Here is a 51,265-nt window from a genome sequence, read left to right on the forward strand (position 1 = left end):
GTCGAGATCAGTTGCACGTTTTAAACTTTTTAAATTTACCTAAAACCACCAAAATCGTAAAAAATTGTGTTCTCTAACATCCCGCTAAACTCGCTGCATACAATCCGCATAATATATGATTAATCAAAGACCAAAAAAACATCAGTGATCAAACAATATTGAACAATAGGAACGCTACAATTACATCCTGGATGTTCCCGACAAGATTCCAGGGAACATCATTAAACAGATTATTTTGATTGACATCGAGAATCTGTTTAGAATACTGTTTCTGGCATGCAGTTGCGCTGCTATCATGAAGCGTATTTTACATTTCATCAGTTTATTGAAAAGTCATAATAATTTTAATGATTAGTCCGCATATTATTTTTCACTCATTTTTTCAGTCTTCTTTCATCAACCCTTTGTTTTTAACATTTCTGATGTAATTAGAGCAAATCAGCATGCATTCAGGTCAGGGACCAGAGTTTCAAAGCACTGCACGGATTCATCGAAAAATTGGAAAAGGCTAGTGAAAATCCAGAACTGATCGCAGAACTTGAGGCACAAGTAAAAGCTGGTGGAAAAAGTGGTTTGCTGAGCAGTGACAAGGTCATTTCTTAGTAATGCTTACTGTTTTGATTATTTCTGATGAACGAAATGGTGGAAACGCTTTACTGTACCAAACAGTACAATTTATTCATTTTTTTGTCCCGAAGAATATCACTTCATTAGCTTCTTAATACATGTATCAATATATTTCAGGTACCGCAATGGGCAAGTTGGGCATTAAAATCGCTTTCAGGCAAATTCTATAAATACTCCCCCTCAGTACAAAATTTATCTGGACCAACATGTAAAAAAGAGACTTCTGTTTGCGAACCAACATCTATCACAAGTACATATGAATTAAAATCGTATGATAAATCAGCAACAAAGCTTGCAAACGATGGTTGGAGTGAACTGGAAGATAGTTTATCTGTAGAAAATGAAGAATGGGAAGATGCTAATGATGCACTGACAACAGGTACCACAAGCACGAACGAAGGATGGGATAACGAGCAGGAAGGAGTAAGTGTTGACTTGATTTAATTTGATAATTTGAAACCAAGTTCATGAGCAATGTATTTGGCAATCAGTTATTATCTACATCGCACTCATAAGCTTTGCATTTAGGAAATTTAGTGCTCAGTACTAAACTTAGTATATAATCGTAACTTCTAGTACTTATTTGGTACTTAGTATTATTTAGTACTTATTTAGTATTTTGGCTCTGGCAGGATCTGATTTAGGGAAAAGATGATTTTATACTATAAGGTACCATAAAGGTAGGTACCATAAGAGGGTCTCCCGACATCAGTTTGTTACGATGACTACTTTGGCACGTTGGAGAAACGATGCGTTTATATGATTATTTATATGAGTAAACTGACAAAAATATTAAGCTTTTACTACCAATCAGAACACCAATATGAAGCGGAAATATATGAATTTTGAAAACTTTGCTATCATAGATTGGCGCGTTGCTATTGAAATAAAGTAAATATATGAATTTTGCAATAATGAAAAATTTAACAAGTTTTATGTGAGGCTAAGGGTCAGTCAAGTACTCATTACGATAGGAAAAATGCGATGAAGAAATTATTACCGTTCTGTTTAATGGTTTCTCACCACCTTATATTGAAAGTAGAAAATATTGGGTTTTTTTTTAGCTCTTATTACAGTGGTTCAACTTGATAAAAAGTTTTTATTGAAATCATTTCTTCAGCTCTGTTATTTCACCTTCTTTATAGGTAGCAACTGCTAAAAGTAAAATATCAATTTCGGCATCATCGAATCCTCTCAGGAAATCATCGGGAATAGGCGGATTGAAATTGCAACGCGCTGTTATAAAGCCTACTGGTCTTTTTTTATTTAAAATGGTTCAAAAGAGTAGCAAGAAACAGATTTTAGAAAATAACATTAGTAATAGTAATTAGCACAGTGCAATATATATACACAGATAGATCATTCCAAGGTGCATATAAGTTAATCAAATTGAAATCGAGGGCTTATTCAGTCATGTCATTCAAGTTGTGTCCAAGTAATTTAAGATGAAGTGGAAATCGTTTTAGTTTTTTATATGGGTTAAAAATTAAAAATGTTAGAACGACTATGTTTTTGTAGTTGAAGATGATTTGGATTATTTGTTGGGTATTAAGCCCAAGTCGAACACAGTTGATCGATTAGGTGGTAGTGAAGTTGCGAATAGAAATACATTTACTGTAAAGAATAGCAGCAATACATTGACATATGGTTGGGATGACAATTCAACTACAGGCGACTGGGATAATTTCGATGTCAGTTCAGGTTCATTATTAATGTCTTGAATTGCTTTTCGAATAGTAACGAAACATTGAGTTTTTTTATGCTTTTGGGAAAAATGAGAATTTGGAGGATTGGAAAAGTTACTGTTTTTGTCAAACTTCTAAAGTTTGTTGAAATAACATTCTCTGCTCGCTTTCTTATGGTTTCAGATGGGACATGTGCTCAAGTAGTCGAAGATCGGAAATGGAATATTTCATGGAATACCGATGAACCTATCGAGAGTAAGTTTAAGTCTTCATATTTTCAAGTTTATTTGCTGAAATTTTCGTCTCACTGAACAATTTTCCGTTTCGTTTTTGAAACATCTTGAACCTCCTTCACTCATGTAGCAGATTATTCTACATGTTTTAAATTGCAGTAGTCGACATTTGTCGGGAAATGTTAATGGAGTTTGGAATTAAATGGTGGTACATTATCCTATTATTCAACATTTCTATAACGTACAGTATTCCAAATTGATCATGCCTGCAGATTGGACCTCGTAGAAATTAAATACTATTTCCCTATCGTCATTTGTATTTTAATAACAAGGATAGTAATATCACTACCGTAGAGAGTAACGCCATAACTAAGAAGTTTGGCAAACATTAATAGACGGGACAGACGACAGCTTCCCAAGTGGGAGTGATCTCTTAGCTACTGTTGTATATTTCAGTATCGTAATTATCAGTATGTTGTTTCACATGCAAATATATTGCTCATTCAGCTTCATCGGTAATGGAAAGTAAAGAAAATCGTCGAGCAAAGGTCACAGCACGGAACGAAGCTCGTCGTATGGAAATGGCTAGAAAAAGAACTACTCGAGGTACTGGAGTACTCGACTAATGTCCGATAGTGATGGAAGCGTGTATTGATTATCTCAAGTTCATTATGTTAACTGTCATGAGCACGTTGTAGTAGGAAACTCTTCATTTAAGGAAGCTAAATGAATTAGAATTGTGAAGTGTTCTTTTTTCACGAAAGCATCTCCCTCATACGTTTGCTATGCACATGTTTCGTAGAGTTAGGTCAGAAGTTGCAGCAATTTCTCAAGAGAAGCTGGATTTAAGCTGAAAGAAGCTGAAAAAAATTTAAGCCGAGAGAAGCTGAATTTTGGCTTAAGGTTCAAATAGTTTTGATTGGGAAATTTGAATTTTTTCCTACTTATCAAACAACTATTTTATTTCTGCAATTGTTTCATCCATTCCACTTTCTACTGAATACTTTTAAAAATGTGATAAAGGCATTTTAATCGACGTGTTTACGCTTTTATATTGTATTTATTATAAATAAAACTGTCATAAAGAAAAGTGGTACCATTACTTTTCTTCGAATTTGGTTTAAATTTCTGTAGAAAAAGCATATCGTTCGCTTCCAGGTTCCTCTTCAGTATTGTATTTAATTGTTTTTACACACTTTGGGATATGATTACAAAATTATAAGTTGGTTGATGTACTAAAATTGATAATTTGCGCTACTTGATCACTTGGACCTGGAAATGTTCGGACTGTCAAAATGAAAAAAAGGTGACATTTTCAGAAGTGATTAGCAAACGCAAGGTAGCAAACGCAATGTAGATTTCTTAAAAAATATATCCTGCGGCGAAAGCTAAGATTGATACTTATATAAGTTTGAATGCTAGGATTGTTAAAGTTTGTTGGCAAATAGTCAACCCATAAATATTCGATAAATAGCCAGGATTCTGAATAACCAGATAAAGTCGTGAAAAAAGTATTCATTGAATATAAAATGCGTTTTCTAATTATTGCGTTGAAAACGAGGCTGAAAGAGTAACTGATATGAAAAATAACTTCCCGAGTTGTCCACACGATTTCGTCGGATTTAAGAAAGTTAAATGAAAGCTAAGGTTAAGGCCATTTATGCTCCAGCTGAAGTATAAATAGTTTCTCAAGCTATTTTGTCTTTTGCCGAAGTCAACTTTGAAAGAGCTGGCCTAATTGTCCGGAAAGTTTGCGGTAGAAATTTGTCTTGTTATATTCTGATATATCAAAAAAAGTTTGTTACCTATCAGTTTACTTATCACTCCTTCGCTTCCTCTAGCAAGAAAACTGTTCGCAAGTCTAAATTTATCAATGTGCCCAGACCTGACCTTATGAATTAAGCTCACACACTATTTCAGAATAAGTATTAGCAAACAACAGGTTTAAATTTAAAAAATGTGCGTATAGAAGATTTAATGAATTTGAAACTTTAAACGTGTCCGGTCACGTAAGTCTTGTCCAAGCAATATGAAACTTATTGTTGTCGTGATATTCACAATGCTAAAACTTATGCATAAATTTTAATAAATAGATATAAATTCAGTTCCTCCAGTCAAAAGCTATTCTTACTAATTGGTTGCTAGCCGGATGGCGTGCCCGCGTGAGCTGTACTATTCTCTTACTCTTCTTTCTACGGTTTGTTTGCGGCATGAACGGAATGAATTCGTGTGTGGGGCATTAATTAGTTGCATAGGACTCAGGAGAGAGTCATTCCGGATTCTTAACTTATCCTGATATCCATCGATGACGTCATCTTCGTTCATTAGTTTTTGATTAGAAGAACTGATGTAGGATTATCAGACAGGACTACTGGTTATTAGTTTTCGTTAATATTATCGTTAACCTCTGCTTTCTTCTCCCACTAAATTACGAGGTACAGAAAACGATATTGATGCTCCTTAATTGACGACAGGTTGAGATTCACTGAACCTATTCTGACGGGCTTCGAGGTGCATCGTATAGAAATCCTCTGATCAGAATTTGAATAGATCAATCAAGGGTTCCTGCAACTTGATGCTGATCACTAATTATTGATGTGTCATAGTGGAAGTTGTAATTAAGCTTAGCTTAGTGGTAATCCTAACTCCAGGCCGTCATTACCCATTGTAATGTGAATCGGCAGAAGGTATTGGCCAGCCTTTCAGATCTAGCATTGTTAATATTTCGTTGTAATTGAAAGTTATTTGTTGATTATAGTTGTTGACTTTCGTAGCAGTAACGTTGATCATGTCCCGTTACGTATGGACAAGTAATACCAAACTGATCGTTGCATTTTCATTTACCTTTATTGCACTCATCTTTCAAATTCTCAATTTGATCTGTGAAACATTCAAATGTTTACGCACTCGAATCGCACCAATTTTCGTATGTTTACTGTGACCAAATCTTTTTATCTTTTGAACACGTTTTACGTATCCGGAAAAATCTTGAACAGTACTTGTATTTCATAAATTTTACTGTTATTTGACGCAATTAAAATTCTCACATTTGCTATTTAACGCAATTAAAATTTTCAGTGTAGTTCAAATTTCTGCTTGTTTCTACCGGATTAATTTAATTGAACTTTTCTCTCTCTTTCATTATCCATTCTTAACCTTTGTCAACCCATAACGTCTTTACAGCAAAGGAATTTTACGCTGCATGATATTTTAGACCATTCTATTTCACGGGATTACCATCGCTCTCCCACTAGTGACATTAATAATACTCCTTATTGTAATAACGAAACAGGAAAATCCGGAAACACTATGCGGTCCCTTCAAGTATTCCGAAGTACTTATTGCTGCTGCAGTTAGTTCTTCCGAGATTTTGATTGGAATCAAGAATTTTTTCATAACTATAAATTTGACTTAGTTGCCTTGAAACATGATGGTAACTGTTTTAACCTCCTAATAATGTGAAAGCACGGCGAGATTTATTACAATCTTAAAAAAATACTAAAACCCGAAAGACAATAACTCTATCAGTCATTTGATTAAACTTAATGACATTTGAGTCTCTTTGATAAGGGTTATAAAAGGCATAATGAGTTAAACAATAAAGTAGACCCAATAAATAGCTTGGTAAACTCAACAGTCCAACTGTATGCTTATTGGTTATAATCGAATTTGATACCAGAGAAATGATCACAGAGTGAAGCTATTAAAATTAAAATTTCAGTGCTACACACTTGGATCAATGTTGTCAGCCGGAACACTAATTTTGGTCATTTTGTTTTGTCCACCACCAATTGATTTCCTCTCATCTTTGGAAAGGGTATGGAATTGTATTCGTTAATTAACCTTCCAATACCGCCTCAATAGCCCAGTTTTCTTTTTGTGTCATGTTAAGCTTTCAATTTCTAAGTTTTTTTTCTGAAGTTATGAGATTCTGAAGTTTTTGATTGCTGCTCAGTTTGATGTCGGCTCACTTTTAAACTTACAGCTATATATATATATATACATTTAGAGCATAAAAGAACTGGACAACAACGCTCAGACCAGAAGAAGTGTTGATGTTGGATAATGACCAATCATAACAGTAATGATTTATCTCCTGAAAAGCAAAACTTTCAACTTTCCACTTGCTGAACTATAAATCCCTCCCCATTTCGGTATATGATGAATCGATATTGTTTAAAAATCTATTTTTAATATCTCTTCTAATCAAAATCTCAATTCCCATTACCGAAAAGAAATGTGGGCGAAATAACAAGTTTGGAAAATATGCAGTGTTTTTCTAATCATCCTTATTAAATGATTTTTGCTCGTTTTTAAAAAGAAATCAAATAATATTTCCTTTGATTCTATCAAATTGTTTTTCAGGAATGTTACTCAATGCTGTGGCCATATTGTTTGTGTTGACTGTTATCAAAATTTAATTGTTACAATAATTTATTGTTTTGTCACGTGCTTAATTACACATACATCTGAGTTTTATACCTTACTACCTATGGCTATCAAAAGTTTGTTTTATTCAGTTCAAGAAAAAAAAGAAAAAGTGGAGAGAATGGAAATAAATTAGAGTCAATTTTATAACAACGCCACTTTCACTTCCATAATGGCTTATTAGAATGAGGAAAAGAATTCACTAAAATAAAGGATCCTCCCATTCCTACTGGAAATTTTGCTAAAATTATCCAGCAATTACCTATTTCTAGACAGTTTGTTTATTTTTATTAAAATTCCGTTTGCATCATAAACATATTATCAATAAAATTGTTGCTTTTTTGAGTTAAAGTATTTTTTTCAAATCAATGTGATATCATTATAAAACAGCAGGAATAAACACAATTGAAAAATACTGGCCATAAAACCTGTTAGAGACTTAACAATATGAAGACGGAAAAGATAAATGTATTGAGGGCGAAAACAGATGATATTCGGTGATATACGCAAAGAAAAGAATGGAAATAATTCTTGAGAATTTTTATTCAATCTTATGATTCACAATATAGTAGTCTGTATTTGTCGGGACGACTCGATCGCTCCGACATTTTCAACTTCCTGCTCCTTCAATTTACATATTTGGAACGATATGATGACAAATAACAAGAAATAGGTATTGTAAGCTTTTGGAAGATCATTTGATTACTCAAAAAACTCCAATTTCCAGCTCCAGATATCTTGTATTAGTTTATTTATTAAGCCTAAAACCGGGAGTAGTAATATGTTGTCATTACAGACCATTATGATTATGGTCAGCTCTATGGCTAATTCTACTTACAGTGGCCAAAAGTACTTTTTTTTCTCTAAATCAAAGGAGTTGCTTTTCTTAAATTTTGCTCTTTAAATGGGCAAGTGAATGTTATTATCATATAGATATTATCATATATCATTATCATATGTTCATTTACATCAAGTAACATCATTTTACTTAGATACATCATGCTCAATTTAATTTTTGCTTTTTTAACTGAGACGATAATTGGTGCTTTTCTATTATCAACTTTCTTATTTTTCCTTTTATTTTGACGAAAAATTCATTTCATAGCATAAATTTGGGGAGAACTCTTAGTATCATTACGATTTTGATGTTAAACATTGAACAGTAAAGAGTGACGGTAGCAGATTGTATTCATGATAATGGGAATTCATGAAAATTCCATCCACCATTATTCTCAGACTATTTACTTGGAATCTCTTGACTTCAAATGGATATGTGATATGTGGACTGAACAATTCGGAGTATTTGTAATAATAATTCATTTCTGATTCCTGAATCACAGTAGTGATAATCAGCTAGGTCTGAATACGGCTGTAATTTTGTTGCTCACAATCCGTTTCATGAACTGACATATTTCCCGCATAGATATTCCATTCTGTAAGCTGTTAAAATAGTTTATCAGTAATAATATGGTATTCATACAGGTTGCCAATATGTTATTTCTGGAAATAGTCCCAGGCACTGGTTATTCATCAAATGTTGAAGCAGCATATAATGGGAGTAAGGCAAGTATCATTGTTTCCTTTTCCTTCAATAATTTTTTAATAACTAATAGCTGTTAATAAAAAGTGTCATTCAGGGTGTTGAATGGTTTATTGAATGCCATCAGAGATTTCTACAAAACAGCAATCGACTCTAATTTTTTGCAAAATTCTTTATGCATATTTTGTCAAAGTTACGGTAACTGTTATGCTCTATTACTGGTTTTGAAATTAATTAATAAGTCCTTAATTTCAACAACATTTAGCATCTGAAATCTGAATTTAGGAATGGTGGAATGAATTTGAAAGTATCCCCCATGTTCAAGTTTTCTTGGATTTTGCAAAAAAAATAACGAACGAAATTTAATATTTAAGATTTCCAATTCTGATCGAAGTGTTGTGAAGGAGAATTAATGTTCGAATATGGGAAACCACGCTAAAGCTGTTGATTTCACGCCACGTGTCCATGACATTTCTTTACGTACGTGGAATGGATATACGGAGATGTTGCCTATTTGAATTATGTCATATTTTGATTTCGAAAAGGAACTTCTCTACATACCAATCATTCACAGAAGTGCTTCTTCAGTATGCATGTGGTACGTACGGATATCCGGAAAGTTCACTGTATCAGTCTGATGTATCAGTCTGGAAGTATGCATTTTGGAGCGATTTCAGTAGTGCAGACTAAAACAACAAAGCTGATTTGATGTGATTTGGTGTCCAAACCGGCTTCTTCAAAGGGAAAATAGGAACATATTTATCGGTATTTCATTAAATTTCAATCTAATCGATAAAGCTGATTTTTCAAATAGTTTCTGAAATTCCGGAATTAGCTAGCATAGTTTTGGGCAATTCATTATTAGACTATGAAGCGATGAACAGTGTTTTGCCAATTGAATTGTATCACAACGGTTTGTTCGGCAAATAGTTCGTTCCGCTTTCATCGATAACTTTTTTTTCTTGATTCACCTTATCTGAGTAGAATTTATGCTAATTTCTCGGTTATGATTCTATGCATGGATATATTTCAATGAATGGGATTAGTTGATTTCATATGGTATAGATGAGAACAGAATTTATCAAGAATTCTGTCAGCTGATGAAGTATCTTATCGTCGATAGTTAGAGTACTGTTGTAGCAAAAACGGATTCAGATTGTGCACGGCTTATTGCCCAATACGTACATGAAGAACTGTTGTAATAAGGGTACTATGTTCAAACTATCATTTTGCTTATTTCATAATTTGTTTAATGGCTTGAAACTTTATGCGGGAATGACAAGCAGAAGAAGGTGACAATATATTTCCGCAGTGTTGCAAGTACAGTGATAACCTTATCGGCTAATGAAAGAAGTGTAGATCCTTTTCAGGAAAGACATGCACAGTCTTGGTATTTTTGGCATTCAGTGCCAGATATACTAGACCGAATAACCGACTGCCCTGTTGTTTGTCTGTGAAATGTCTCACAGATATTTTTTAAAATGATTTCCTTCCACTTAAATTTTATCAGAAACCGGTATTCAGCTACCCATTTCAGTAATTTCAGTATCAAGTCAGTTGGCTGTTCAGATATTCGATTTACCTGGTTTGACATACATCGTCAGTTTCAATCACTATTCGGATATTTGAGAGTTACCGAAGGAAATTGTCTCCATTATTGGTGAAAAGTTTTCTTCATGCTATAAGACTACTTAAAGCTGGCTTGCAGAAATTTCAATAACTTTTTAGGCTTTACTACTTTTTTCAAATTTCTTAATGGCAAATGAATTAGATTTGTGGAATCACATTCAACACTGACCTGCTCATAATTTGCTTCAACGGTAGCTCGGGGTGCAGTTCTTTGGGTGATTTATTAACTGAAAATGATCCATCTCATCTAAACCCCGATGGAGTTACTCCGTTTGAAAACGTATTCTTATGGAACAAGGTAACAGTTATGACATACTCTCTCTGATATTACAATATTAAGAGTGTAAATTAATGTATGTTTTGAATGTTTGGAATAGATTTCTATCATTGCTTATTGATTGAATTTTCTTGGAAAATACTTCGAAAATTTTAATGAAATGACTGAATTACTAGCTGATACATCGAGTCACCACGAAAAGTTGGGTTTTCATACCAGGATATTTTCCATGACTTTTTGAGACAACTGATGATGCTTGGGAAGCGATTCATGATTTCTTCACGGTGTTTCCCAATTTAAAAACAAATGACTTGTATATCTCCAGTGAATCATTCGCTGTCGTTTATGTCTCAACGCTCACGGCGTATATGGTAAAGAAAATTCTGGTGATATTTTAGCTATCAAAATATCAAATCAATTGACAATAACAATTTATTAGATTTCATCGATTAAAAGAGGTACGAATGGCTAACAACAAAGAAAACAAATGCTAAACATCGGTTGACATACCTTATCTACTTTTATCATTACTATTCATTACTTTATCAAAAATCTAAAAGAAGGCATGGAAGGGTGCATCCCACTTTAACAGAGGTTTGGTATTCAAGATTTAAGCAATGCCTGTTCTGTTCATGATCAGAGTTATGATTAGATATGCGATGAGAACAAATATAGATCATTAGAATACATTTCAACCGACCAGCTGGTCGTCTTGTATTCTCATCATTATGTGCAATTCTTTTTAAGGAACAAAGTGCAGAACTCAATCTTCATTGGTAATGGTTATTTGAGTGGTATTATTGATGTTAATTATTGATTTCGGCTATTTTTATCATTACCAATTATTATTATTAAAAACGTTGAGAGTTACTGTTTGTCTAGTTGGAAGTTACTGTTTAATAGGTTAGACTGGATGGATTGGCAAAGTGAAATAGGCACTTTTTAACAGCTCAAGTATTTGGACTGCGAGACTACTCAGTGTTATATTCTGGAGTGAAGGGATATGTAGTTTAAAGGAATTATAATGAGTAAGTGTGGGTAGAGAGAGGTATTGGTGGGATGAACAGCATAGTCGTGAGATTTGTGGGATGACGAAGATATCTCGTGATGCTTGCAGGAATGGATGCGAGAAGTGACGAATTAGTTGCTGAGCTACAAAAAGCTATATCCAGTAAGAAATCAGGTTATCATCTATCACATTTGATCCTACTTGAGCATTCCCATTATTTGGACTTTTTAAAAGACGGGAGGCGGTCCTTTAGCTTTTAGTTAATCAGTAGAATAAGTAGCCCTTTCTCGATACTTATTCTCACTCCCATTTTGCATATTACTGCTATTTATTGCAGAAGTCGCTCGCCTGAAAGAAAAATTCGACAGCTCCAACAAACACTTGGCCACGTTAACATCGGAGATTGCTGAGGGTTTGTCTGGTCTCCTTTTTAAATTTCAAAATTTTCACTCGATGGCACATATTAATTTTACGGTTGCTAATAATACTTTGAATTACTTGGGACATTCGTGGCACTTCTGATTATCAAATGATTTTAATAAGATTCACACTTAAAGTTGAAAGTGTTTTTCTGGAAATTGATGGGAAACTGTGTCTAGTATACCTACATTGGTAGGTATAGCACATTCATTGATAGTTACAGATGTGTTATTGATTGATATAGTATCACAGCAGTCTTCTCTTTAGGCTTCACTGCTTGCAGGAAGGGCGAAAATAGCTGCTAACAGAATAAGAATTGCCACTTTAGATGCTGAAAGATTCGCTTGCATTCAAATAGAAAAGTTAAATGTTGAATTGATCGACAGGTAAGCATTCTGGTCGACGCTGTTAGCTTAATATTCCTCTTTTTTTGCCGAATTACTGCTCGAACTTCCAAAATCGTCTTCTCAGATCATATGATCACTCATATATTACTTGTACTTTGTTTAAATTGCCGTCTGTTCCATTCTATATTAGTTGTTCCTTTCCATCTTCCAAAATATTGTAAAATGTTAACAATTGTTTAGATTTGATGCGATGTGTAAAGAAATATGCGCAATAAACGAAGAAACGGAGAAGCAGGCTACCGAATTGCAATTGGAAATTGAAGCAGCAAAAGATGTTAAAAGTACTGTTAGCGTTTGTAAAGAAACATTAGGAATGTTGCGTAGTACGGTAAGTCTTTCTTTGCTGTTTTTGCATGCTGATTAATTAATCAGTTTCTTTTACTTTTATCTATAGGTAAAGTGCAAAAAGTCTTTCATCTATAGTTAAGGTACGAAAAATCTTTCATCTATAACTAAGGGACAAAAGTCATTTTAATGATGTAATGCATAGACTAGAAGATATATCACTTCTCTGTGAACGGCAGTTACTGCTAATAAGTTATTTTCGAGTTTTGTAATATTTCAATCAAGAAGTAATTTGCGAGTTGAAATTACTGGTAAAGTTAATTGTTTTAGAGATTTGGTGACAACGACGACATGGATGATACACGTAGGGATATTGAAAGTGCACAAAACGAATGTAAGATGTTCGTTCTACTTAGGGTATTTCTTATGATTCGTTTTGACATTTATTAACCAGGAATTAATTTCATGTTTCAGTGCAGTTGCTGTTAGATGAGGTGCAAGCTTTTGAAGTGGATGAAAAGTCACTAAATGATAAACTGAGTACTGTTGCATATGTTGACATTCCATTGGCGGTTAAACATCAAATATAGTGAGTTTTTTTTTTCAATGTGCAACATTTTATTCCGATCACTTATAATCAGTCATGCTGATATTAATCTTCCCAGGAATAGATTTTATGTTCATCCTGATGATGTTAATGAGATTCGAGCCCATCTAACAGTCACGAAAAATTCTTTATCTTTATCTCTGACTATTTGTTCTCATACTTTCGACTGCTTTCAATACACTTTATTGTCAATGGCAACCTTTAGCAGAATGGGAAAATTTTAAATTGTACATTACGCTAGGGACTCTTCAAAACAGAAAGTCATTTACAGCCACGATTTGAAGAAGCGCAAAGGGGAGTTGGTTCGTAAGCTTATGCATGCACGTCTCAGTCGAAGCCGTCTGGATTCACAATTTGTGATGAGTGATTTGTGAATATATCATGTCAATACGCTATAATGCTGTTAGAATTGGAAGATTAAATGCGATCAACAGAGTACTGAGATGGGTAAACGCTTTTATTGATTGCAAAATAAGTGATGAGCACTTATTGATGATTATATAAGGAGACATATCTAGGGGAATAAAGCTAGGAGTAATTTTGGTGCCAGTTAATTCTTTCCTGAATTTAAAATACGGTTTGGTCTATCCTTTTTCATAGTCGTTTAAGGAACACATTTCAAGAAAAAAGTTGGAGAGGCGATATTCTTTATATAACGCAAAGTAGATCGGTACTTCAAGAATGCTTCGTATCGGACAATAAAATGATCATTTATTCGAGTGATAAAAGAAAAAAGGGAATTATAAAGAAAAAAGGTGACGGTTACCTCGCATTTTTTGTTCAGTAACCGGCCATTGCTTTTTATCTTTGTGTTTATTTGTACAATTTTGTTGATAATATACTTATCTGTACAATCAAACCGTTGAAACATTTAGGCACAACATCACACAACATCATAGCTGCCTTATACAGACATGCATCACACAGACGGTGAGATTAATTCTAACAGGATTTGTAGCCCAGGTGTTTCAGCATCCAGTTTACTTATTAAAATTCAAGTTAAAACTTAGAGGGTGCGATGCGGTGTCACTGACATAGTAGCATACTGAAGTATTATCACTTTGTTCATTAGGTACGGTGCATTAAACCAGCTATGATGGTGAAAATTTCGAAGCGTCAGAGAATGCATGTTGTTCTGCAATTTAAGCGGAAATCTACGCTGTATTTACATGAAAATAGTTCGTTGGAAGGGTATCAACTAAGTTTGAAACAGATTTCATCAGAAAAATTCATGAAGGTATTTTCATCCAATATGTTTCGTGCTATGTTGGAGAACTTTCCTGTTCTGATGATTTCTGCAAATTTCACTTGGTTAACCTCTTTGTCTTTCTCCAGCAATAAACTGAATAAAGAAGAGTCGTAAAAATATCATAACCCTTCTGTTCTGAGAATATTATCAGTCCTCAGATGACGCATTCCTGTACGGATCATCCCTCAACCAATACATGTACCAAAAAAATTCTACGCATGGACGTACCGTGTTACTGTCCCGATTTGTAGTGGTAGAATAAGGCTGGAGAGAATAGAACCAATGTGATCACACTGAATGCTGATGCAAAGTCAACGTATAAATGCATTCGGATGATTTGTTTATCGAAAGTTAAGAGGGCACGAAGGAAGCCAGTGGTGATCGTTACGATTCCTTGAGAGTAACAATTCCCTTGCAAAAAATTGTCATGACATTTCAATACAGATTGAAATCTACCATTCTTAGAATCGGTTGGGCATGTCATGCGACATTTCAAGTACCACTAAAACCAGCACTTTCTTCTGCAAAAGTGTAGCCAAAGAGAGAAAAACCTCGAGTGCGTCAGGGGGGAATCGAACCCCCGTCGATTGCTTGGAAGGCAACCATGCTGACCATTACACCACTGACGCTTCTATAGGGGATAATTCCAAATCGTCATCTTCATATTCTTAAATTTCCTTCCATATTTTTATTCTGATTTAAAGATTCTATAAGTTCATTTGTCACAAATAAACTCAGTTACGCCGCGACGTTTGTTTCCATTGTTAGGTCGCTTGTTTTCGATATCTGACCAATCATAAATTATTGGTTTTATATGCCGAAAGAGCTTATAATTACGTTTTCGAATTAGGACAATTATTAGCCAAGTTCATTAAAATGTCACTTACATTCCAATTATCGTTTAATGAACAACTTATTTCATGATCCAATTACTTTAAGCTGTAAACGGTACGACGTTTAGTGTAACAATCTTTTTTGTAATATGCAAATTTTTTTTTTTTTGAAAACGGTGTCTTGTTCATCGCATTAAAAAAATCGTCAATTTCAGCAAATAGCGGTCAGGAAATAGTACAATATATGCCAAGCATATATTGTATCCTCGAGTAGAAATCAGAATTTTGATCGAATTCATTCGTCCTTGAACCCGATCATTATTAGCAATAAATTTTTATTGAAGCACCATGAAACATTTAAATAATGTGCGTTAATCAAAACTTGTAAAAATTTGAATAAATCAGATTTTGAAATGTGACTTTTTCAGGTGACAAAAAAGGGTACAAATTTAAATTTATTCCTTCGAAATTAATGTTTATGAATATAGGCATTCTGATGGAAAACATAAAGATAACATGTTATTCAAGGATAGATCATTTACAAATGAACAAAAAATGTTGAAAAGAAATGATTTGAAATGATGCGACATAAAAGTGAGAAATGTGAAATTAAATTGATGTCATAGATGTGAAATTATTAGCATAGATTGTATAGACGTGAAATTAAATTACAAATTTTATACATGTTAATATCAAGCGATTTGTTTTTTGTTTCTTTTCTCTCTGATAATATTTCACGTGAATCCACATAAACAATATATGAAAAGTGGAGAGATATTACATACTATTGTTTTTGAGAAATTAAAAGAATAATATGTTTGTTGTGTATCAGACAATGATTATTACTTCTATAGTGAACATAAAATAGTAGAAAAGGAATGAAGATAAAGATCAGTGGCAAGTTTATTCAGCTTTTACGGGTAAAATCACTTCACCAGCTTGAGCTCCAGCTTTAAAAGGTGCTTGAGGATCATCTTCTTCATCCGGTACCTCAGCCCATTGCACCACAAATTTATCTTCCTTAGGTGGTCCTTGCAAGCGCATTATTGTTAATTCAGTTTTGTTACCTTTGGTAACAAATCCATATACCGGCGTGACACGATAATGTTCATTGTTTGTTGATTTTACCTACATTTTTTCTATGAATCATAAATGCAAACTTCTAGTCTCTTTTCATTTGATTATTTTACTGAGAAAGGTGTTTCGAACCTGGATGAAAACTTGAATTGAAAATAGGAAAGTAACAAGTCCATTTACTAGTCTATTAACAAGTCCTGGAATGACTTATAGGTCTTGACATGCCAAAATTTTCTAGGTAATATTACCTCGAAACTTCCTGTATCGCTAATTAATCCAATTCTATCATTTTTATAGATTACAGTGATTTCTTGATCTTTATAAATAAATATTAATGAAATGCTTTAAGTGTACATCAGCAAAATAATAATTTGGAATATGGACTGATAAAAGTTTTACTTTAAAACCTAAACGACTCTCCGTCTGGTTGATAATATTAACAGTTACAGTTCCGCCAGCGGCGGGAAAAGTAACTTCGGATGGGTCGATATTAAGTGCCATGCAATTCGTTCTTTCCTTTTTCGTCCTATAACGAAAATTAAAATGAGCCTCCTAAACAGTTGCAGTTAAACGGTACAATTGAGGAAATTCACAATGATCACTACATTAATGCTACGATTCTTTTATGCAAAATTTGTTTAAAATAATTTATGAGTCATTCCGTGTGTGCAGTATGGTTTGTGATAGCATCATTCCAAGAATTTCAACACTTACAACAATCTCATTTATATTCTTAGATAGAATGTGAAAATTTGACAATCCTTGACAATTTGACAAAATTTAACTCCAAGAAGAAAAGTCTAGAATAATAATGTTCAGTAACTGAGGGAGAAAATATAAAACAATTCCAAGTTCGGGTTTCAAAAAGAAAAACTGCTCTAACTTATTCACTTAAAGTACCTGTAGCAGGATTGGTTCAAAATCTTTCCTCATTTCATCAGTGGAACTAAATTTTAAAATAATCTCACCAATAATCATTTTGAATCGTGCCAGTCTTACTGCAAAAACAATCGAAAGATTGATTTGATGTGACAGTAGGATTGATTATTAGATTGCAGAAAGATGGACAATATCAATTTGTCACTGATATTCCGATCATTTCATTTCAAATTTTCAATAAATATTGTTATCTTTCGGTTGAAAATTAGTAGAAGATAGTGCTGAAGACAACAAGAACAGAATAAAATGTGCAATCAGACTTGTGATTAAATATTTACAAAATATTGTTACGCAACATTAGCCTTTTAAATTTATCCGTCTTCTTTCTCAGTCCTTCCTTCTACTTCAACCAGCATTAGATACTTCTAAGAGATGGTACTGATTCTTTTGGAGAATTAATCTTTAAAGAAAAAAAAATTGGAAAGTGAGTTCTAAATTAATTAAGTAGCTTCCGGAAAAGTATTTGAATTGTATGAACTACATGCATGAATATGCAAAATATCCCACTTGATCTCAGGTAAAATTAAATTGGAAAATCGAAATTGTTATTTATCGTATGCATACTGAAATTGAAAATTTTTTACATTTTGCTTTAAATGACATAATGAAAGCATTCATGGATGACACATTTCAATGAATCATTTATTGTATAATTTTTCATTCTCAATAACAGGTTGGATCAATTGTATCATTGCATATTATAATTATTTCTTCAAGCCAATAAATATTAAATCGTCTTTTCCGCCGATTTAATGGCGCAAATTCAATGCAGTGATTCACATTTTTGTTTTCCTTTGCCAATGTAACATTTGTATTTTTTGCAGGAGACACTGAAAAAGATATATATAATCAACTTTTTTCAATTGTTTGCTATTTTATATCATCAAGCCCTTGATAATAGTTCTCGAATTCACTTTTTTTTTTTGCTTTTATTGAATGATTAATGTGTAATTTCAATGATTTGAAAGTAATACTGTGAAGAATTAAAATTGTTTAAAATATTTTGTTATCAGTAACTGCAAAGTTTATTTTTTTGAAATAAGTATGAATCACTCAATAGTATAATTTCATTCCATTTCTTTCTTAAACTATAATTTTTGTTCAGCACTAACAATTGTTCCATTCTATTATGTCTCATCATTCCAAAATATGCTTCTTTTCGATAAAGGTTAGCTCCGTCACTTTGTATAATCAATGTTAGTCACCTCGTAGTGGACATTACGACATATAATAACCATCTAGATCTATTCGGTATCTTTTTTGGGTAACCCAGTATCACATACACAGAGAAAAAAAATAGCCATTTATTTGGTTACTTAGAAGTGAATTAACGAAGTGTAATGATGGTATTAAATTGAATGAAGTGGATTAACGAAGTGTAATGAAGGTATTAAATTGAATGACTTTCCGGCAATACCGAATAAAGTTATCCGGAATGTATCTTTGGTTGCAATTTTTATACATTGTTTAAAAAACACTTTTTATATTGCAGTTGTGTATGTGCCTTATGTCGGTAGTTAATATTCTCTTGGCTATATTCCTATTGCTATTTTCTATAATGCAGAAAGGTAAAGGTGTGCATGCTCTTGCAGACTATTTCTGTTTCATCCTATTCATTCTTATTGCCATTTTCGCGGCTTTTTCCGTGATAAAGGAGAATCTTATTTGGCCCTTACTTGGAGCAACGGTAATCCCAATATTTTTAACTTAGTAAGAATCTCACCATTCAGAATCCCTTCTAGAATTTACATCTTTTGCTTCTTCTGATCAAAGTTCTTCATTTAATTGCTTTTTCTGTTCGAGTCTTCTCAAATTTCTTACATGCACTCAATATAATAATAAGGGTTTCGCATCCATCATTAGTTGAACGTCGAACATAAATGATATCAATATTATTAATATCAATGGCAATTTCAGCTAGCCATCTTAATCTCGCTATTGATTGCACTTGCATATCACCTACTTTATTGTTACAGCAATCGAGTTGATAGTGAGTCTTGGCTGTTAATTAGATTGAGAACAAGTGATAGGAAAGAACTAGAGCCAACAAATTTAAAGCAGATTATAACAGGCACTTTAAGTGAAAGTATCATAACTGTAAGACACAGTTTTAATAAAAATGTTAAGATTGAAAAAAAGCTGGTTATATTTTTAGATAGAAGAATTCAGCAGATAGAAAAGTGAAAGGAAAGAGGATATATAGGATAGTTGCAGAACATTTGTGGAAATTCTTCATATCATATCCTCCCTTTCTGTCACTTTCATGAAAGATGATGATGATGATGATGATGAATGATGATGAATGATGATGATGATGATGATGATAATGATGATGGTGGATTCATTCATGAACATAATTTTCAGTTTTCGAAGTTGCCGGTTCAGCGATCATTTATTTAGCCATTTTAATCATTGCTGGATTTTGCACTTTTATTGCAATCCGTTGGCGAATATTTGTTACTCTTAGAAGGAAAGTCAAGAAGCAACGGAATGCATCAAAGGAAGCCAAGGCTTCATTGATACAATGTGAATTATGAATCTAAAGAAAATGAATGCCGAAAAGGGATAATGTCATTTCAGTATGACATCATCATCATCATCACCATTATTTATAATCAAAACGTAAACAACCCAAAATGGCCTCATTAATGACATTAATTAAGATTTCAAATAAAATATTGAAATATTTGACTTCTGTTAATGCTTTAATCTATTCCTATGATGCTATTATTGCAAGCATTTATTCAGGATATTTATTCGCAGCTATCAACATTGCTACTTTCTTTTTACAATTGGGGCGATTCATATCTTTACCAAACAAATCATTATTATTAAATGGCAGTGACAACTATAGAAAAAATTTTAATGATCAAGTAATAGAAAACAAAAGGAGAACTTGTCTTGACTTCTGTTCAGTTTAATTATTTAAATCTTTTACATTGTATGTCATTTTTTTGTCTAAGTAAGTAGAAATCGGAAAGTCTTCCATATAAAACCCCAAATTACAAAAATAAAACTGAAGCAGTGAGGTTTTCAACGGATTCACAATTTTCCAATCAACTATTTATTACTCGGGACAATGGCTATTAGCTTCATAAATTAACTCATATGATTGCATTATGTTTAATTTGACAAACGAGCATATCGTAGTGTTAAATCAACAATTTAAGTATTATTCATATGTTACAAAATTTCAGCTATGTTTAAAGTCTCACAGCACCATAACATATAGAAGTATTCAGTTTTTTCTGACGTGAAATATAGTGTGGACGGAAAGCAAACGTAAGATAAAGTACCAGTAATAAAAAGCTTTAATAACATTACGTTACATGCGAGGAGTTTTTGTCCAAGCAGAAATTACTCAACCATTTTCCTTTCTCACCTATGAACTGTCAGTCTTAAATCTAACAGTTAAGACTTGAGCTCTAATATAACTTTAGCTCTTTTACAGAGAGGCTTCAGCAAACTTCTGAACAATTATTTAAAGTAAGAAGTAAATTGATAAACTTGACTCATGAAAGCCTTTTATGAGTATATTTCAAATATTCGTTACGAATATTACTATCTTTAACATTATCGGATGATAAAAGATGCAATGCTTACATTGAAGATTTCAACAAAGTTGAGAATGAAAAAAAAATCAGTACAATACTGCTCAGGTACACATCTTAATTAAAGGACATTCCCTAATGAACAATTCCAATCACTTTTAATCACATCCTTCATGCCTGAATCTACAAGTAAACTAATCCGGTATCATTATTTAAGCTAATATGGATTCATTAGAACTGTTGTCTGATGTATCGAAGAGTGAATCGTGCTACCTTCCCATTTGGATGATAGATAACGAAAATTTGATTGCCCTCCGACACCGAATCTTCCTTTGGTCGATAACAACAACTGCAATCGATAGAAATCGTTGATAATTAGAGAAAGAAACAATTAAGGAAGAAATAAATATTTGTAAAGAAAAAAAGATTAAAGTCAACCTCTTGTCAGTTGCAAATATCACCAGATTATTCAAAATAGTAACCAAAAAAGGACACGTTGAGGTCACGTCTATTTCTCGCTGTGAACAATCATATTCGTACGATCATAGAGACAAATAAATTCGAATGATAGAGAAAAATTGATACCTTCGAAAACCAGTCAACCTAACGTCAAGTTTATGCTTAATTTCTACGTATGACTGGCACCCGTATGAGCATGGAAATTCTCCGTCACTAAGACGAAAACGTATTCGACTTCCAACCGGAACCTGAAATAATTCAATCGATTTTACCAAAGGTGAAACTACCTTCTTTATAGAAGATGAGCACAGGAATAACGAAAAGGATATTGATGAAGCAGAAAGCCGCCTTGCTGTAATTTTACAGAAAGATAAACAAGGAGCGCTATGAGTGATTTAATAAAGATAATAAATAAAGTGAGTAATTAAGCAATATATCGATGCATAAGTGAAACTATCAGTGATACTACTGGTCCAGTGCCTTAATCGATCAAAAATTCATATAGGCTTACCGATATCCTCCAATAGCAATCGATATTTCCACCCTTTGGACTGGTTAATATTTGCCATTTATCTGTTGCGTGTAATTCAGTGCCACATACTGGAAAAGTTTTTTCTCCGAATTGAGTCAGCAATAGTAATCTTCATTAAAACTTTTATTAGTCCTCTTAGTTTCTTTGAATTCCACTGGCCTTAGAATCCTTTCAAGAGCCCTAGACTTTATCATCTCCTACCTCTCTCTTTTCTCTCTTCAGTTTTGCATTTCCATTTTGTTCTATTCTTCCTAAATCTTAGCACTCTGAATCAGTGCACAACACAGGTTTACTTTGATGATTGAAATATCAGTAGAAATTCTCCCAAATTTTAAAATTTTTTGTGCATAGAGTCTTTCCTTCCCGCGTTTCCCCGCACTACAAACATAGTGCTAGATGCTCCTAATCGATATTCGCACTTGTACACATCCATACATATCATCTGCAATCAGCACTAATGGTGAATGATGAATGAAATTTAGATCTGCAAATGGTAAATCCCTCTTTGCTTTCCCAACCTTTCCCTCTCCCTCGTAAAGCATTCGCACAGTATCCTTCGTATTCGAAATGAACCTGTTTTCGAGTAATTCCTTTCGCAGGATATAATTAATCTCAAAACCAGTTCCGATAAAGAGTGAGAGGAGAAGTGAAACACCTGGGATCCATGCTTATTAGCATCAGTAATAATGGTCTATATCATACATAAATTATCTTATTTGAAATCTTCTGCTCAAAAAAAGAACTTTAATTATTCAAGGTTGAAACGAATCTTCCATAATAAATGAAAATATGTGTGACATCAAAGTGCACATGGAATTCATTAAGGCGCACGTGGATTTTGTTCTTGTTTTTGTATATTTTCAAGATTAATATAATACAATACGAATTTTACTGATTATTTGCATAATTAAACATGAAAGTTGGAAGAAATTATTTTTCAGATGCCTCTTACTCGATGGCTGTAGTATACTGCAATCGTAACCACCAAGACCTTCTGGACATCGACACCGATTGCAGTTATTCGGATCTGGATAGCCTCCTGCTAAACAATTTCGCGGGCCTTGACCTGCACAGGCATCTGTAAGCAGAGTATGTTCGAATTCAGTAGGAGTTTGGATGCTTTTTTTGTTAAGTCTTGAGGTTCAATCTTATCTTTGACTGCTTAATCTCAATAAGCGCAGTTGGCATATATAAATGAGAGTCTGTATATGAAGACGGATACTTAGGCAATAGATATCATTGATCACTTTGGCATCCAAAAAAGCCATTTTTTCGGTACCCATCGTCGTTACATATTTCAATTCTTTGGGAACAATAGTAAAATCCGATACACGAATTGCATGCGCTACAGCATGATAATGCATCAGTGACCCGTAATCATAAGGTATACGTCGGGGTGATATCTAAAGATATAAAAGAATTAAAAAAAAAGAAAAAATAAGAAATCTTTTATGCTCTTCTGCGGAAGTTTCATAGTAAAATTGATCCAGAATACTAGCAAATAACTCATTTTGCGCAATTATCTTGTTAGTGCCAAAAATCTTAGATATTAAAATGCTTCATTTCCCGCATTCTTGATCATTGAGAATTGTCAGATCATAGAAGATAATTCTTTATCCCTAATGCTTGTACACCAAACAATTTGTAAGAGTCTTTTTATAACAGAACAAAGTTGCAGACACCAAGATGTGTCCTTAGTGAATCTGTCATTTAATTTATCAGTAGTGCACGCTCTGCCTTTTGTTTTCCCAGGTCCTGCATATGTTTGTTCTTTCATCTTTCCGTCACACACTTGAACTAAATTGATTTTTAGATTTTGAGGTAAAGCTGAATTTTAAAATTAAAATGATAGAAGACATGCAGGAGGAATGAAATTAATTGAAAGAATGAAAGTAGAAGTTAGGCAAAGTAAATTCCGGATTGCATAAATTGGATAGAAGTCGAAATATATTCTACGTATCGTCGTGATATGAAATAAAATGAAAGCAATTCTCCCTGCTCAAGTGGCTTTTATCACAATTCCCTAAATGTTTACTTACCGTAACTAAGATATTTGCGAATTGTTAACATATCTTTTGAAATACTGAAAATTTTCTGTTAATATTTTAAACAATGTTATATTCATTGCAAATGTCTCGTTGACTTGCGACCTTTCGAATTTTCAGTAAATTGTTTGGAAATGTTCTTACTTTTCAATGAACAAATTTTTGATAAATTTTAAAAGTCTCTCACAAATGAAAATACGACACCCTAAGTATATTAGCCAATTTTAAAGTTTACACTAAAGAAAACTTACTTGTCTAATGCCAAATGCTTGAAGCATACTCCGGAATGGCATGAAAGATGCCGTAGCTTCATCCATTACGTTTTTCCAGTTGATTGAGATGTACTGATCCCGATCAGGGCGTTGATGGGTATGCCAAAAGCCCAATGCATGTCCGGTCTCGTGCGCCACAACGTATTCCTTTAGATATTCTAGATATTTCATTGATCGTATGATTGTTTTCCACTAGGGAGTTAACAAGATAGATGGTTCTGTGAGATATGTCACCAATGGAGGACAAACTACGAGGATTTTCTAATTATTATATACATCGTACTGATGGCGGTATTGTTGTATACCAGACTTGGCTAGATAAGAATCATCGAGGAATCTTAAAATTACATTTGAAATCAAGTTTTAAATTTGTTACGTTATTGTATTACTTGCCTTAGAAATATTTCATCAATTTGAAAAAAAAATTTATCACGCCATAGTTATTTTTGTCATAGATAATCAAATATTCAAATTAATATTTACATAATGTGCTCATTGTTAAATTCACATATGGTTTATTCATCAGTTAATCTACTTTTAAAATCAGTTCTTGAAAAAGGAGAGATTGTTGAAGTACGTTTTGAAATTACTATTCGTCATGTTCAACTAAGGAGCGTTATTCAGATTATTTAAATTGATTAACTTTCCTTCCTTTCCGCCATTATTTATTACCCTCGAACAAAAATGAGTGAAATTTCAAACTAGGTTCTAAAACCAGCCTTTTTATGGTACACACACACATACACACACACACACGCACACACACACACACACACACACACACACACACGTACATACACACACATACATATGCACAAATATACATATATGGTGCTGACATGGACGTAGTTTTTACGCATTCATTATTAGTATTTGTGAATTTTTGGAAGATTCTGGGAATAAACTTTCTTTCTTTTCAATTGAATATGAGCAGAGAGGTTGCCATGAAAGTCATTATTGAAGTTATCAAGCAAGCAATGCAAATAATTCTATGAAAAGTTAATCAAAAAATAGTAAAAATGAACTGAGTGAAAATAAAACTGAAAAGGGAAAAAACGACATTTTAATAAGTCAGACAAAGTTCTTACTTCAGCGCATTCACTTCCTATGATAATATCCTGATATCCGCCATTTCGTCCAATAAATTCCGTGAAACAGCTATCACCTCGTTCAAGTACATACCTACAATAAACTACTCTTTTTTTCATTTCAATTATTTTGAATAACATAGTTAGCCATCTGAATTAAATTTAATAGGGTTAAGTCGTATTAAAGTGCAAATTGAGATGTGACAAATTTTACTATTTTAAATAGAAACTGAATTATTCCAAATGATGAGTATCATCTAAATGAACACGAGAGATTGTATCTACAATAATATCAAAATGAAAATAGAAGAAGGAATATACCTGATCACATCTCTTGCTTGTACATTTTCCTGAAACCTTAGACATGTGGCTTCTTCCCACATACGTATTCCACGTCGGATAAGATTTCGAAAAGCATCTGAAATAATTCCCACTTTAATCAGCCGTCATTTATTTTTACTAATTTAGAAAATGTATATCCATTAATAGGTAATCGTTGTACTGCACATGGGAAACTTTCCTTATACTTTTCTTCCTTGTACCGCAATGAATCAAAAGTTTCACATGAACAAATGGCAAAATTCCATTTGATGTGATTAATTATACAAAATGTTTGGAACACAAATACTGTACATGTAAGTAAAACTGCCATTGAAAATTTCAATTTGTTCAGGTCAATTTCATAAATTAGCTAATACCAAGCATCCAACAATAGATCATTATTTTTATTATATGCAACATATTTTTAACCTTTGATAACTTCTGGCAATCATTGATATTTTAACTTTTCGTTTCAGCAAATTGTTTATTTTGCATTTATTATGCCTTTGAATTTTTATTTGAATTTTTATTTTTCATTTGTAAATTATCTATTTCGAAAATTAAACCGAATAGAATACTATGAATACGGCAAGTATCCACAAGTTATAGAATCTCTGCAACAGTCGAATAGTGTGAATGAAATGAAAGGTTAAAGCATTTCAAGAAGAGCGTTGAAAACTTCGTCATTGATGTTATCCCCTTTGATATTATTATCTCATCACTAATACAAATGAAACTTTAATTAGATATATAGGAAAGGCAATCTATGGATATATTAACATTGCAAAATTAAAATCTGTAAGATAATCGAATACCTTACGTTGCATTACAATACGACAAAATATAACTGAAGACATGTGATTCAGATCAGATGAAAGTATTGATAAGACAATTTATGAATATATTTGTTTGAAACTGAATGAACATTTATTGATAAAAATGTAATCCTCAAAATGCATTCAAAACAAATCTTTGAAGTTGATTTAACTTCAATATTTTCAGATGAAATATTTCACTCTGAAGTATCAGAATGCGAAGAAAAACTTCAATTGATTTATTAGATAATTAAACTTTATTCAACTATTATCATTTTTAACTTAGCTAGTGAGTTCAATACTTGTGATCAAACAAGTCAACTTCTAAAGGTAATTAATTGCTTTGACGAGCTGCAAATTCGATATATGGGCAGATTTTAATGAATGTCCAAATTTATTGTCAAATTATTAATTAATTTTTACAAATTAGCAGATATTCTGCAGGAGTATTTCATTTGCAAATGCTGGCAATAAATATTTTTCAAATTCTTTTAGAATGAATAAATTTGCTGTACAAGAAGAATTGGTTTTAAATTTTAGGTAATTAAACTTTCTAGACAATTAAAAATTTTACAAGTAAATTTCCAAAGTTGTTTAAATTATGCTACTATAGCGATCTAATTGTACCTTTGCTGATTTCGCTTAATTTAGTAATACTTTTCTTCTAAATTCCCTCTTATCAAATATGTGGGGGAAGAAACTCCCCCACTCCCTCATGGGTACGTCTCAAATATATCATTTCTATGAAATCTACCTTATCATAGCAAAAGTAAAATAAAATTAAAATGCTTTCAGTTGATCAGGATGATGATAGTAATGATAACGATAATGATGATGATAATAATAATGGCTAGTATCCGTTTTAACTGCAATCATCAATTAAAGCCGGTCACAAAAATGGAACATAGAAACATATAGTAGTAGTCGGGAGAAGAGTAAACAGATATTCTTCTTGTACCTCTCTCATTTAATCATTCAATCAATTTCATGCAGCAGCCTGTTTCACTTGTCCCTTCCAATAATAACTTTCCTAATTCAAACAAGAAAACCGGTTTTCTGACCGGATGAATCAGATGAATTGTAACTAACTGCATAAAATTAGTCAAATATTGGTTGGAAAGTCAAAAAGAATTTGTTACGGTTAGTTTAAAATGTGTCTTCAAAGAAGGAAATAGCAAATGTTACAATGTGTATAACCTCCTGGAACATTCCCTTCCTTTCTTGTTAATCAAAAATGATACAAAAGAATTATCATTCAATTAACATTTTCATTTTTATCATTAAAATATTATCACTTATCATTTTTCGCTAATTTAAGTCACATCTAATATTTAAATTAAAAATTTGACTATTACTAGAAAAGAGTAAAGGTCATCAAAAGAATATCGAGGAAAACACTAAATGTTGTAGCAACACATTTTGACCAGTAAAAGCAATTTTTCTTGTCACCTGATTTATTGCACACATGAGAAGCATAATGATGATTTCGAATAGATAAAAAGTAATGATTAGCCTATATAGGTTTAAAGTCTCATCTCATACCCCAATAATTACGTTTAATCCTTTGAATAAATTTATTGATGATTATTAATTATTAATCCGCGACAAATGTGGCTTTATAAGAAAGTAGTGCGAAAAGTTTGTCTCCCTTGAATTGTTCAAATCAAGTTTTGTGAAAAAAAATGTGAATGCAATTCGCGATAGATAAAAGTGGAAATTTAAGTAAATGATTTTATAATATATTTGAACAAAGAAACGTCCAGAAGGCAATAACTAGTCTCATCAAATATTGCATAGTTTCCTGTTGTTAATTAATAATTCGTTTTGTTTTTTTTTTTTTTTTCCGTTGTGACTAATTTCAGTGATATCAATGAATCTCATAGTCAATGATATCATCGCAATAATTTTTGTTTGCAATCAAATCAAACATTCTCATTAATTTTGTCATTCACATGCATTTGTTGTGATATCAGGTGGGTTGTAAATTGTCAAACAGCCTGCAGAAATGCCAGAATCTCATTTTACCAATTGCATCTCATCGTCTCGTAAACTGCAACCAAATAATTAAATAGCAGACAGCGTTTCATAGCAGGGCGGGAATGACTGCGAGATTTTTCAGATTTTTTAGTTAAGTGTAAATTCTAGTTTATGTAATAACTGATTTAAAGGCCTGTTCAAGTTCATTCAAATTACACTGTTGCAAAACACTATCCTATTGTAAATCAGAAAGTATCATTGCAGTACCTGTCCTTATCAAATCGTAAAACCTACACATACTACTTTGTCTCACAATCCGAACATCTCAATTTGTCACACCGAATGCAAATAAGAGATCTTTGAAATTATGGAAAAAAGATGGAAAGAAGTTTAGTAAAGTATTAAAGTGAATTATGGGATATAGATTCAGAATGTTAAATGATCGGTGCTTTTATTGACAGGGAACGCCTAAAAAATTTGTTAGTCGTACAAAGCTGAGCATAGTCTAGCTTATATTTGTACTATAAATTAATGAAGTGGAAAAATGACATGTGTGAATTTAAATAATGAATTAAATCTTGTTGAAACATTATACGACCAACAAATATTGTTAGTATCGAGCTAACATATCGAATATTATTGCTGGATGTAAAAATAAAGCAAATTGTTGAAGTTTCTAAGATTGAGCGAGCTAACATATCAGGTTTCTGAAACAGAGCGAACTAATATATAAGATAGAACGATAAACATATCAGGTTACTAAGACAAGCCAGGCCAACATATCAGGTTCCTAAGATAGGCTAACATATCAGGCTTCTGAGACAGGTCGAGCTAACATATTAATTTGGTCTTATCTTTTTGCATAATTCAGTTTTTCGATTCACACATATCTGTAGTGAAAATTCAACAGTATAAAAATGTGCTTGATATAATGGCGACAGAAAACTTGTGATAGAAGTGATGCCAAGGTCGAGTCAAATGATGTAGATAGAATCGGATGATAGGGCACTTTTTAGGCAATGTCTTCTAATATCACTTCCACTTCCTTCTTTTCCATGATCTTTTTATGTGAAGTATATCCGAGGTCACGAAAATCAATCACTTGAGAAAAGTCACATTAGTTATTATAATGGTTTAGGAAACTTAAATGTGAAGGAGAAAAAGTTCTAGCAGAATTCAATCCTTTTCATCATTTATTTGCTAATGATCTAATTTTAATTACTATATATATACTATAACAAAAATGACAAAAATCAAGAGATCAATATCAAACTCAGATTAGTACTATTGTTATTGTTGTTACACATTTAAACAAAGAGGCTTGAAAAGGTAAAAAACTTGAAATAACGAAGGACTTGTTTTGTAATTTTTCCATTATCTCCCATCCTTTCCCCCCCAATTTGAAATCTTTTTCCCAGTTGTTCTCGAATCATGTGTATCATATAACTATACTGTGCATTTGCGCCATACAAATAGAAATTTTAAAATCGCTGAAGAATCAAATAATACATGCATTACAATCATCAGAATATTTGACATATACAATAACAATTATTCTTCATCAAATGCATTCCAAACTTTTTTCTAATAAAATTTGAATCTTTCACAAAGCGATCATTTTAACAAACAACAACTATTACTACTAATAACTACAATAACAAATGTTAATTTATTTCTTAAACAAATACATAAGCATTTTTTATTTGTCATGCAAATATATAAACTATTATTTTCATTTCAGTAATAAGTTTGAAGTGCATTCAATAAAAAGCAATTAATTGTTTGAAAGGAAACAAGATATTCATGGATGAATTATGCTAAAATAGTTGAAAAGTATATTGAAAAGCTAAAGCTTAGTTTGGGAATTTAAAAAATAATTGAAAAACTCACAATCTCCACCCCATATAATATAGGGAATTGTTATAGAAGGCCATTCGTATAAAGGCCCAGCAATAATTTGACGTCGGTGTCTAAGCCAGTTGAATTCAGTTTTGGATACCCGTTCGATGATACCAATATGTAATTCCTTACTGGAACTCATTACATCCATACCGGGAAGCATTGGTAATGTACTGTTTATTAGCAATATTGCTTCACATATTTGAATAGATAGCAATAAAATAATAAATGGAGATAATTGCGCCATAATAGTCCTGTGAGATCCAACGAAATAATATAGGAAGATCAGCAATTCTTGGATGTAACTATTCCTTTAGACGTGTGATTACGTCTAAAAATAAATATCACACTGATCCGTGACGTTTTTCGTTTTTTTTTTTTTTTCCTGGATATAATAAAATGCAATAGAGGGAGAACAGAGGGCGCAAATAGCTGTTATTGCTGTTAGTGACAAGCGATAACGAAGGAAGTCAAAAAGAAGTAACGAAACTAAGGAGCTTCTTGCGGGAAACTGGAATAAGACTACCGTGTTGCTCTGCTTGCAGATGTGATGATGATGATTGCCTTGCTTTTCCTTCACGGGGTATTACCACAAGCGCCGCATCTAATTGCTAAAAGTGGCATTTGATAACCTTGGTGATGCTAAACTGATAAAGCTGACAACAAGTAACAACCAAACGAAGAAGAGAAGGGAAAATTTGTTGCTTGTTTGATTATTTCTTCTTTTGGTTACTCTAATACTTCATCGGTGCTGTTTCTACTGCTGCTGAACACAAATTTAAATGTCCTTGTATCTTGGATAGATTTAAAATATATTACTGAAATTCTCGTTTCGGTAGCAAAACCGATTTTCCACAATACCTGTAAGCCAGTTACAGATTAGCTGTACATTGATTACGAAATGAATTGATAATAATGTTGATTAGTTCTTTCTTTCTACGCTTTTTCCAGGTTGAATAAGTTTCGAAAAAACTAAATAGAACAATGTAATACCAAATGTCACTTTCCCTTTAAAATGTAAGCCTTGTCGTTATTATTTTAGAAATCCAAAATATGGGAAGGTTACAGGTCATTGCTAGCATTTCTGCGAATTGAAACTTCTGGAATTTTCTTTTTTAACAACTTCTCGATTCTGCAAATGGAATGCTTCAAAATATCAGTTCTTTCTTGTCCGGTTTTTTAAGTTCTAATCCACGATTAGTTTCAGACAAGTAGCAATCAGCAGCATCTCAGAAAAAGATCATTACACATGCAGTTGCATTAAAAGAGTGACCATTCGGACGACGATGATGACGTCCACAGCAGTGACGACGACGATGACAACGATGCTCCTGATGATAACTCAACTGAACTTAATCGTAGCCTGCGATACTCACACCGATAAATGCCAACCCTATTTGTGGTAGATAAATTTTGTAAATTTTTTCATATAACGTGAGTCATGTCAACTTGTTTATGTCTGCCATTGTATAAGTGAACAGAGATGTAAATATTGTTCTCTCTCTCCCCACTCCACCCATCTCCCTGTAATGCCACACCTCTAATAACTTTTCCCTGGTACAATTATTTCCCAGGCTTATTTTTGCACCATTAAAGATATCTTTGTACCTTGTATTATATCTACTGCATATGTATGATTATCATTATAATTGTGATTAATTTAATTTAACTTATAAGCATAAATCTTTTTGTCATTGTATAAGTGAACAGAGTAGTAAATATTATAATTTCTGTGTGTTTCTGTGTTGTGTGTATATGTATGTATATATATATGTGTGTTATATTTGTGTATGTAAGTGTAGTTTGTGTGTGTCGTGTATGTGTGCGTTTATTAAAATCAACATGTGTCACAGCCTTTAACCTCCATTATATATCGAATAGTATTAAAATTGAGTGTTCACTCAGCAGCTTAACTCTATGAGCTTTTTTCTCACTTGTAATTTTCCTTTCTAAAATTTAGACTTCAGTAACTGTCGACCAATTCGTTGGCCAATTAGCATCTTTATCTCTAATGAAAGGACAGTATACATGTACATTATTCCCGAGATTGCTTACTTCTATCCTTCTCGCTCTTCAATTGTAAAAATTAATTTTCTCATTTAGCGGAACTCTCCTCCCTCCTCCCCTGCAATAATTTCCGGAACGAAATACATTAATTCAAATTAGTAATTGAAAGGTTGGAAAAAAGACCGCCAAAATGATATTAATGAATTTAAATGGGTTTGATTATGTATAATTGAAAGGATTCAACTAATTGAAAAAAGCGAAACTCGATAAGCAATTTGTACTTAGTTGTACATCACAGTTGGATTAGTGGCGAAATTAACTAAGCTTTTAAAGGAAAGAGACAAAAAGTGAAGGATATTTGGTACCACGAAATGTTGTCAAAAATAGGTAAGATTTTTGCTAATTTCAGTCTGGGTAACGTTCACTTTCTCTCATTAATAACCTTCAAAATAGAATACATTTTAAACTGTAACGTTCTCTTTTGGTGACATTATAACACTATTTCTACATTTGACCTTCGACATCCGCCGATACATTTTCTCCCTTTGAAGGATTTTTTTTTCGATGTCTGAAAGGAACAAAAACCACAACACATGTACACATATGCATACATACACACACACACCCATACACACATACATACATACATACATAACACATACATGCATACATACATACATATACACACATACATGCCCTGAAGTAAAATGAATTCATGGAGAAAAACACGTTACAGACAAATAGTAAATTAAATGAGAAAAATGAAGTGAAAAATCATTACATGTTTGATTCTGAAGTTATGCATGGAAGATGTGACATGTCACCTTGAAAGACAATCTATTCGATCAGAGGAGTAACTATCAAAGCATTATAAGAATCAATGTTGCAGTAATCATTTTATTATTTTTCGCATATTTATAAAAGCATAGAAACCTTATTGACCAAGTTCGTCCGTGTGTTCCTTTCTCCTTCAGTCCACTTTGGACCATTTTAAAATATTCAAATGCTTCCTGCAAATATCACTGTTTTATGACAGGTCAGAAGTAGTATTTCAGAATCATCATAGAAATGTCCTCCCAATATTTTCCACTATAACGTTTGAATTGTCCTCCTGACATTTCCATTCGAGATTAAAATCATATTTTTGCTTTTATTTTCAATAATTGTATAGGATACGATCATTTGCTGTCGAATACAGTATATTAAAAATGGGCATCAACTTTGAACGACTGATGGGTGCATTTCGTTTCTTTGGATTCATATCAAATCATGCTCAGTGTGATCATATCCAAGACAAGAATGAAGTTGAGGTTTAGCTAATGCTCGACAAATAGCTTTAGCTTTAGTTTCGCAGTTTCAAATTTCATCTTTGTTTGTATGCAAATACTCCATTCCACCTTTGTAATGCATTCAAAAAAATCATCTTAGTGTTAATTTCAAATGTTTTCATTGATTATCAACGCAATAAAAGTGATAAAAATCCTTCTTACAAATGAAAGGAAAAATAGTGATCGAAATGAATCAATGATTGTTTAAGATAACCAAATTATCCGAGGAAACGTTGCGTCATATAACCATCACTTTAATTGGAAGGAAAGCATTGAGAGAGTTGTCAAATTGAAACTGAACAAGTCTGACGACAAACTGATAATGCATCTTTTTCAGAAATAGCTTACTGAAAGGAGACATAATTGCAATGACAGCGACAGCTATATTTGAAGCATTTTAGTTTCAGTATTTTTAACTTCCAATTTTGCAGTTATTTGCTAATTAACCACTTTTAAATTGATAAATCTATTAATAAAAATTTTGAAGAAACAAATAAATTGAAAAATTATTCGAAACAGGTTTGGTTTGGGCAAGGATGAATTGGGAGTAATGAGAGACTTCGATGTCAAAGCAGGAAATAAGATAGCAGAAGAAAAACACGTTTTTCATGAGATTGCATTTGGATGCAATCCAGGAGAAGTTACGATAAAAAAAATGCTACAGTTGACAAGATATGTGACATCAACAGTTGGGAAGATAATGAGTGCGAGTATGCAAAAAAGAACAATGTTATGCTACTATTACATTATAATTTATATGACAAAACAGCATTTAAAATTTGCCGGATAAATTCAAATTTAAATTTAGATTTAATGCCAGAAGAATTAACATATCTACTTATTTATGTAACATAGCAAGGAAGATATTAAAGTGAACAAGACGAAAAGAAATTGAGAGAAAGAGGAGTAGGCTAGAAGAAAGTGAATTCTATAATTATTCAGTTGAATTTTTGTTTTCGCTGTGAGATATAGACTGAAGAGTTTTTGGAAAGGTAAAAGTAGTAATTATTGAGGAGGAATTCTAAAGGAAGCAAAAGTAAAAAGTACGAAGTAATCGGTGATATTTCCTTCTCCTTCCTAAATTCTAACTAACGAAAGCTAAGGAATAGATCAGATGTTTAATCATCACATCTTAAGAAATGTATTCCAAATTGTATAACTTTGCATATTTCCTTAAACTCAATATGTAAAAGCTGTTATTCAGGAATGATAGAATCTAAGGTAAAATCGGTGAAGCAATAAGATAAAGATATGTACGAAATTATCTAATCACCTAAATCGTGATTATGAAATAGGAATGTAAAAATCCAAACAAATCGAAAAGTTGTCCTTATGAGAAGACTGATAACAAAGTCATATCATTTATTTAAATTCTTTAAAATACTGACAAAATTCATCTACCGCCACAAGAGAGTTCAATGAAGTTACAGTCGTACCCAATTCATTCCTTCTCTCAAAGTAGCCCTAGCGTGAAAGCAAAATGCCTGCTACCTTCGTTGCGTGACAATGGCAAACGCGACATGATATCGAAATACTCGAAGTGACACTGATAAGCTCGAGGTACATTCCTCTCCTATTCCTTTCACTCACAAAGATCGAGAATTCTCAGGCTTCCATCTTTCCACTGATATTTTTTAACAAAGAACAAAAATAAAGCTGCTGCTGTCACAGGCAATCCCGAAATCTTTTCCTGTTATCAATAGCAAACATTTCGGTGGTTAGTCTCGGTCCTCCTGTTTTTCCGATTTTATTTTTGTTGTCTGGTCTGTTAGGCACGGATGGCAGGTTACGGAATATCCTAGATCTATCGCGACGCATTAAAATACTTCGGTTCTTCTGATTTCATTTTTAGAATGACGTAACATTCCCGTGCATATACGATACAAGCAATAAATTCTTTAACAGTCAATCTATCCTTTATTCATTTTTGCATATTACGGATTTCTCTTTTGCAGAATTGTCTGTTGTAGCAATGGACGAAGTGAGCTCAAGACAGAGTATGAAACATGTGGATCGTGGAGGATGGAGGGTATGTACTAACTGTTAGCTCGTTTGCTAATTACAGGTAAATTGTTGAAGGATATTCACATTTATATTCGTATTTATATACTTTTGATCATTTCTTAATCTTATCAAGCCCTATGTAAACATAGAAGCTAAGGAATTCTTCTGAGGAATAAATGGCATAAATCAAGCAATAAATGAAGCTAGTCTTAATTATTGTCCCAGATCCTAAGTGATAAATTAACCATGACGATAAACTGAGGTTTACTTCTCACTATATTCATAACCATCCGTTACTTATTTTCATCACTTCCTCTTTGTCTCACCTTATCGGTACAGAAGCTTAGTGATAGTCATCTCTTTATTCTAACCCATCTCTTGCTGTGTAGCATTTACCCGCATTTAACCGTAATTGTACAACTTGAATATTCTGCCAGTTAGAGTAACAGGATAATTTTAAAACGATTATAACCTCAATAATTTTTTAACTTCGGAAGCAATCCTATTTCCAAAGTTCAAAAAGTTGTGAGATTTTGATTTCAGTGTTCGCCAGTGTAATTGATATCGGGAGGACTATGTCGTTACGAAAGATATGCAAAACTGTGTCACAGGCATTGCCTGCAACAGTTGCTTGGTCATTAATAATCGTTGGCACGGGATGTTTTTTTATCTGCTCGCTCCGGCAATAATTTTACAATTCTCGGCTTGGGGCTATGTTTTATGTGCTCTCGATGCTATTCTATTTCTTTTTGTTATGTCCAACCTATTTATGGCAACCACAATGGATCCTGGAGTTCATCCTCTCGGTCAGTCCTCTTTAAAATATAAGAGTTAGGGGATAGAATAGTTCGAGAATTATTTTACTCCTTACCCATGTCCTATATCATTCAGAAATTGTTTTTTTACTGGATAATGAAAGTCGAATAATCAGAAGTATTAAAAGCCTAGTCAGGAAGTAAATTATACCGAGTGGTTTGACGGTAGGTATTACGAACCTCTTTCAGGAGACCCATGCACAGTCGTACTGGACTTATAGACACATGTGTTTAATTACCATAAGTTTTGATGATGGTTTGTGATTCATCTGAAATAGTTTCAATATTTTCTTTCAAGTATCTCTAGTTGGGTTGCTCGTGAGATGCCAATAATTTCTTATTGAAAAATGATCAATCGCTATAGCAAGCGCTGCGGAAGAAACGCAGTTAGACGATTTTCGTTCACCGCTTTATAAAAACGTGGAAATCAACGGTATCACAGTTCGTATGAAGTGGTGCGTTACATGTAAATTCTACCGGCCGCCAAGAGCATCACATTGCTCCGTATGTAATCGGCAAGTTGGCATTTTTGTGTTTAATGTTTATTCTCGTTTTCAGACTAAGCGTATTTTTATGTTGTAAAGGTCATTCCGTTGAGATGATGCCAGATAATGCATTGCTAAGCTCACTTTTCTTTTTATACTTTTTTCCAACGATAAAGATCAATCATTTGGTTTCCAAAGTTTCCTTCTTAGTTACATTCTTGTTTCAAATTCACATTGCTCCTGAAAAAACAGGACTGAATATTTTTACAATCGGAAAGCTATACCTTTGTATTAAATGAAGTCTTTTTTGTCCGATGTTAAGCTGCTGTTTGATTAACTCAGTAAAACAGAATTTGGCTTTTTTTAAAGGATGTGCATTCCAGTATACTGTTAGAATTGTCTACTATCAAATTCTTTGTTTATTATTTTTCCAAGAAAAAGCAGAAGCAAATGGCACTTAGGAAGTAAAGAATTATAGATACTGATTGCCAACTGCTTTCTTCTCTATAGTATTCGGTTAAGGACGAAATCTGTACCAACGAATGTAGAGTTGCTACAGCTGTGCTGTATTTTCAGATGTATAGATGCTTTTGATCATCATTGTCCTTGGGTACACAACTGCGTTGGTCGACGCAACTATCGTTATTTCTTCTTATTTTTATTTTTTCTTAGTCTGCATATGATTTGTGTTTTCTCATTGGCGCTGAGTTACACAGTTCTGAACAGGTCCGTTCCATGATGTTTCAAAAGGCCTCTCCTATACCATTCTAAGAATAATAAATTAATCTATTCTTGTTAGTGGACTTGGAAATATATTGCATGGATAATGTTATACCTTCGTTCTTTCTAGGTGTTTATTGCAGAGCGGATTTGCTGACAAGGCCGAATATGTGCTCAATTGTTCTGATGGCACTTTGTGTGTTGCTGGCGGTACCTGTCGTTGGCTTGACCGGTTTCCATGTTGTTTTAGTTGTTCGTGGCCGCACAACCAATGAACAGGTTTCAGCATATTTGCTTACACACTTTGCTTCATATTTTACTTCACATTTAATTATTTTCTGTACTCATGGAATATATTTTAGGTAACGGGGAAATTTCGGTCGGGATACAATCCATTTACAGTTGGTTGTTGGGGCAATGTTCGTCGTACTCTATGTGCAAGTCAATATCCTTCGTATGTTTTTTTTTATTTTCATTATTAAAATACAGCTGAAATATCTGAGAGTAACTGATTTTCACACATATGTGCGGTCAGTTGACAAGATTAGGGTTATACGGACAGTATTAACAGAAAATTTGATTATTGCAATCTCTTACCTTTCCATTTCTTATTATCAGGAAGGCCTGAGAATAATGATTTCTAAAATTTCAGCTTCGAGACGGTGTCGACAAAGAAAAGCCGAAAAGGTGAAAAAGGTTTTAGAGATGGAATGCCATCTATGGTATATGTTCCTGACAAAAATTCTTTCTCCAAAGGAGGTGGACGTATTAGAGTGCGTTATCCTTGTTTATTATTTAAAAATTTTCAATATTTACGAATTTAATTTCATTTGATGAGTATCTTCATCTATTTTGTTCATAATATTTGGGATTTTCAGATGCGACAAGTTCCAGATGATGATCAGTCTATTGGCACTGCAGTTTCGATGAGCCATTCATTTCCGGAGAAAGGATCGAAATGTAATTTATTCGATGAGCAGGATAATAAAAGTTTGCGCCGACAAAGTGCTATATATCATGTAAGTCTAACAATCCATCTACTCCGAGATGATCTTAAAGCTTTTTTCTGCTTATCCAATAAAATTTTCTTATAGCACTTTTGTTTGAGTATAGATTTCGCTACTAAAGATCCACATCATTTCAAGTTTCTTGTATATATGAGTACCATCCAACAGCAAGAAATTTTCGATAGTATTTCAGAGTCGGCTGTGACTTAGTAGACGACTGCACTTTAAATATTATTAATTGATTTTTTTAAACGAATTTATAGTGTTACCCAGTCTGATACGTCATCTTGATATGTAAACGTTCATAGCCATTGTATTTCTTTATTAAACGGAAAAATAATTCCAGGCAGCTGTGGAAGAATCGATGCGTTCAGCGCACAATAAGATTACTATGCAGTGCAGCACGAGTGATAGTAGGATGTCCCCAGTGACCATTAATGACAAGGAATCAGTTTCATCACCGGCTGCTTCAAGTGATTTCGGAATGATTCGTTCAGAAAGTATATTTGCTAATGTTAATTCAGATCCCGCCAGTGGTTTTCGGTTTGTCGAGAATGGTGGGCAACTGATTGATAAGTCGAGACCTCTGAAGTTCACTGATGCAGTGCGTATTCATGAAAGTCTCAGTACCCATAATGTAAATTCATAATGTTGGTGTCTCCTTGTTCTCTCATTTCTGTCAAAAACATTAGATTTTGGTAACAATGCGATGCTTCAGGTTTACTTTTAGCTGTTAGTTTTACTTCCGGTTTCTGCATACATATGACAATGTATGTTAGTCAAGGGATTACGGAAGAGAGTGGGAAGCGAATGACTAATCTTTATAATATCTTTTTCATCTTCATAATCAAAAATTTATGTCTTCGTCCTAATTTTTCAATTGCTCAGCTAGTGGTTGTGAGGTTATCCAATTTTCCAATCGTCGTTTCATTGCTTATTTATTTTCGCATCCTTTTTATTCCAAAAATCCGTCCGAAAGTTTTTAATGTTTAACTACCGTTTTGTTGTGATGACTTCACTATGGTTCCCTTCAAAGGCTTTCCTCGTTGCACTCATAATGTGTTCGTACAACACTCTATTTTTGATTCCGTTCTAATATCGCTTATATTAGGTGTTTCTCTTTTAATATCTCTCTTACCAGATGTCTAAGATATACATCCCTGCAAATACTGCTAATTTTTAAAAGTTGATACGGGAAAGGATTGAGAACAAGGAACACAGCACTACACGTGTTAGGATATACAATTATGTTGGAGCATTTCCTGTACATGATTTTTTTTTGCCTTAAATATGTCAGTCACCAATAAGTTTCGCGAACAATTTCGTATTACATAGTTTGGCTAATTTGTACTTTTATCATATTATATAGTTTCAGAGCTCCTTTTTCAGGGTGATACCCATTGTTTTCTCACTTCTAACATCTATATTGGTTTTTTAGCATTGTTTATCTTGTGAGGATCTATCCGTTCCTATAGATTCTCAGTGTTCTGGAATTTATGTGATCTACATTACAATGAAATATGAAATTTAGTACCTGGAATTGTTTTCCTTATTCATCGAAGCTGCTGTGAAATGAAGAGCTTTTTTAAACAGAGATTTTGTCTCATAGGCTGCCTCCTGAAATTTGATCCGTTATGGCGATAAGAATGTTAACTCTTAAACTTTTTTAGTAAATAGAAATTCGTGATTAAATTATACGGAGTCTCTCTGTGTAGCTTTACTCATTCTAGGTAATACAAAGAGAGATATGCTTACCCTGCAATTCATACCACTTAAGTTTTCACAGCTTCTAGCCTGTCATGCGTTTGTCAGTGTTTTATTATTCTTTCTGTCGGCTTAGCTTTTTTTGAATATTTTTGATCGATATGTATTGATTTGTGTGGTGCTTGGATTGGGAAATAGTTGTTTGTTATTCAATCTTGTTCGATATTTACTGAATCCATTTAATCATTTCATAAGTTTTATCATCCATAAAAAACCTGGCACAGCCTTTAAAATTCGAGCAATGGTTGTTTTGGTCATTTGTCATTCGCGTTGCGGCATATGCAGAAATTTCGTCACTTAGATGGGTATTATGAAAACATTGGAAAGGTGGAAGGGAACGATTTTACATTTATATCCAAAGAAATCGTTTATTCGGATATCTTTTAAATGTGAATGTGTGATTTTTACCCTCACTTTTGGTATGTGGCATGGCACTTATGACGCCTTACTTTCTTAAGGTTATTTACGGTTTTTAAGTTGTAGCTTCAAGCTTCTTGAAATCCAGTGAGATTACTGAAAATTTTTCAATTCTAAATGGTTTTTTTTTCTTTCTGTAACTAATAGAGTGATATATGTGAGATATACAAAAATGCTTGACATTTTTGTATATCAGATCAGCGGGTCTATAACTAGCACGATTACTTCTTTTTCGCTTTGTTGCATGTATGATAGGTACTATAAAGCAGTATAAAGACAGTACCTGTGAGTGTTTATTTTTTGAGTGTTTTGTCTTTTGGCTATGTCACTGCTGTTATGTTATACATATGTGCTTTCAGTGAAGTGTATCATAAAATCCTGTTGGCTTATAGCCCTCATCTTGGTCTTCTGTTCCATCACGTAGTGCATAATTACTGATCAAACTGCATTAGCAAGATAAGGTTATATAGTATCCGAAAAGTACCATGACTTGAGTATCATCGGGGCTGCCTTTGTAAGTGATGCTGAGGGTCGCACAGACCTTTTTGAATCATCTTGGGGCAGTTCGAATCCCATTAAATACATTGTTAATTCATCTTATTTTCCGGGAACGTAAGATGAAAACTTATTTGTATTGATGGTCGCTAATATTCTAGAACTGGTAAAACAACACTTCTCTTCATTGTCTGCTTAGAGGCGAAACGTTAGATTCCCCAAATCATGATCAGAAAACTCTGAACATTACTGATGCACCTCTGTAAAAATCATTACATGTGTGCTTAACCTCTTGTATCATTTAAATGCGCAAAGATGCTTTCCTATGGTAGACGGTCACGTAGCACAAAATTCTTTGCATTCATAGTAAATCAGACTTTTTCTACGTTCAGCACAGATAGCTAGACATTTAAGCTTGAAAGGAGGATTCCCAAATCAACATCGTAATATCGTTGTATTTGCTAAAAACGCTTATTTAAAATTTTGTTTTTTTTGTTAGCACTAAAAAATATCACTAAAATCCGGTAACGATTCATGTCAACAGATAAGTCACATATTTGAATATTTGCATAAATTCAGTACTGCTAATGATGCAGACATCATTTTTGCTCTTATCATCATAACATTCATGAAGAGTTTATCAGAACAATATGATAAATTATCTTAATTTCAGATAAATTTTAATCCATTTCTATTTATCATATCTATAACGAACTCCTTTTCTTCATTTAATGTTACAATGGATATTATACATCTTCCATCAAAATTTTTCTACTGTTATACTTTACCGTACATTTCTCTTTGCGCATGTTTCTGTTATACGTTGCTGATCATTTTTTAATTAATCTAAAAGAGTGAAACAGTATGCGTACGGGAAATGTTTTCAGTTGTGAAGAATTTTCCGATCAATTATTGGCATCTTTTTTTTTGTTTCCTTTTTTCACTAATTCTGCAATTGTGCCTCTACTTGCAATTTTGATCATGGAGATGTTTCAATTAGTTGTAGCTTTCCTCGAAGTTAATGATAACGTGAAATTATACTGCATTTTATTTGCTATTTATAATTAATTTATTTCTTGGAACAGTTCCACTGAAATGATGATCCGTTAACTTTCCAATACAAATTAAGAGCTACCATCAAATGAGCGAATAATTCTTACGTAAATTCAAAGGAAGTTATTTTATGGTATCCTTAATAGGAAGAAATCTGCATCATTTCCGATATTCACTTAATCACATCACTTCCTGTATCATATCAGTTGTATTTATGTAAATACCAAGAAAAGAAAAAGTCATTTGAGTACGAAAGTAAAAACGTGACAATCTCTACAAAGAAGTGATATGCTTTCCACAATTTCTAATCACTGATTTACTTCATCAAATACTACGACAACTCTCTGAAATAACACTATTATTGCATACTTAATGCCATTCTACGTAATATTTCTGCAACAGATTCAATTTGTTAATTACCGTTCCCCTTATTCATTTCTCTTGTTAATCATATCATTCAACATTCTTATCATGTAAGTGCAATATGTTGCACTGTCAATCAATATCCTATTGACCTTGAATCTTTCGAACACATTCATCTTTTGCTGTACCGCGCAATCAACACCCGGGATACGATCATGTATCAATTTACCGGAACGAGATGCACAACAATATTTTAATTTGTTCTCTAGTTGAGATATTGTTTGCATAAAATTTCCGATTAACGATACATGATACTAACCTGGCCGGCACATAGTTTGGATTACTAATACCTAAAGGTGATCCCGTCAGATTAGATCGATGCATAACATCTGTTTGGTTCAGCGTATTTCCAAAGCAATCCTCGAATTAAATCTTTCCTGGCGAATCTTTCTCAATAAAACTAAATCGTAATTGTGTTGTATAAATAATTACATACATCCAGGAGTTGTAATTAAGGGTCAAAGGATACTTTTCGCTATACTTTTGAGTCAGTTAAGCTTAATTTTATACATATATATTCTCTCCACTGCTTATCATGAATTTAAAAAATTGAAATAATCCTATAACACCTGATGAAACGCTTTCTAAAGATGAATGATCTCTGAAGCAGCATATAAGGACAAAAGTATGAAAAATCTTGAAACTTGAAACTATCTCATCTTCTATATTTTAGAATACTAAACATTACACTGTATAACAATTTAAAAACTAATTGTTTATCTTCACCTGTACTGTTATGATCAAGTAACAATTGAACGATCGATTTTTGCAAAAGGATGGATAATTTTTGGAAGTGATGAAAAATGAAGGAAAAAGACCTCTTTTGGAATGTTAGCTCTAAATAGGGGTCATATTTAATATCATTTGCTCTTATCTACTGCTGGGATATGAATTTTAGACGAGAATTCATGTTTGGCTTAATAATTGTACTTGTAAGATCAAAAATACAATGTTATTATATATGCAGCAGATAGTGAAAATGTTGAAGAAAACAAAATCAACAAAGACAGAGGCCCAACCCAATGTTGTCCAAGTAATTAGCCTGAATTTTTCAATAAAATTGACTTGGCTATTAACCCTAAACCTCAGCATTTTCGTACTAATTGCTAAAGTGACATATCATTTAATTCAATGATATGAATGATAATTTGAAAACAAAACATGAAAATAATCTTGATTGCATATCGTGCAAAGATTAAAACTTTCTAACTTTGAATGCAATTAACGAAATTCAGTGAATTTTAATTTGTACTAAATTTTAATTTGTACCGTTGTATTAATTTGATAACTCAAAAAAATAACTATTTGGAATTGTTGGGAGCATGATAACTCAATTATCTTTCTCAAACTCAAATACTAATGACAAGTGATATGAATGATGTTTCAATTGGGTAGAGAGGGAAGTTAAAAACAAACCCATCATTCAATGTTATTTTAGACATGATAAAAAGCAGGTAATGGAGGATGTTTAGGAAACTGATTTAAAATTGAAGATTACTTGCAATTTCCAAAAGATTGAAGATTAAATGTAATTTCCAAAATTGCATTTCTTTGGAGGATGGGTTGATATTTTTTGTTATCAAAGTTTTATGTGCGAAAATTTATTGTTTATTACACAATAATTACTGTAATACCCGGATGTTATCAGCTTGGCAAAAAATAATGTAAGACTAAATTTCACATTTCACTACGCCACTCACCATATTATCATGATTGTGAGAAGACTTCCCCTTTACAACGATTGAAGAAAGCGATGTTATAAAGACTTCAATATCTGCTGTAGCACTTATTAGTGAACAGATACGCTTGTGTACATTCCTATTTTGCAATGGTTATTATCAATGATAAGTACATACTCTGTTGTAAAACGTTATCATCTCACTCATAAGTCCTTAAAAATGAATCTTATCATATAGGATCGAAATAATTTTATCATTTCATGCTTTCTAACAATCTATTTATATCATTGCTGATTTCTATTTTAAAAATTCTTTGAAGCTTATTAATCAGTTCACTAATGGTTTCTTCTCCATTTCATATAATTATACAATCATTAAATCTTTCGTACGTACTCATTTTGTAATGTATCACTAGAATTCTAAAGCTAAAGAATATATGAACAAGTGAAGAATATAAGTTACATGAGCATGTGTGCTTCTGTTTTACAATGCTTATTAGCAATGATAAGTGCAAAGATCATGCAGAAGGTTTATCACACTGATGAGTCGTAAAAAATGAATCTTATCAAAAAGGGCCAAGATAATTTTATTGGTAAAGTTATCTTGGTCCTTTTTGATAAGATTCAGATTCTTCTCAACAATCTATTTAAATCATTTGCTGACTTCCATTTTCTGAAGTTGATCACCGATGATTAGACTTTACTTTCCTTCCAATCCTCCTTCCATATCATCCACTAAGCAGTATACATGCTCATTTCTTAGCATATTACGAAGATTCTGAAAGCTCTCCCTTCGTAGGTATAATATTTAAAAAGGCGATGACATGGAGTGACAAAGAAATATTGCCGAAGAACTTATAGGCAAGTGATCATATGTATGTGTGTACTTCTGTTTTACAACGCTTATTTGCAATGTAAAAAATTATCACACTGATAGATCTTGCAAATTGAATTTTATCAAAAAAAAACCAAAATGATTTTTTTTTTAAATCTCCAGTTACTGAAACAGATGGGTGTCATCAGCTTACCAAAAGCTGGTCATTCTACACTTCACTAAGCCAAAATTTGGAAGATTTCCTATTTATGCAATGATTTAAAGAATTGTGTGTAGCTTACAAAACTGCATTACTTCGTACAAAGGATTGCTATTTCTTGTTAGTGATGAAAAACAAAGTCTCGTGATATTTCCCTTTTATCATATTATTGCATTGTGAAAGTTTGTCTTTTACTACACAATAATAACACGAATGTTATCAATTTAGTAAAAAGAAAAGGAGTAATATAAGGTTATTGCATACTTCACTGAGACACCTATATTATCATCATTCTAACAATTCCTCTTTTTCAATGATTGCAGAATTTAAATTGTTATGAAGATTGAAGAAGTGATAAATGATCATATGTATATCATGTGTACATCTATCTATGTTGCCATTCTCATTTGTAAATGATAAGTGCAAAGATCATACTGAAAGTTATCACATTGATGATCTTGCAAAATGAGTCTTATCAAAAAAGAACCAAAATAACTTTATCAAAAACAACACTTCCCCCTTCTCCTCACCTTTTCAGTAGTTTGTTGATGATTGGCAATAAAGGAGCATGACACTTTTCGTGAAGGGAGAGGTCATCATCATATTCTTTCATGTACATTCATTTACCTGCTTATTTACATCCCGTTATTTTCCTTTCTTCTTCCTTTTCTTCCTTCCTTCCTTATTTCTTTCCTTTCATATAACTTCATTGACTAATTACATAGTGGCTTGCATAAGTCTTTAAAATGTGTGCCAAAGCCACTGCGGACTTGATATAAGCCTGATTTATGGCTGTGATTATATTTGGCACATTCGTGCTTCCTGAACAGAGTTCTTTTTTACCTAGATCCAAATGATGCTGCATAATACAAAAAGAGAATGCACAAGTTAAAAGGAGTATAAACTCAAAATCATGATTATTTCTAACAAAAAGATTCCTGTCTAGACTCTTTTAATTTCTAGCACATACTATTCGGGATAGGAACGAAATATTCATATCACTACGGTTTCATTGAGTACAAGTATATTTCCTATTTATTCATAGAAATTTAGTGAGGACATTCAAATAGACTATCATCAAGTATGCTTATGTTAAAATTCATTTCATTTGATAATTATCAGCTTCTCAATAGAACGTTTCTTTTTTCTTTTTTTTTTTAAAAATTTACTTTTGTTAAGTTTAACCGGAACATAAGAAAATGCATTTCTTTTTTGAATTTGGTTCCTTCTAGAAATGATTGCGATTGTCAAACCCAGATTGTATATCATTTTGTCCACCTAAAATTATGGCGAAGGTAAAGGAATAAATCATCATCATTACTTCACGACAATAACAATAAAGGGTTATTGATCACGATTAGAATGTATGCATTTGCTAAAAAAGAGAGAGAGAAAAAAAACATCAACTGTTTATTAGTTATCCGAATTGTGCAGCAAGGTGAAATGTCAACACTGGTAGAGTTGTTCCGTAAGGCAGCAAATAAGGTGGAGCTGAAATCAAATATTGTGGTTCATGATGGCGATACTAAGTGGACACTGGCTGAATTGGACGTGATGTCGGAAAATTTGGCAAAACATTTCATTGAAAAGTATGGAGCTAAGAAAGGAGACTGTATCGGCATCTATATGAACAAATGCGCATTCTATGCACTAGCTTATACGGCAACCCTAAAAGCTGGTCAGTTACTAGGTTTATCAGAATATCTGAGTCTCCAAATTAGGAATGTTAGAAGTTTCTTCGCTCATTACTTCATGAATTACTACTTTATAAAGTCAACATATCAATTGATAAATAATAGTAATTGAAGTTATACATCTATACGAAAACTGAAGAAAATGAAATTGAGCTTTTGGAAAACAACAGGTTTATCAAAATATGCTGTTACTAACACAAAAATGAAATTTATTTGATATATTTAAACTTTATTTCCACTTCATTCTGACAGTTGTGATATGGTTGAATGTTAATCATGTCGATGAATTAGAAAAAAATCGAAATTTTGAAATAAACATTGCAAAAAATCTTTGCAAACTCCAATTATCTTTATTAAAATCATACAAAAAAAATTTTTATAATATTTACAGGTTGTGCTTATCTTCCTCTCGACGTATTTTACCCACAATCTCTGCTAATTGACATTATCAATGAAATTAAGCCAGTGGTCATTTGTTCAACACCGGACATTGCTGATCACCTTTCAGGTGAAGTAAATGTTTTCTTCTGTTAATAATTTTATTTAAGTTCTATATCATTTTGCGCCCTATTTTTGATGTTTTATCTCTTATATATACTTTTTTCTATGCTAGTGTTTCTTCCTTTTTTTTTGAGGTTTCAAATTTTAATTTCAGATTTGGCACCGATGTATATATTTAGCTCATCACTTCCTAATCCATCACAGTCCATTAAACTACCTGAAGTTGGTCCTGACGATCGTGCTTATATCGTTTATAGCTCTGGCACAACCGGCAAACCAAAAGGTGTCCCGTTCCTTTCTTTTTTTTTTAAACCAATAATAGGATACTTATAGAACTTATGTAATGAATTTTCGTTGGTTAAATAAAAATTAAAATTTCAAATGACTAAAAAAAAGTTATTGAAATAACAAATTCACATAAATTTTTCAATATCTCAAGAAATAAAGGAAGAGGAAATGAGAATAAAATTTCCGGATCTTCTCAGGTATCGAATGTCCACATCGTGGTGCTGCTTTCTCATATGAATATCGATTTATTAAGTACCCATATGTGGAGAATGAACGAGAAGCTTGTAATGTATTTTTTGTCTGGGAATTGTTCAGACCGATTCTTCAAGGTTTGTTTCATTTGGATTTTACCGTCACTCAATATGCTTCTTCTCTTTGGTATTCATAAAACATCCATAGAATCATAGCAAACTAATGATTTTGAGACATTTAATTAAGAAGTTTTCAACATTTGACTAAAACTGACGTTGTTTTATTCAACGAATTATGCCGAAAATGGATTACTGTAAGCTAAAAAACGATTACATCATGATATTCTCAAGTGCTCATAAGAAAAGAAGTACAATATAAAATTCAGGAGTTGAAATGTATGTGATACCTGATAATATCATTTATGATTTACCGGAATTATGCCGTTTCTTGAGTACTCATAAGATCACAAGAATGATGTTCACTCCATCATTACTGGAAGCCGTTCTGGATACCCATTCTGATGAAACAATCCGATCTACATTCCATACTTTCCGGTACATTCCAACTTATCATTTATGATATCAGCAGATCTTTGAACAGTCTAAATCGTTTAGCAAAAATAATTCCGAAATTTCCAAAAGTTCATATTTACTTTTCCAACATAATATGAGTTTAATATTCAACCTAATAATCTTCTATGAACTAACTAGTCTGATTATTCGTAAAAGTATTGTTCGTATAATTGCATTCTGCGTGGTACGATTGGGTTTCCCTGATATTTGATCAGCTTAAAGATTCTTATCTTTCAGGACAATATTGTTGTGTGGTGAGGTGGTCACATATTCCTTACTGAAGCGAATCCTTGATGTCTTACCCAAAGTGGAGGTAAGTTTTTTTCTATGTTTTTTTTAAAAGTAAATCCGTTTTTCCGGACGGGCGGACGTATGGAAGCTTTACATCCTTTTCTCTTCCAGAATATTCCTAATATAAATTTGACTTGTAATCTTCCTTACTCAAAAACATTTCCCAATATCGCATTTTCATTTGTCTTATCACCCGTTAGAGATTGGAGTAATTTTGTTTAATTGACTAATTAGCAACAATGTTCAGATCTTGAATTTGTACAGTATTTCCGAGTGTCACGATGTGGCTTACTCGAATCTCACAGAGGTTTTTTACACTCAGCCAGCAAGAAAGTATGCTCCCGTTGGAAAAGTGATCCCTGGAGTGAAGGTTGCTGTCATGGATGTTTCCGAGGAACTGAAAGAAGTTCCAATGGGAGTTTCCGGAGAGGTAAATGTCATTTTTTTTGAATGTAAAAATTATTGTTGAGGTTTTTTTTAAAAAAAAATTCAAATGATATTATAAAAATCGTTGATTTCTTTGCTATTTAAATTGCTCATTTCTTTGCTATTTAAAAACGACAATCTTGTTGGACTGCGAGAACAAAAAAAAGATTTCTTTTCACTTCCAGAGGTCACTTCCGGAGGTCATCATAATATTTCATTTGAGAGATTTCTACAAAACATCCTAAATTCTCCTTATATCAAACAATGTGTATTTTAATATTATTGAAATATTTCTGATACATTCACCAGTTCATTTGTTCCAGATTTTTGTGGGTGGACCAGCACTGGCAATTGGATATATTAATCGACCAGAGTTAAATCGCCATCGTTTTATAGCTGTACCAGATGAACTGAGAGATCAGTTAGGTGATCGTTTGTATAGGACAGGTGACTGGGGATATTTACTGCCTAATTCAGTTTTGGAAATTTGTGGACGATGTGATACAATGGTGAAAATTCGTGGTTACAGCATTGAAATTCTAGTTCGTTTTATGCTTCCAATCTTTGCTTCATTATTATTAGTTTAGAATTAATTCCTTAAATTTAATTTTTGCGAATTAAAATTCAAATAGTTTAATTTCACTTTTTAAAAAGGTGGATGTAAAATTCTCAGGCTGTGGAATCAATGATTTTGGAATTGCCGTACGTAAAATCATGCGTGGTGATAAGCGTCGGATCAGAAGGCGAAGATAAACATCTTGCAGCATATGTTGTTTTGAAGGAGAATATTACCAGGAAGCAAATGAGAGCTGATTTAAAAAAGCAATTACCCTTTTACATGGTACCAAGCTATTTCGTCTATCTACCCAGGTATATGAAAATCTATTGAAATACAGTTTGGTTATTGGAATTAAATAGATTACTAGCAAAATATGCGAAAAATATATGCACACAAGGTCAAATGTCAATAGCAAAATTAAGTAGAATGGATAAGTTATTACAATACGTTAAAGGCAGAAAGCAAGAAGTCGCACGCATATTTCGTATTATCTGCAATCTGTAGCTAATATGGCATTTTCAAAATATACATAAAAGAAATTTTACAGCTTGCCAGTAGTGCCAGCATCATCAAAAGTTGACAAAAAGGCATTACCACCAGTGGATCAGCGAAATGATGCGGTGGAAGCAAGTGCCCTTCCAAAAACTGCAACAGAAGAACGACTAGCCAAGTTATGGACTGAAGTGCTATCACGGACTGCTATCGATATTCAAGAAAATTTTTTTGACCTCGGAGGGTAAGTTTTAGAATATACAGTCAAATTCAGAGATGGTTCATTCTTTTATCCAAATAGGCTAGTTATTTACTTCTTCTTTTCAATGATAAGAAATAGAATCAATTAATAAATTTATATATTTTTAAAAAAGATTTCCTTATGATCAGCGTAGAAATATCAATGTACTTCATATTTATGCTATTTACAATTTCTAAAAATATAACACTTCGAAATATGCAAGAAATATTTTACTATTTGTTAATAGCGCCAGCATTTGAAAAAAGGCACTGTATTTTTGAAAAATGGTTAGATTTCTAGTTAACCTTTCTTCTACAAATGATGCCTGTATGATATATAATATACCGTACGCTTTCTCATCTTCTTCACATTTTTGTAATTTTGAATTCCGAACACTTTTTGCCTTTGCAAAAACAACTGTAGGTATTCATTGATCAGAAAGATAATTCACGAGAGATGCAGGAAACTCTTAATTGTTTTTTATCCTTTCCTCTGCCTTATACCAATCAATAATCTGTCATATGCTTTTACTATGAAATTTTTAGAGACAGATAAATCGGAGATAGAAGTAATTG

At 32.7% G+C, this 51,265-nt stretch overlaps 10 protein-coding genes and 1 non-coding gene across 12 annotated transcripts in view; 7 read left to right on the top strand and 4 right to left on the bottom strand.

Moving 5' to 3' along the window:
- LOAG_16852 (SCY1 protein kinase) overlaps window positions 1–3,388 on the top strand; it is a gene marked incomplete at its 5' end in the record, with an annotated part of 6,423 nt that extends 3,035 nt beyond the window's left edge. Inside the window, 5 exons of the mRNA XM_020449510.1 lie at window positions 454–591; window positions 745–1,050; window positions 1,773–1,881; window positions 2,146–2,567; window positions 3,053–3,388. Of these exons, the coding sequence (XP_020306965.1) occupies window positions 454–591; window positions 745–1,050; window positions 1,773–1,881; window positions 2,146–2,348 (756 nt within the window). The 3' untranslated portion in view covers window positions 2,349–2,567; window positions 3,053–3,388. The remainder of the gene's footprint in view (window positions 1–453; window positions 592–744; window positions 1,051–1,772; window positions 1,882–2,145; window positions 2,568–3,052) is intronic.
- A 1,306-nt stretch (window positions 3,389–4,694) lies between these two features.
- On the top strand, window positions 4,695–6,611 carry LOAG_00863 (hypothetical protein; the record flags this gene model as incomplete). The annotated part of the gene is made up of 5 exons (XM_003136403.1): window positions 4,695–4,742; window positions 5,304–5,471; window positions 5,760–5,897; window positions 6,267–6,362; window positions 6,555–6,611. 5 exons carry the CDS (start codon window positions 4,695–4,697, stop codon window positions 6,609–6,611), a joined length of 507 nt encoding a protein of 168 aa, XP_003136451.1.
- A 4,927-nt stretch (window positions 6,612–11,538) lies between these two features.
- LOAG_00864 (hypothetical protein) lies at window positions 11,539–13,603 on the top strand (the record flags this gene model as incomplete). The annotated part of the gene is made up of 7 exons (XM_003136404.2): window positions 11,539–11,602; window positions 11,766–11,840; window positions 12,132–12,234; window positions 12,436–12,583; window positions 12,871–12,934; window positions 13,015–13,129; window positions 13,419–13,603. 7 exons carry the CDS (start codon window positions 11,539–11,541, stop codon window positions 13,519–13,521), a joined length of 672 nt encoding a protein of 223 aa, XP_003136452.1. The 3' UTR covers window positions 13,522–13,603.
- Window positions 13,604–14,953: 1,350 nt separating this feature from the next.
- On the bottom strand, window positions 14,954–15,025 carry LOAG_20020. Its single transcript has one exon. It is a non-coding gene; the product is annotated as a tRNA-Gly (tRNA).
- Window positions 15,026–16,132: 1,107 nt separating this feature from the next.
- LOAG_00865 (MSP domain-containing protein) lies at window positions 16,133–16,807 on the bottom strand (the record flags this gene model as incomplete). Its single annotated transcript, XM_003136405.1, has 2 exons — window positions 16,133–16,357; window positions 16,706–16,807. 2 exons carry the CDS (start codon window positions 16,805–16,807, stop codon window positions 16,133–16,135), a joined length of 327 nt encoding a protein of 108 aa, XP_003136453.1.
- Window positions 16,808–18,752: 1,945 nt separating this feature from the next.
- On the top strand, window positions 18,753–19,782 carry LOAG_00866 (hypothetical protein; the record flags this gene model as incomplete). Its single annotated transcript, XM_003136406.1, has 3 exons — window positions 18,753–18,932; window positions 19,163–19,331; window positions 19,610–19,782. The coding sequence occupies 3 exons, from the start codon at window positions 18,753–18,755 to the stop codon at window positions 19,780–19,782; spliced, it is 522 nt and encodes a 173-aa protein (XP_003136454.1).
- A 1,123-nt stretch (window positions 19,783–20,905) lies between these two features.
- On the bottom strand, window positions 20,906–25,587 carry LOAG_00867 (the record flags this gene model as incomplete). Of its 2 annotated transcripts, XM_003136407.2 has the most annotated exons (8): window positions 20,906–21,145; window positions 21,382–21,503; window positions 21,767–21,855; window positions 22,740–22,865; window positions 23,010–23,190; window positions 24,084–24,251; window positions 25,193–25,286; window positions 25,514–25,587. In XM_003136407.2, the coding sequence occupies 8 exons, from the start codon at window positions 25,573–25,575 to the stop codon at window positions 21,028–21,030; spliced, it is 960 nt and encodes a 319-aa protein (XP_003136455.1). In that variant the 3' UTR covers window positions 20,906–21,027. The 2 variants fall into 2 exon arrangements, with proteins under 2 accessions (XP_003136455.1, XP_020306966.1); XM_020445571.1 differs by lacking the exons at window positions 20,906–21,145; window positions 21,382–21,503; window positions 21,767–21,855 and having other exon boundaries at window positions 22,585–22,865; window positions 25,514–25,575.
- A 4,564-nt stretch (window positions 25,588–30,151) lies between these two features.
- Window positions 30,152–30,388, bottom strand: LOAG_00868 (hypothetical protein; the record flags this gene model as incomplete). Its single annotated transcript, XM_003136408.2, has 1 exon — window positions 30,152–30,388. The coding sequence occupies exon 1, from the start codon at window positions 30,365–30,367 to the stop codon at window positions 30,152–30,154; it is 216 nt and encodes a 71-aa protein (XP_003136456.1). The 5' UTR covers window positions 30,368–30,388.
- Window positions 30,389–34,089: 3,701 nt separating this feature from the next.
- On the top strand, window positions 34,090–35,083 carry LOAG_00869 (hypothetical protein; the record flags this gene model as incomplete). The annotated part of the gene is made up of 3 exons (XM_003136409.1): window positions 34,090–34,249; window positions 34,744–34,769; window positions 34,970–35,083. 3 exons carry the CDS (start codon window positions 34,090–34,092, stop codon window positions 35,081–35,083), a joined length of 300 nt encoding a protein of 99 aa, XP_003136457.1.
- Window positions 35,084–36,135: 1,052 nt separating this feature from the next.
- On the top strand, window positions 36,136–39,219 carry LOAG_00870 (hypothetical protein; the record flags this gene model as incomplete). Its single annotated transcript, XM_020445572.1, has 8 exons — window positions 36,136–36,349; window positions 36,723–36,873; window positions 37,420–37,569; window positions 37,707–37,842; window positions 37,926–38,017; window positions 38,216–38,336; window positions 38,442–38,582; window positions 38,917–39,219. The coding sequence occupies 8 exons, from the start codon at window positions 36,136–36,138 to the stop codon at window positions 39,217–39,219; spliced, it is 1,308 nt and encodes a 435-aa protein (XP_020303983.1).
- A 7,626-nt stretch (window positions 39,220–46,845) lies between these two features.
- Window positions 46,846–51,265, top strand: part of LOAG_16853 (oxidoreductase) — a 10,540-nt gene continuing 6,120 nt past the window's right edge. The window contains exons 1-10 of the mRNA XM_020449511.1: window positions 46,846–47,112; window positions 47,520–47,636; window positions 47,784–47,912; window positions 48,115–48,246; window positions 48,495–48,663; window positions 48,919–48,994; window positions 49,220–49,402; window positions 49,722–49,940; window positions 50,072–50,268; window positions 50,505–50,693. Of these exons, the coding sequence (XP_020306967.1) occupies window positions 46,878–47,112; window positions 47,520–47,636; window positions 47,784–47,912; window positions 48,115–48,246; window positions 48,495–48,663; window positions 48,919–48,994; window positions 49,220–49,402; window positions 49,722–49,940; window positions 50,072–50,268; window positions 50,505–50,693 (1,646 nt within the window). The 5' untranslated portion in view covers window positions 46,846–46,877. The remainder of the gene's footprint in view (window positions 47,113–47,519; window positions 47,637–47,783; window positions 47,913–48,114; window positions 48,247–48,494; window positions 48,664–48,918; window positions 48,995–49,219; window positions 49,403–49,721; window positions 49,941–50,071; window positions 50,269–50,504; window positions 50,694–51,265) is intronic.

This window comes from Loa loa (genome assembly GCF_000183805.2).
Source record: "Loa loa unplaced genomic scaffold supercont3.23, whole genome shotgun sequence".
Lineage (NCBI taxonomy): Eukaryota > Metazoa > Nematoda > Chromadorea > Rhabditida > Onchocercidae > Loa > Loa loa.